The 72089-nt window shown below is 36.9% G+C and overlaps 1 protein-coding gene, 1 long non-coding RNA gene and 1 other non-coding gene across 5 annotated transcripts in view; 2 read left to right on the top strand and 1 right to left on the bottom strand.

Annotated features, from left to right (window-relative positions):
• Positions 1-11015, top strand: part of PRKD1 (protein kinase D1) — a 339240-nt gene extending 328225 nt beyond the window's left edge. For all 3 annotated transcript variants that reach the window (XM_040476845.1, XM_040476846.1, XM_040476844.1), the window contains 2 exons: positions 9159-9244; positions 10039-11015. In XM_040476845.1, coding sequence (XP_040332779.1) covers positions 9159-9244; positions 10039-10257 — 305 coding nt within the window. In that variant the 3' untranslated portion in view covers positions 10258-11015. The remainder of the gene's footprint in view (positions 1-9158; positions 9245-10038) is intronic.
• Positions 11016-44834: 33819 nt separating this feature from the next.
• LOC121032432 (U6 spliceosomal RNA) lies at positions 44835-44943 on the bottom strand. Its single transcript, XR_005791265.1, has one exon. It is a non-coding gene; the product is annotated as a U6 spliceosomal RNA (small nuclear RNA).
• Positions 44944-48274: 3331 nt separating this feature from the next.
• LOC121031264 (uncharacterized) lies at positions 48275-53628 on the top strand. The gene is made up of 3 exons (XR_005790635.1): positions 48275-48636; positions 50844-50904; positions 53591-53628. It is a non-coding gene; the product is annotated as an uncharacterized LOC121031264 (long non-coding RNA).
• Positions 53629-72089: the final 18461 nt, after the last annotated feature.

The following is a 72089-nucleotide window of genomic DNA, read 5'->3' as shown; positions in this document are numbered from 1 at the left end:
ATTAAGAGCTGACACAAAGCCTTGACATTCCATATATAAAAATGGGGGTGGGAGGAATACCCCTTGCATTAATCCTATAGCGTATCTTCAGTTCAAGATTATTAAATCATGATGATGCACCAGTGACATAGGTTCTTTTCTGCTCGAATAGCCTCAGTGTTAGTATTTCTGCATCCTCCTTTCCCTGATAGACATAGTCACAATTTATTCTGCCAGTTGGTCTCAATCCTGTGCTGACATTTATGAACAGTGTAGAATATATGGCATCTCAAGTCATAGAATGGCTATCATAATACACCGCTAAATTTATCAAAGCATCTAAATTTTACATTTAAAGCAATTTTTATCATTCAATGTGGTTAATTCAAATAAAATTGGTCACAAGTGTGTTTTTCTCCCAGAAATTGAAGATGAAAAATGCAGCCAGTACAAACACAAAGCAAAGCTAAATAAAAGCCTTGCACCAAGAATACCACATGGTATGGTTTCAAAATCCAACAGTGTTCCAGAACGCTAAACACTTAAGTTGGAAGTAGCACTTTGCCATGAAAAGGAACCAGCTGTAGGCCCCTCTTGCACTACGTATTGTTCAAAACAAAAAAACAACCCCATTGAAAATAAGCCTCGGGTAGATGAGACCCAGAAGTCCAATGGTATAGGAAACAAAAGAAAGACAATTGTCATTTTAATAATTAAACTGTGTTTGTAACAGTTTATGAGGCTTGCAGATCTAGCAAGCCTGCTGAATATTAATGAATAGATTGATTTGTCAACATATTAGCACCGCTGTCAGACATAACAGCACGGAAGAGATGTGAGGCGGCTAGCCAGAGAGCTGCTTTAAAATGCTTGACTCACTGTCAGGAAATTCTATCACGATTGGTAAAGTAAAGTGAATCAGGTGGGTTCAAACTTCCACTGGGATTTAATAATCTCTCCTTGAAATTCGGGAATTACTTGGTGTACTTTCTTTTAAGCCATGCAGTTCATTCAATAATTAGCAACCAAAGGCACACAATGATTTTTAAAAATCTTCTAATAGTGTGAATTCTTTATTATGTATGTATGTGTATGTATACATACATATTTCAAAATCCAAATGAGATATGATCTGAAAGGGTGTACCTCCAGGAAATGAATCATTTATTTTGAGAGCAAGTAAAATAAAATTGACAGAGTTTTCTTTAACAAATGGTCATTTATAGGGAAAAACCACTCAGAAGTTTTAGCAAGAATACTAGCATTAAAAAAAAAGAATATTGGCACTGTAAGTGCTCAAAAATCAGCTGTTTATGTGCCATCCAAATTGAAATGTTTCCTACATATCCCAATTATAAAGTTAAAATTTTGCTTCTGAATCTGTATCGTAGTTGAGTTGAAATACGACATCTGAAATGTCAGGGTAGAACAACAGTAAAGGTTTAAGTATTCTGTTAAGTTTGCTTTATTCCACAGTGACAACAGAGAATATTTCAAAATACGGCATGGTAAAAATCTTACTTAGCCCCTGTACTGCTCTATTATACCCATATACTGAGTAATTATCCAGAACATTCTTAAATTGCTTCAGTGATAGAAAATGGTTTCACAAGGACCCTTATTTCTTCTGAATTTGACCCTGGCACCATGAGCAAAAATCTCTCTGTTTTCACCCACTGTTAGAACAAGCCTGCTCCTTTTTCCAAATAGAGGCTAATCTCAGGTTTGAAAAGCAGCCATCATATCACCCCTGATCTCTTCTCTTGGGCAATCAGCTTTTCCTTCAGCCTCCTGTTCACTCTGGTCCAAACTCTCATCTTTGTTTTTCAAACCCCAAAGCTGTTCTCACTCAAGGTTCCACAAGTCTAGTTAAGTATAAAGTGAAGCCACCACTTCCTCGTGATAAAGAACACATTTCTTTCAGCATGGCATAAAAATCACAACTGACTTGGTAGACTCATGTTTACTGTAGATTTAGAACCTGAATTCCTTCTCATGAACTTTGTTGATAAGCCAGGCTTTCCAGTTCTGTACTTAGACATTTCCTTGGGGGCTAGGGAAGTGAGACCTAAAAAGAGGACTCGGTTTCATTGGTCCCTATTAAATGTTATGATACCAGTACGGCCCAGAGCTCCAGATGCAGTTATTTTGGAACTGATTTGTGTAATCCAATTCATTTGCTCTTCCTGTTGGCATCCTCTGAGTGAAAGCTATCTGAAAACCTTTCTGTGTCCTCCTTGCAGACTACCAAACCAGAAGGGGCTGAGGACAGATATCTGTATGTTTGGGTACCTTTCTCTGTGTTTACATCCATCTCTTCCGGGATCCTTGGGGCAATATTAAACCAGTTGTTAACTACTATCAATGTTCTCCTGCCTCTAGTGTCTTGCTACTCAAAATGTGGTCTAAGGCTCCTCCTTGGAGCCACTAGAATATAGACAATCAGGTCTTACCCCAGATCTACTGAATCAGAATCTTCAGTTTAAAATCCCTGGATTATTTATATGCATGTAGAAGTCAGAGAAGCAGACTCCTTGACAGAGTTCTTCTCAATTCCAGCTGCACACACTAGCAACACTTGTGCTTCTAAAGATACCGAGGCCTGGAAGCCCCTCTTTAAAGATTTTCACTTGACCTGTGGCTTGAGTATTAGCATTAGAAGAAGAAGAAGAAGAAGAAGAAGAAGAAGAAGAAGAAGAAGAAAAACAGAAATCTCTCCAAAGGATTTTAATGTGCCGTGAAAATGGAAAAAAAATCCACTTTGCACATGATTAGCATCCTGTAAATATATTTTGATTTCTACCTTAAATTTTGAATCAGTTTAGCATCATTTTCAGGGCTGTTGTATGCTGTATTTAAACAATTCATGATTTCCAAGATTGTGTTTCCAGTCTTCAAGGGGAAATGAAATTGAATGTAAAGCAAAGGGATAACCGTTGATAGAGTAACTTTCTACAGAGGGAAGAACTGGAAAAGGAAAGATACCAACTTGAGTCTCGAAAGGTCTTGCACTTCATTGGATTGCGGTAATTGACTCAGAACGAGTAAGATGATGATTTCCAGCGGCCTTGTTTGCTGCCTGCAGCCTCTGGTTTCAGCCCGAGAGGAGCGTCCCAGTTAGTGTTGCCGGGCAACAGCTTGCTGGGTTGAGAGCTGGAATGTGAAGGGTTGCAAAACGATTTTTAAAATAAACACACAACTTACCATCAGCATGAAGCAAACCGAGAGAACTACTGAGCACTGTGACAGGCAGTGAGGCAGAATAGAAGAGGAAAAAAGAAAACACTTCCTTGAAGGCAGGGAGCTGAGTGGTTGACAGATGATGGCCCCACCACTAGGATAATAGTTCTGATTTGGTTTCCAATTTGAAAATTTGTACCTGAATAATTTGCGGGTGGACAGAAGACGGTACGGACAAAATTTTAAAAAGGTACTGTTTCTGGAAAAGAAGAGGTCAGCCCACGGAATTCACGGGTAATTTCTCTTCTATAAAATAAATGTGGCAAAATAACATGAGCTGTATTGCAGATATTCTCAGCGTTATTCTGATTTTCTGATAGAAATCACTGATCCTATGATCTATTTTATGGTGTTGTGATGTCTTACCATCCAGGAATGTGTTTAGCCAAAATAAACAAACCGTATGCACATAATGTGGATATTCAAACTTAGAGCTGAGAAAATGGCCATTTATATGTGTAATTAATGTATTCAGTCTACCAATCGCTGTTTAGCAAGCATTTTCCTAATGCACTGAGTGATGCATTTTATTTTAAATATTTATGAAACTTCCATGCAGAAATGAATACATAATTTGTGTGACCTTCAAGGAGTTAAAATCTAGTTGGAAGAGTAGGGGGAAGGACAGGCTTCTACTGAAATAACACAAGATGGGAATTGGGAAATGACTGAGAGGTGTGACCCCAGGGACCTATTATATATTCACATATATCCAGTTCTATTCACTTGGTAGGATTTTCTCCAGGTTTTGGATGTCATTCAGTTTAGCCTTAGCAGTGGCTTATGCAAATCTACCTCCTACATACAGAGAACCTATTCTGTCCCTACATGTGGTGTTTGCTTTGAAATACAGAATGACTGCAAGATAGTCCCTACAGGTGCGAAGATAATTCAGAACTTTGATGGCAGAAAAAAATGGAATCCATACAATTAACGCTCTGATGGAACATTCCCTTTCATATTAAAACAAATTCCTTCAGCACCTGCATATAGTATTTAGTTTTGGTTTTGTTCCGATATTACTCGTGCACCTGGCAAACAGGCTGCCCAGAACTGTAGCAGTCCTAACATCTGCTCAAAGTTCTGTAAGAGAACGTTTGATTAAATTTTTTTTGCTTTCCTGACATTTTAGTCTCTCAACTGGTGGGGCAATGAGAAAAATTGCTGTACAGGAAGTAGCGGGGGGAGTAACTGTGTTAGCCAAGAGTTTACTGTAGCAAAAAAAAAAAAAAAAAAAAAAAAATTAGGCTTCGAAAAAAAAAAAAACAGATTTTCTTCCCCTGCTTGCTCGCTCACGCTCTCTCTCTCTCTCTCTCTCTCAAAATACACTTTAAAACAACCATTTTCTTTTCTTTTTTTTCTAATTTATAGGGAACATTAGTGTGAATTTGTGGCTAGAGACATTTTAGAAAGCACAAAACTCTGCTCATGAAGGATAGGGGATTCTTTAAAAATGAAAATTTAAACCGTACAATTGTTTAAAATTTTCCAATAACAAAGAAAAGGGAAAGACTTCTCACATTGCCTCTGTTGTGGGATTGTTAATGCCAAGGTCAAGAAAGAATTCTTGAAGGTTTTACAATGCAACTTAGTAAGTTTAAGTAGCATGGCCAGAAAGAGCTGCACTTTTGCTGTATGAAGCCAGTGGTTATATGCCTAGTGCTCACGGAGGGGAGTGCAGGTAGTATTAGATCATAAATGTCTTCTTTGAATTTCTATTCGAAAAATTACTTTCACAAGACTTCTGCGGCACTTATCATTCAGTTTGATATTAACTACCGGTGAAATAGGCAGTCATATCATCCTTTAAGAATGTAGAAACCAGCATATGTTTAATAGTTATGAAAACTATACAGAGGGCGCCTGGGTGGCTCAGTGAGTTAAGCGTTTGACTTAGGCTCAAGTCATGATCTCAGGGTTCGTGAGTTTGAGCCTCGTGTCAGTCTCTGTGCTGACAGCTCAGAGCCTGGAGCCTGCTTTGAATTCTGTGTGTCCCTCTCTCTCTGCCCCTCCGCTGCTCGTGTTCTGTCTCTCTCAAAAATAAATAAACATTAAAAAAAAAACAACTATACAGGTTATAGGTCAGCCTTCTGGGCTACATGTGAACACTTTTCCACTTCTATCCCTCGCCTCACTGTGGCTGTTCAAAGTGTTTAGAGAACTCGGATTTAAGACAATTTTTTTTTTAATGTTTATTTATTCTTGAGAGAGAGACAGAGCGTGAACAGGGGAGGGGCAGAGAGAGAGGGAGACATAGAATCTGAAACAGGCTCCAGGCTCTGAGCTGTCAGCACAGACCCCGACGTAGGGCTCGAACCCGCAAACTGTGGGGTCATGACCTGAGCTGAAGTTGGATGCTTAACCCACTGAGCCACCCAGGTGTCCCGACAATTTATTAATAATAGGGAAGGAAGGGATTGAGTTTAAGCATGAGTAAAAGAACAAAACCCTCAGAATATTAGAAAGGCTAACTCCCAGAATAAATAGACAAGTACAATCACAAAATAATCCTACCAGTCTCTGAAAAAAAAAATTGATATCATATTTACTGCAAAGAGAAAGAGAAATCAGCCACTGCCTATTTTTCTCCTGTTTTCTTCAGGGATGGATGGGGGGTATTCATACTGAGAGGATAAGGGGAGGAAAGTGTGAAACAAAAAATATAATGCAAGGGAGTAGAGGATTTCCTGCATAGCTTTGGCCCTAACCAATGTCAGCTATTTAAAATGGCATCTGCTGATTGCCCAAAACTGTGGAGACCAGCACTATGTGGCAATAAACGTCAACTCTTGACAGGCAGATATTTGGATGTATACTTTTTGCCGTATGTAGGGAAGGAAGTGCAGGGTACCATGATTTTCTGAGATATGATTTGCTTCTCCAGTATCCCTTTCTCATGGGGCTACAGAGACCTCTTGGGCTGCAGATCCTCGTGGGGCTCTGGGGAGCCTGGAGCTTCTTTTTCTCCCTCCCACCTTGGGCCCTGGCATTCTTCTCTGCTATGCCAGCTTGCCATTTTTCCTTCTGACTTTCCAGGCTACTACCGCAACCTGCTTCTTCACTCCTGGTTCCTACTGCTGGAGCGTGCTCCCTGTCTCCTTTGCTTAGTTTTTGAAAGACATTCACAGAATGTTCCAGTGTGTGAGTGTGTGTACATGCATGCACACTCATATTTTGCCTTTGCAACTAGACTGGGAGTGTTTTGGGATCAGAACTCTATCATTACTTTTTTGTTCCTTAAGCAATTGCCAACAGTAATTCGTTAGGGCAGATTTGGTGAATGAACAGATTAAGGAATGAGTGACACATGTGAAGAACATTACCAATACAGAGAACATTGTTAAAAAAGAAAAAGCTGTAGAATTTCTCTTAAAAATGGACTCAGTGAAAGGCATTTTGGATGGTATAGTTAATGCTGGATTGTATGAGGTGATCAATAAAAAAGGATGTTTTAAGAGTTCAGAAGGGGCAATGAGTAGAATGGGGCTCTCAAACACTAATGATGGACCTATTTTCAGAGTAAAGCCAGGTGCCTAAAGTTAACCATATTTGTTTTTGTCTACCAAAAGCCACAAAATATATTTATCAACACACAAATTTATATGCACACACATAAATCTTCTAATTCTGTCCTTAGCTTCTAAACTATTTTCTCTTGGGGGTACTTGCCATTATCTGGCTGTGTTTCTTCACATCGCCTGGGTACTGTGGCTGTGCTCAGCCTGTGGGTGCTTCGTTCAGCAGAAAAAATGTTTCATCTCCACATATTCCATTCCCTGCAGAAACTTACAGTTTCTCCTCTGGCAGTACTTCCCTCCCCATTAGGCAGTATGGTTCACTGTTGGGGTGCATTTGGGCACAAACCAGCCCTTTTGTTGAGTTACTGTACTCCCACCTTCCTAATTATAGAATTCAAAGCAGAATGAGTGAATTAATAACATGTATTTATTGCCTGCAGGGTCTGGGGAAGCGTAATGCTGTGGCGCACTTACGGTAGTGCATAAGCTCTCCCGTCTCCCCTCATCCTCCATTTTTGCTCTGTGAGTTCACAGCAGCAAGAACGGAAGGTGCACTTTACTCACCAGTGAGTAAATCATGTGAATGGATGTTTTAAAGCACATGCCCAATACACAGTTCACTGAGAGAACTATACTTTCAAAAGCTCTCTGGGAACACATGCTTGGAATTTGAAATTGTACTAAGTACTGTGTTTCCTATGGTATCCTAGCTAAGGCAAGAGTGTATCAGCCTAGAAAGCATTTAAATGTGAGCTATTGCATTTACTTTCTCCAAGAATTCTCCAAAGAATTCATAAGTGTTTAATTCTATGGCCATTCAAGCATGCAAAGACTTGGAGTGTTGGTGTCAGAGAGATAGAACTCTAAGTTACCAAAAGACTATAGAAATCGTTTCTCTTGTGGTGCATGGGTGGTCCAGTCATTTGAGCGTCTGACTCTTCATTTCGGCTCAGGTCATGATCTCATCGTTTGTTGGATTGAGCCCCTTGTTGGGCTCTGCCCTGATAGTGTGCAACCTGCTTGGGATTCTCTCTCTCCTTCTCTCTTTCTGCTCCTCTCCCACTAGCACACACGGATGCTCGCTCTCTCTCTCTCTCTCTCTCTCAAAATAAACAATAAAAGATAAACAGTTTTTAAAAATGTCTGTAGAAATCATTTCTCTTTTCCTGATAATGAAAAGGATTCGGATTCATTCTGTTTGAAGCAGTCTTTGTCCCAGGTTGCCTCTGGACTCCTGTGACAGCCTGTATTTTCAGATCCATACAGGCTGATGTAAACCATACAATAGAGTCAAAGCCACTTGATTCAGGAATTGATGATTGGGAAAGTTGGGGAGTTAATTTGCATTTTTTTAATATCAGCTACCTATTTGATTAAGATTTGGAGATGAAAGATCCATCTCTTAGGAAATATAATGACCAGGGTATGTTACAGGTGGAAATTGACTTCGGTGAAATGTGAATGTTTCCATTGGTTTGGCAGATTTCACTAAGCTCTTTTTGGAGAAGAAAATGCTAAGATGAAAGATATGGGAAATTATTACAAGAATGAATAGGAAGTGTAATAGTGAATTTAATAAATAATGACTTAATAATCTAGGCTGAAAATATAATTTTTACAAAGGTGAGGGAAAATTCTGTCACATGAAGTATAGGTAACTCAGATGCTTTGGAGACTAGATAACTAGGAGGATCACTGTTTCCCCCCTAAATTACACTCTGTTGGGAGTCCCAATCAGAGACAGAGTACTAAGCTGGATAGACTGGTTCTAACCTCATAGAATCATTCTTGTTAGACAAATTCCTTTCCTGTCTTCCCCTAGAAAACAAGGAAGGCTGATATAATTCTAATTCATTGGATATTTTAAAAAGTAAACAGGAGAAACAAAAAGTATTTTCCTATTGGGTCATTGGCTGAGTTTATCCTGAGTCGTGGCCCATTTTGTGTTTTATTTTATTTGTTTTAATTTGGTGTCCAGATATCTGTCATTTAATTCAAGACTATGAAGCCCATTATATATAGTTAAACTTTAAACACAAAACAAGATTAGTAAATGCTTTCTCTTGAATAGTAGTTGCATTCTGCATTTAGTACAAGAAACAGTTAAATGATGTATATTTAAACAAAACTCCTACGTTAGAAAAATGCATTACAGACTAGAAGAGAAATTTACATTGTACTCACAAAAGACTCATACTCCCTCCTCCACAACTGTTTTCAATTTCATTTTTTAACATCCAAAATAAAATGAAGGCCAAGGTTTTAGAATTCTCAAGAGGTATTTTCTTCAGGTTCTAGTGCTTGCTATCACTGTCCTGCATCTGACACTGTGAAATAGTGGATGTGAAATAAACTGTAAATGAATTATGCATATATTCCATATTTGTCATCCATTTTTATCAATAATTGAATTTTTTCCAGCCATTGATCTTATCAATAACTTGCTGCAAGTAAAAATGAGAAAGCGCTATAGCGTGGATAAGACCTTGAGTCACCCTTGGCTACAGGTAAAAATCATTCATTGGATATTTTCCCGATCAGATGAACTTCTGAATATTGATAAGATTTAATATTATATGTAAAAATATTTTGTTATATGCTTAATTAAAAGTGTTCTTAGATCAATTTGTTTGCCAAAATGCATGCAACTTCTTAGGATTTAATAACAATTTAGTGTTTCTTAATCTCTCTACCAAGAATATGTGACAGGGAAGAAATATACCACACATACATACGTGCCCTTGCACATGTGCCAAAAAAAAAAAAAAAAAATCTAAGGGTCGTTGTAAAACTCCAAGGACCAGATTTTAAGAAAATCTGTATATGTAATCCTGAGAAGTGTCCAAGCAGATGCCCATCTGGTCATGCACTGTACTCCTTTGCAAGCTGTGTTTTTAAAAGCCTATGCTAACATTCATGGAACAAATTCATGGCAAATATAAAATATAGGCGTGTGTTTGTTTTCTCTTACATATTTATTTTCACATTCAACTTTAGAAAAATGATACTGTGAAATACTGAAGGGTTATTTGTAGGCCTTAAATATCAAAGGAATACCAGTATTCCTAATGGCTTGGCCGCAACCATTGATTGCCCACCCCCTGATGCACAATAGTTTAGGCAAATAGGATGGCTTTGCTGCTGATGACGTCACTTCAGGGTGCCTGATGGAAAGACAGGGCACTGATAGAGTGGAAGGAAAAAGGGTAACTCATCAGTTGCGGGTACTGACAACAAATGAGACAGTATTTTAATGAGTTTTCATCGTCTCCATGGTAATGTTTTGGAATTCCTTCCTCAGGATTATCAGACCTGGTTAGATTTGCGAGAGCTCGAGTGCAAAATCGGGGAACGCTACATCACCCACGAAAGTGACGACCTGCGGTGGGAGCAGTACGCTGGCGAACAGGGGCTGCAGTACCCTGAGCACCTGATCAATCCCAGTGCTAGCCACAGTGACAGTCCTGACGCTGAAGAAACAGAGATGAAAGCCCTCAGTGAGCGTGTCAGCATCCTCTGAGTTCCGTCCCCTCTAATCTGTCAAAACACTGTGGAATTAATAAATACATACGGTCAGGTTTAACATTTGCCTTGCAGAACTGCCATTATTTTCTGTCAGATGAGAACAAAGCTGTTAAACTGTTAGCACTGTTGATGTATCTGAGTTGCCAAGACAAATCAACAGAAGCATTTGTATTTTGTGTGACCAACTGTGTTGTATTAACAAAAGTTCCCTGAAACACTAAACTTGTTATTGTGAATGATTCATGTTGTATTTAATGCATTAAACCTGTCTCCACTGTGCCTTTGCAAATCGGTGTTTTTCTTACTGAGCCTCAATTTGGTAAGAGTCTACAGAACCTGTCCATGCAATAGTTCTGTCCCGTGTGCCCCATTGGCGCTGTCATTATAAACAAACTCTTGAAGAGTAGATTATTACCAGTTCTATGAACAACTCCAAAACTCATGTGGAAAAAACAAGCGATGGGGGAATGGAAGATGGATTTACGATCCTAGACACAAGTGCATGAAAGAGTTTCCTGTATAGTTTGAAATCCTTTGCCTGCCTGGTGTGCCTCAGTATGTTTAAACTCAAGTAAGTGGACCTAGGTGCACCTACTACTTATAAGCCTAAATGCCTTAGAAATGTAAACCGCCGTATATAACAGATATTTCCCCCTTTCTTGCAATATCCTCTGTACTGTGGAAAATCAGAAGCTAAGCAACCTTTCGTCTTTATGTATTTTTCAGTAATAACAAATAAATATTCTTGTCAAAGTGTGTGTCCATCTGACTGAATTTGTAATCCACACTAGTGTTTTCGGGCCATTTAGGAGCGGAGGTGTTTGCTCAAAAAGCAGAAAAAGTCTCATGCTTTAGAATTTGGCTGTAACTACTCTGAAGCTCCAAAGTATGTTTCAAGGTGTAATGAAGCATTTCTGTCTTTCATGTCATCTGTTTTCAATAGAAAAAAAAAAAGAGCTCTGGAAGGGAAAAATGACCAAAGCCAAACAGGAGCCTTGGAGGCATTAAGAATATTGTAAATGGAAGTCTTGTTGTAGCTTCCTGATTTAGTCAATATAAAATCAGGATTTATTATAATAATGACTCTAATTTCTTTCCATATTATGTAAACAAGAAGGTTCTAAAGTGGACTACAAAAACACATAAAGACTGGGGGAAAAAAAATTCCTAAAGGGAAAGCCAACTGAGGTGTTCTCCAGCCTGGGAAAGAGAAAACTAATATTGGACTTAATAGGCTTTGGGGTATGGAGTGGATTATGTGGGCTGTTTTTCTTTCTAGCAAGACAACAAAGCATTATCATGGATCACTGTTCCTATGTAGCAGAAATGATATAAATATTTGGAAGAATTTCATAAGTGTTGTGAGATACTTGAATGTATTAGGTAACTACGTGAAGACTACAAACAGTATTTGCAGACGGGATAGAGTAGTTGGATCTTTCCAGTGGTTAGTCACTATTTTGTATTATTACCTATTCTTTATTCTGTTCTATTATTATTTATCCCTTATTCTAAGGGATTTGAAATTTAAGTTTCAGAACACCATACAGACTTTTTTTTTTTTTAATTTTTTTTTTCAACGTTTATTTATTTTTGGGACAGAGAGAGACAGAGCATGAACGGGGGAGGGGCAGAGAGAGAGGGAGACACAGAATCGGAAACGGGCTCCAGGCTCTGAGCCATCAGCCCAGAGCCCGACGCGGGGCTCAAACTCACAGACCGCGAGATCGTGACCTAGCTGAAGTCGGACGCTCAACCGACTGCGCCACCCAGGCGCCCCTCATACAGACTTTTAAAGCAGACATCACAGGTTGCCAGCATTACAGAGTCTGGATAGAAGCCAGGGCAAGAAGTGAGCCAAAAGACCAATCTTTGGGTTGGTCTCTCTTATCTATTGAAATAACCCTTCTAAGATGATGGGGACCTGACATAAAACAGTAGTAAATGAAATTTAAATGTGGTATTTAAAGGAGTCCAGAATAGATCCTTGGTGATCATTAGATGATTGATGGAACTATTGGTCAAAAGGAGTTCTAGTCTTAGAAAGGGTGAGTTCATGTTTGAACATGTTAAGTATAAAGTTCTATAGGACCCCAAGTTTAGAATATCCTGAGAGTATTTAGATATGTGTCTGGAGCTTTGGGGAAGAATTCTGGAGCTGAAGGTACAGATTTGGAAGTCCAAAGCTCGCCATATGTTGATTAGAATGACTTGGATTCTTGGCGATAGAAGGAGATGGAAGTGATTTTGGGACACAAACCTCAGAAATACGAATATGGAATGTTTGGGCAGAATGAAAGGGAAATTGAAAAAGAATGTTTAAGTGTGGAATTCACTAGAGTAATAATATAGAAGTCAAAGGAATAAGTTCAAAAGTGAAGTAGACAGCAGTAGAAAATACTATGGAGAGGTAATGATTATGGCCTTTTGGGGACCAACAATTCTAGTGTTTTGTAATGGATATGGCTCTACTGCTACATTCAGAATAGTCATGTCAAAAGGACATGTGTGTGGCAATGCTATTTAGACTGCCCATTGTGCAGTGTCATCAAGCACAGGAAAGAGAAAAAACTGCTGATTTTCAGAGAAAAGGGGGCCACTGAAAGCCATGCTATGTCTCTTCCACCCAGAATTATCAGTGATGCTGCAAAGAATCCAATTTTATTGAATGAGTACCAACTTTGTATGCTAAAACTCATCAATAAACTTCTTCAAACTTCACATCAGTGGTATATCATAGTATTAACTGACATGGGCAGGTCCATAGTCTATGTTTTTTTGTTTGTTTGTTTTTTTAAATTTTTTTTTCCAACATTTATTTATTTTTGGGACAGAGAGAGACAGAGCATGAACGGGGGAGGGGCAGAGAGAGAGGGAGACACAGAATCGGAAACAGGCTCCAGGCTCTGAGCCATCAGCCCAGAGCCCGACGCGGGGCTCGAACTCACGGACCGCGAGATCGTGACCTGGCTGAAGTCGGACGCTTAACTGACTGCGCCACCCAGGCGCCCCCCATAGTCTATGTTTAATTCAAAAGGTAGCCCAGCACTTTTGATATAGAAGTATCTTCTGATCCTAACCAAAGAGAGAGAGAGAGAGAGAGAGAGAGAGAGAGAGAGAGAAATGACAAAAGCTTGTTGTAGGGTGGATGTGTCCTCCTTCATTGTCACAGAGACAACATTCCTTAAGCAATAACTTTATCAGCCCACCCAAGCTGCCATAAAAATATCTGGTCTCTGTATATCTTGAACCATCAACACAAACTGCCACTGTTCTGGCATTTGGCCTGAACAAGAGGACAGTGCTGAGAAAAATATTTTGATCAGTGATGCTTGAGTATGTTCATTTATCCCTAAGGAAGAGATCATCTTTGTGTTGGGTGAATACTCACTCTGATGAAGACTATTTTGAGAAATATATAGTGGGCCATTGTGACCAAACGTGTAACATAAGTACAGTGGTGAGAATAAGAAAGCCATCTGTCTCCTCTGCAGCCATTATCCAGTCACTATTAAGTTTGACTACCCCTATGAAGTGATTAGGTTTGCATACCATTTGTTTGGACTTGTTTTAAGAAACCAAATACTGGTTCCTGTGAAGATACCCCAAGTCCCATGGAGAAGGGCCTTCTGCTTTCAGTTGCCAAAAGGAAACAAGTTCCTTCATCTCAGCCTTTTCACATCACCTAAAAGACTGTTTTCTCCACTCCACTCCCTTGCCTTTACTCCTAATCATTTTTTACCATGCATTTGACCTATGTCTTACATCTTTTTTTTGCTCCCCTGCTTCTTTTTAACTAACTTCTTTTTTGTTAGATATTTTTAGTATCCACTAACGATTACCCTTTGACTTAAAACAGGCTCAGCTTCCCACTTGCCACCAAACAATATAAAGAAATCAACTTGAACCTTGATTCTCCAATTAGTAAGTGTCTGATTTCTATTTATTCTTTCTCTGGAAAATTTCTCACTTTTTTCCCTTTGACTTCTGTGTTTATATCCCATTGAATAAAATTTTCATTTTTATCACTAATGAGTCTCTTATCATAAGAGTCATCAGTGGCCTCTAACTCAAAATTGATAGATTTTCTCAGTATAGCATAGAGGTTGGAAACCCAAATACAGAGACAGACTTACTTTGACTTGAATTCTGGGTGACCATGAAAGCACTGTAATGGCTCATGTCACTTTAGGGGTGTTGTGAGGGACTAAATAAAATAATACAAACATAAAACTCAGTGGCTACCTGGCCCAAGGCATCAATAAAGTGGTTTGCTTTTCTTTAGTCATTCAGCAACTACTTTCGATCACTTTCGATGTGCTGGGAATATGACAGATGAAAAGGTAGATGTGGTTGTCACCCATATTCCCTATGACCTGCCTTCTCTGGTGTCCTGCCTCCATGTATTCTAATGGGCTACTGAAAGGGGTGTGACCTTTGAAGCTTAACAGGTATAGATCCAAATCCCAACTCCAAGCCTTGTTAAGTGAACTTCCACAAACTACTTTAAAATCTCTGAGTCTCCTCCTGAGTAGAATGGCAGTAATGCATATTTTAAAATGCAGTTAGGATAACTAAGGGAAGCATTCAAATTTCTTAGCAAATTGCTGGCATATGTTGCAGGTCAACAGACGTTAATGTCCTCCTCTCCACTACCTCTGTATGCATTTGCTAAGGTTTTCCTTACTTTCTTTTTCAATATTTTCTCCTCATATGGTTTATTTCCATGAATTCAATTACTATTTTAGCAGGCACTCCCAAATCCATTTTGGCCACCCGGAACTCTCAACAATCTAGTCTCCTCTCTCCATGAATGTATAGACTATATCTATCTAAAGGTCCCACCATGACTTAAATTCAACATGTCTAAAATCAGCGTTATCATTTTTCACCTTCAAATCAAAGGCATTGTAGACTTGGTCTCAATGAAACCTTTTTCTTCAGGCTCTTCTCCCTCCCATCTACTCTATACACCACTGCCAGGTTTATCTTCACCAATATTACTTTCATCCTCTTGCTCACATGTTCTAAAATCCTCAAAGACTCTACTCCCAGTTATCTACAGGATAAATTCAAATTCCTTAATGATACAAAAGCTGTGGGGTCCAAAATTTAATAAAGTACTATTCAATTAGAATTCTATGTATCCCACAGATTTCTGGATCACAGATAAGAATATCAGGACTAAGGCAGGAATTAGTTTCACTTCTTTGAAGTTCATTTCTTATTTCTATAACAAGACAAGAAGCTATATATATAAGCTTATATGAGCTTATTTCTGTAACAAGACAACTTCTCAATTATCTCCTAATTCATAGATTTTATGAAAGCGTGGTTTAATTTAAATGTCAACAAGGCGTCAATGCACACTTTTTGTGAACTCTTTATGTTTCTTTTTCTTTTTTTTAATTTTTATTTGTTGATTGAGAGAGCATGTGTGTGCAAACGGCAGAGGAAGAGAATCTTTTATTTTTTTTAAGTTTATTTTGAGAGACAAGCACAAGAAGGGGAGGGACAGAAAGAGAGAGAGAGAGAGAGAGAGAGAGAGAGAGAATCCCAAACAGACTCCATGCTATCAGTATGGAGCCAGATGTGGGGCTCAGTCCCATGAACTATGATATCATGATCTGAGCCTAAACCTAGAGTTGGATGCTTAACCACCTGGGCCACCCAGGCACACCTCTTTTTTTATTTTTTAAATTCTCGTATGTTTCTAATTCTCTGGGGCAAGCAAATGCTATTTTGAAAAAGGGGAAGTCACATCCTTCTCTGGGCCTTCTTTCTGTCAAAGATTGTGTCCAGGAACTTTTGTCAATAGATGGTTTCTTTAAGTGACTGTGGGCTACCAGCTGTCTGAAAAGTGTGAACACTTGCTACAGAACTTCTTTCTGTAACTTAGTAAAATGGTAAGACTTTGAATTAAGATTTAGTTTTTCTCTGGGAAATCGAAGAGTCTTTATGTCTTATGCTATTTTTTTAAATATACCCTAAACCCCTTGGATCTTCTCCTTTTGAAATATTTTAGTGTAGCTTCGTCTGAGAACAGAAGTTGAGCTTTACTTGAGCTTTGGGCACTTACTGATCTCAATTGTCAACGCGATTTTTATTTTCTTCTTATAATCTGCCTTCACACTCAAGGGCAGGGAACTGCGTAGTATTGATTGGCTACTGGACCCCACTTGCTTCCACAAAGACAAGGATAGAGGCAGATACCTAAGAGTAACTTATATACAGGTCTCATGCAAACTCCCCAACCAAGTAGATTCTGTGCAGGAGTTTTCACCCCTTTAGATTGAGGCAGAGGAGCAGGAAGAATCACTTTGAGTAAAGATACAGAAGTAAGAAATTGCCATGAATAGAGGAAAAGCTCCTGAAGTAAAGGGTTAATATGAAAGTAGAGCCAGGAAGTAACATTGTCCGGGTTAAATAAAGCTAAATAGTCAAAAGCCTCAAAAAGGAGAATTCACACTTTGTCTCAAGATAAATAAGAAGGTATGGGGAATTTTTGTAAGGGGAATTTTGGAATTCTTTATTTTGTACTTAAGAAAGAAATAAGAAATTTTTTGTTTGGGGCCTAAGAATTTAAATATTATCTTTAAGTCATGCTTTTGTTCACAGAGAGTAAAAGGCTTAAAAAGATGTAATACAGGCTGAGTCTAAATTACACTGACTATTCTCTCATTACTTCCCTTTGAAGACAGAATACTCTTATGTGAATTTCTTCTCGTGCTTGATTGTCTTTCTTCAGACACCCAGATAAACTAAGAACATCTCAAAGGAGATAGTGACTTGAAGAATTAAGCCACACTTGGACTTCATGAAATTGTAGCTTGTGTACGTAGAGAAATAATCATTAGAGCCAATTATCTTTAGACAGACTGATGTTTCAAACTCTAATTACAAAGTTTTAGCCTTGTTAATGCATGTGCTTCATTTTATATCTTGGCTACCACATTTTATTGTTACAATTCATTAAAAATAATGTGAAAATAAAGATGATCATAAACTTCATAGTATAAAGCAAAGGAAAAAATAAGGCCTGGGTAATGATAACAACATTTTATATTTGCATAGCAATTTCCTTTTAAGGAGCTCAAAACATTTCACAAACATTATCTCATTAATCTTGAAGAAAGCAATAAAAAATTTTAAAAAAATCTCTAAGCTAAGAAAATCGATGCAATAAAGGGCTACAGTTTGTTTCCAATGTTCCACATTGAATTATAAACAAAGTAGAAATATTCAGATTCATTTTTTATTTTAAAATTTACATATAGTAAAATTGACCTTTTTTGGTCTACATTTTTTGTGAGTTTTAACACATACAGATTCATGTAACTATCATTACATTCAGAATACAGAAGAACCCTATCACTCTAAAAAAAAAAAAAAAAAAAACAATAACTTCTTTATGATACTCCTTAGGAGTCCAGCTCTCTCCAACATTGATGCTGGCAAACCCTAATCTTCTCTCCACCCCTACGGAATTGCCTTTTTTAGAATTTCATGTAAACAGAATCACAGACTATGCAAATTTTGTAATTGGTTTATTTCCTTCAGCAATGCCTCTGAGATTCATCTTTGTTTTGTGAATCAGTAGTTTATTCCTTTTTCTTGCTGAGTAGTATTCCATTGCCTGGATATATCAAGTTTGTTTATCCATTTACCTATTACAGGACATTTAGGTTGTTTCCAGTTTGGGTTGACTTTTTTTTTTAACCTTTATTTATTTTTATGAGACAGAGAGAGACAGAGCGTGTGTGGGGGAGGGGCAGAGAAGAGAGAGCGAGACGCAGAATCTGAAGCAGGCTCCAAGCTCTGAGTTGTCAGCACAGAGCCCCACGTGGGGCTTGAATCCATGAACCGTAAGATCATGACCTGAGCCAAAGTCGTATGCTTAACCGATTGAGCCACCCAGGTGCCCCAGTGTGGGTTCATTTGTACGCAACCCAAATATTGATCTGTACACAATGTACAGATTGCATGAGAAAATAAATTTCATTTCTCTAGAGTCGATTACCCATGAGTAGCAGCACTGCTGAGTTATATGGTGTCTGTTACCTTATAAGAAACTGACAATCTGTTTAGCAGAGTGTCTATATAATTTTTCATTTCCGTGGGCAGTGTATGAAAGTTACAGTTGCTCTACAGTCTCCTTAACACTTGGTATTGTCACTCTTAAAAAATTTATTTTACTGCCTCTAATCAGTGTGTAGTGGTATGTCACTGTGGTTTTCACTTGCATTTCCGTGGTGGATAATCATACTATCTTTCCTTATGTTTGTTTTCCATTGGTATTTTGGTAACATGTTCTGTTCAACCGTTTTGCTGTTAGTAGTTCTAGGAATTTTGTAGATTCTTTGGGATTTTCTACACAGATGATCATCTGCAAATAGACAAAATTTTATTTATTTCTTTCCAATCTTAGGCATTTATTTCTTGTGGTCCTTTGTATATAAACTGTCATATGAGGCACACAAATTTATTTGTATTATTCTCGTGTTATCCTTTTAATATGTAGAGCTTGTGGCGATACGCTATCTTCCATTTCTGGTTTCAGCAATTTGTTTCTTCTCTCTTTTTTCTTTGTTAGTCTAACTACGGGTTTATCAATTCCATTGATCTTTTCAAAAGAACCATCTTTCAGTTTTAATGATATTTTTCTACTGCTTTTTTTTGTTTGAATTTAATTGATCATATCTTTATTGCTTTCTCTCTGTTTCCTTTGGGATTCTTTCTAATTTAAGTACTTCTTCAATTATTGGTTTGAATCTTATTTTTTTTTTAATTTTTTTTTTCAACGTTTTTTATTTATTTTTGGGACAGAGAGAGACAGAGCATGAACGGGGGAGGGGCAGAGAGAGAGGGAGACACAGAATCGGAAACAGGCTCCAGGCTCCGAGCCATCCGCCCAGAGCCTGACGCGGGGCTCGAACTCACGGACCGTGAGATCGTGACCTGGCTGAAGTCGGACGCTTAACCGACTGCGCCACCCAGGCGCCCCTGAATCTTATTTTTAATACAGGATTTTATTGCTAAAATTTTCCCCCAAGCATTACTTTAGCTATACCTCTCAAATATTGATATGTTGTGTTTTAATTCTCGTTAAGTTCAAAATATTTTCTAATTTCCCATTAGCCTTCCTCTCTGACCCATGAATTATTATGTTCTTTAATTCCCAAGTGCTTGGAGACTTTTCAGTAATCTTTCTGTTACTGATTTCTAGTTTAATTCCTTTATGATCAGGCAATATATTTTGTATGATTCCATTCCTCTTGAATTTGTTAAGATTTGTTTTATGACAAATGTATGGCCAATCTTGAGAATGTTTCACGTGTACTTGAAAAGAATATGGATTCTGTTATTGTGGGATGAAGTTTTCTACAAAGGTCAACTAAATCCATTTGATGATGTCATTTCACTCTTCTGTATCCCTCTGGTTAGTTTTGCATGGTATACACTTTTCCATTCTTTCACTTTAAACTTACATGTGTATATTAAAAAGTGACTTTCTTGTAGTTATGATGTAGTTGGGTCTTGGATTTTTAAAATCATTTTGAAATCTTTTTTTAAACTGGTGTGCAGAGGCAATTTAAATTTAATATAATTATTGATATTTTTAAATTTACATCTACCATGTTTTTTTTTCATTTCCATTTCCTCTTTTTTCCATTCCCTTCTTTTCTGTTTCCCAACTTATTTTGAATTACTAGAATATCTTACAGTATTTCTGTTTGGTTTATTTGTTGATGCTTTAAAGGGCTATAGTTTATTTCTAATGTTCACATTGAATTATGAACAAATAAAGTAGAAATATTCAGATTCATTTTTTGTTTTAAAATTACATAGAGTAAAATTGACCTTTTTTGACCTACATTTTTTTAGTTTTAACACATATAGATTAATGTAACTATCATTACATTTTGTAATTTTGGGCTGGTTGTTGATCTAAGGACCATAGTAGACATACTTAATTCTTCATAGTGCATGTAGAAGAGTAATATTTTACCACTTCAAGTGGTAATATAGAAAGTTTACAACTTTGTAGATGCATTATCCTGTCCTTGTTTTGTTGTAGTTGTAATATGGATTCTATCTGAGTATATTGAGAACCCCATCAGACTGTTAACAATTTTTGCTTTCACAATACATTTTTAAAACAGTTTAGGGGCAGATTTGTCTATTATGCTTACCCTGATAGTTACTATTTGTGTCCCTCTTCCTTCATTGCTGACATTCCAGATTGTCCTCCAATGCCATTTTTATTCAGCCCAAAAAGTTCCCTTTTACATTTCTTTAAGAGCATTTCTGCTGGCAATAGATTCTCTAGTTTTCCTTCATCTGAGGATATATTTATTTTGCTTCCATTCATAAAGGATAATTTCCACTAAATGTAGAATTCTGGGTTGACATTTCTTTTCTTTCTGTACTTGAAAAATATCCCGCTGCCTACAGACCACTACTTTCTGGATTCTGATAAGAAATCTGCCATCATTTAATATTGTCTCCCTACATGCATGCAATGATTCATTTTTCTCTGGCAGCTTTCAAGATTTTTTGCTTGTCATTTGTTTTTAGGGGTCAGATTAGATTTGGTATTTCTGGGCATGGATATTTTTTTTACTTTTCCTGTTTAGGTTTCACTGAGCTTCGTGAATCTTTAAGTTACGTCTTTGGCCAAATTTGTAAAGTATCGCATCATTATTTCTTATACATTTTTCTTAGCCATACTCTTCCTATTATTTTTTCTGGGAATCCAATGACATGAATGTTAAACCCTTTGATATTGTCCCACAGATCCCCAAGACCTTGTTCATTTTTTTTAAGTTTATTCATTTATTTTGAGAGACAGAGAGCACGAGGGGAGGAGGGACAGAGAGAGAGAGAGAGAGAGAGAGAGAGAGAGAGAGAGAGAGAGAGAGAATCCCATGTAGACTCCACACTGTCAGCTCAGAGCCTGACACGGAGTTAGAACTCATGAATGGTGAGAACATGACCTGAACCGAAATCAGAGTCTGATGCTTAACCGAATGAGCCACCCGGGTGCCCCTCTGTTCATTTTTTTAAATCTCTTCTTTTTTAAATGAGATACTTTCTGTTGATCTAGGTTCAAGCTTACTAATTCCTTCCCCTGTCATTTCCATTTTGTTCTTGAATCCATCCAGTGAATTCCTGGTTTTTGCTTTTGTATTTTTCAGTTCTAAAGTTTATCTTTGGTTCTGTTTTTATATGTTCTATTACTCTGCTGAGACTTTTTATCTTTCTATTCATTTCAAAAGTATTTGGCATTACTTCTTGGAGTACAGTTAAACTCACTACTTTAAAATTTTTCCTGATAATTTCCACATCTATGCCATTTGTTGAGAGTTTCTTGTTTCTCCAAATGTTGAAATTTTGGATTTTTATCATGACATTTTAAATATTATGTGGGTTTTTGGTCTTGTTTAAATGTTGTGGAGAATTTAGGGGGGGCATGGGTGGCTTAGTCGGTTAAGCGTCTGACTTTGGCTCAGGTCATGATCTCATGGTTAGTGAGTTTGAGCCCTGTGTGAGGCTCTGTGCTGGTAGTTCGGAGCTTGGAGCCTGCTTCAGATTCTGTGTCTCCCTCCCTCTCTGCCCCTAACCCACTCACGCTCTGTCTCTGTCTCTCTCAAAAATAAATAAGCATTAATTTTTTTTAATGTTGCGGAGAATTTTGATTACATTATTTGCTTCTTGATTTTAATAGTAATTGATCTTCTTAGATTCAAGCTATAGATTCCTACTTGCCTTCTGTGGGCTGTAGTCCAAAATTAGTAAACTTTTTAAAACTTGTGCTGTGCTATTTGGACCTGTCTTTTGTGTGCAACACCCAATGACAGTCTAGGATCTGGGAACTGGGCTACTTCACAATTTAGTTCCCAAAGCCATCAATAAACTGACTCGAGATAGATTTAAGTGTGCATAAATTGTGAATGAGCCCAAGAGTTCATATACAGCTTTTTGCAATTATTTTCCTGAGCTCCCTCCTCTATGTGATCTTCCTGACACCTTCTGTCTCACAGGAGCCCTTTTTTTTTTGTTTTGTTTTGTTTTTGTTTTTGTTTTTGTTTTTGTTTTTAATTAAATCAGTACATTTATTTTTTTTTTTTCCCCATGGGATACAGGTATGCTGTTTTGTTTTGTTTTGTTTTTTTTTTTAATTTATATATGAAATTTATTGTCAAATTGGTTTCCATACAACACCCAGTGCTCATCCCAAAAGGTGCCCTCCTCAATACCCATCACCCACCCTCTCCTCCCTCCCACCCCCCATCAACCCTCAGTTTGCTCTCAGTTCTCAACAGTCTCTTATGCTTTGGCTCTCTCCCACTCTAACCTCTTTTTTTTTTTTTTTTCCTTCCCCTCCCCCATGGGTTCCTGTTAAGTTTCTCAGGATCCACATAAGAGTGAAACCATATGGTATCTGTCTTTCTCTGTATGGCTTATTTCACTTAGCATCACACTCTCCAGTTCCATCCACGTTGCTACAAAAGGCCATATTTCATTTTTTCTCATTGCCACGTAGTATTCCATAGTGTATATAAACCACAATTTCTTTATCCATTCATCAGTTGATGGACATTTAGGCTCTTTCCATAATTTGACTATTGTTGAGAGTGCTGCTATGAACATTGGGGTACAAGTGCCCCTATGCATCAGTATTCCTGTGTCCCTTGGATAAATTCCTAGCAGTGCTATTGCTGGGTCATAGGGTAGGTCTATTTTTAATTTTCTGAGGAACCTCCACACTGCTTTCCAGAGTGGCTGCACCAATTTGCATTCCCACCAACAGTGCAAGAGGGTTCCTGTTTCTCCACATCCTCTCCAGCATCTATAGTCTCCTGATTTGTTCATTTTGGCCACTCTGACTGGCGTGAGGTGATATCTGAGTGTGGTTTTGATTTGTATTTCCCTGATAAGGAGCGACGCTGAACATCTTTTCATGTGCCTGTTGGCCATCCGGATGTCTTCTTTAGAGAAGTGTCTATTCATGTTTTCTGCCCATTTCTTCACTGGGTTATTTGCTTTTCGGGTGTGGAGTTTGGTGAGCTCTTTATAGATTTTGGATACTAGCCCTTTGTCCGATATGTCATTTGCAAATATCTTTTCCCATTCCGTTGGTTGCCTTTTAGTTTTGTTGGTTGTTTCCTTTGCTGTGCAGAAGCTTTTTATCTTCATAAGGTCCCAGTAATTCACTTTTGCTTTTAATTCCCTTGCCTTTGGGGATGTGTCGAGTAAGAGATTGCTACGGCAGGAGCCCTTTTTTAAATGGTTCTCTGGCTAGGAAGTCAGGGCTTTGGCTTTCCCCGCTCTGTACCATAATTACCATGGCTATGTCTGTCTCCAAGGCCAAGCAGCAAGAGGGTATATGGAGCAAAAGACAATGGGGTGCTTCCTTACACTCTTGGGACCAGAGTTCTTCTGGTCTGAGAAGCCTGCTTCATTTGAGTGTTAAGTGCCTGCCAGGCTGTCATTGCCATTGCTATCACTGCTGTTTTAGGGTTACCTGGGGTGAAAGACAATAGAAAAAAGCAAGGAACATTTTGCTCTTGGAGCTATTTCCATTCACATTTAATGCACAGTCCGAAGTTTCAGGCTGCCTTTGAGTTCATTACCAAGAGATACCAGAAAAGAAAAAAAAACGGGAAACTCTTTGCTGATTTGGTGGTACTTCATGTTCTGGTTTCCTTTCCCAATCTGCCTGCTACCATTTACTTTTCAGAGTCCTCTGATAGCTGCTCTATGTTATTTCCAGGGGGGTTAGTTTCTTTCAAGGGAAGAAACAGGGTAGAATGCGTTTACTCCATTTTGATTGGAACCAGAAACCAAGGTTTTGATTTCTTGAAACCTAGTTATCAAACCAATCTTGAAAGTATGCTTTAGTGTAAAGCCTAAAACAAATGTCCAAACAATAATAGTATGTAAGATTTAAGTAGCAAGGTGCAAACCTTAAGCATTTCATTTAACTCTGCCATAACTCTATAAAGGTTATATGACAGGCATTTTATATTTTTTTAACTTTACACATATGGGACAGATGTACAAAGAAATTAAGTAACTCACCCAAGGCCACACAGCTAATAATTGTTGGGGTCAGGATTTGAATCTACATGGTCTGGCTCCAGAGACCAAGTTTTAATCAAACACAGGTGCTTAATTCCCTATTTCTGCTTTCTCGTTTTGTTATATTTTAGCGTATCGTGTGTTTGTGGGGGAACTGCTAACATTACAAACATAGCTTATTTTACCCCAAGTTTAGTAGGAAGAAAAGATTAGTTGGCAAATAGGTGATATGACCACTTCTCAGAAGATTTGAGAAAATATTTTGGGAATCAAAACAATTTTCAAGTCCTATTGATCCTTCAAAAATATGTGTGTATCAGCTGGATTTATTCACACACTTCTCTTTTTTCCCCTCATAGTTTTAAGCCCTAATGTTAAGTAGAAGGGCATGTGGAGGATAGGAGGTTTCTGTAAGAATCAATCCCTGCTGTTAAAAAAAAAAGTTTTTAATTAAAACAATCAATAGTTTTCACTTATCTGTAAAATTAAAACTCAGCCAAGGCACTAATGTAGTCCTATAAAAAGCGAAATCTGTGGATTAGGGCTGGTCTTGGGCCACCACAAGATGAGTACAGAAATTGTAAGTGTTTAGGCATTTTTATGGCAATTTTATAGTCTCAGTGTTGTTGAATATAATAACTAAAAGTGGACTTATATTTTTTGTCCTTGTTTTTATTTGTATAGTAATTCATTTATTTTTTAAAAAATATATTACTTTATTTTGAGAGAGAGAGCACACGCACAGGAAGAGCAGAGAAAAAGACAGAGAAAATCCCAAACAGGCTCTGCACTGTCAGTGTGTAGCCCAATGCAGGGCTCGAACCCATGAACCTTGAGATCATGACCTGAGCCAAGATTAAGAATCATACCCTTAACAGACTGAGCCACCCAGGTGCCCCTAAACTAATTCATGTCTACTATATTTTCCAAAAGTATAATTATGCCTTGGATTAGAAATTAAAACAAACAAACAAAAAAACCTGATTATTTACCACAACCAGTTTGAGAAGTGCTGCACTGCCTTCTAATTTTAGAAGGAACAATGGGCAAAATTAGAGCACAGGGTCCCTGACATGATTTTCTTTCTTCAGAAATTCTTAGCGTTTCTAAAAAGTATACCTGGGATTTTAAGTAAGGTTGTGTTTGTTTGTAAGAGACAAAGTCCTGGAGAAAGATCCCCAGAACTGATGTTGAATCTGTCTGGAAGCTGGTGTTTATACTTATTTCTTTTCCTTTGATTTTTAGGCTTGGGGAGTGAGCACCCACAGTTCTGTAATGAAGTGCCCAAAAGCTGCTGCAGCAGGGGAAGATCTCTGAAGCCAGGTAAGGTCCTGGCCTAGTGGGCTTTCTCAGGGGACTGGAGGTCCTTGAAGAGCAGTGTCCTGGCCCTTGCAAGATAAAAGGCAGTGAAGACAAAAGAGAAGGGAGTGGAAGCAAATACATCCCAGCACAGATTGGCTATTTTCCTTTTCACTGGACTCAGTGACAAATGGCTCTTAACTCTTTTAATCGGCTCAACCAACACTCTACTGATTAATATTTTTTTCACCCACATGCTACGTAAACATCGTTGTCTGGTTAAACACAACAACCTACCAACTTCTCTGGAGGTTTTTTTAAGTATCTAGATTAGATCATAATGTAAGAATGTATTACAACAAGCACTAAATGTGTTCTTAGAGAAAAGAACTGTCTACAGGTTGGAAATTGTGTTCCTTGTGATAAAGTTTTACATTTAATCAGAAAAACCTATCTAAATTTGTTCAAGACTTTTTCAAGACTTTTTCTTTTCTGTTTTGCCTTTTTTTCTAATCGATCCAAATCTCAGTATTGTGAAAACAAAAGTATTTACAGAATTGGAAAATGTCTCAGTTTGTTCTAACAAAAATACTAAGAATTAGTCAAAAACTACAGAAAAGAAAGCTAAGTCATTATTTACATGTATCATGTTCTATGAACTGGTTCATCAGTGTTGGCTTATAGCCTTTTGATATCAGTTGCCTAAATATATTTAAGTCTTACCATCTAGTTGAGCCACTCTATCCTGTAGAAATTAATAAATGTACTTTGTGAGGTTGGAAACCTAGTGTTTTGTCCAGGATTTCCTGGAAATTCTTGGGGCAGTCTGATATTTCTCCCAGTGTGAAAAAAAATAATTTTTTCTCCTGCTAAAAAAATAATTTTAATCTCCCTGTGTTTTTTTCTAGTCTGTATTTGCCCACATGTGAAACATAGCCTCTAATTTCCCCCCAAATTATCGCTCCCACGAGGCATCTGTACTTAGTAAATGTTTCCTGAAGATTGGGTTCATAATTGTTCCTACTTTACAGAGGTATTAAGAGCATAAAGTGAACATATGAAAGTAAACTGCCTAATATACAGTAAACATCTAATAAATGCTGGCTGTTATTATTTGTTTAGGGATAATGGTATGGGGTTACATCATAGCAGATAGAATGAAATGAAATGTTAGACATTCCTGACCTCTTTGAAATTTCTTTAGTCTGTTCAATCTTGGGCATTTCTCATTGGTCAAACTTGCTTCTATGACCTGCTTATTATTACTCTTTCAGTCTAGCTGTCCATATCTCAATTCCCCAATCACCTTTTTTTTTTTAAATTTTTTTTTTCAACGTTTATTTATTTTTGGGACAGAGAGAGACAGAGCATGAACGGGGGAGGGGCAGAGAGAGAGGGAGACACAGAATCGGAAACAGTCTCCAGGCTCTGAGCCATCAGCCCAGAGCCCGACGCGGGGCTCGAACCCACGGACCGCGAGATCGTGACCTGGCTGAAGTCGGACGCTTAACCGACTGCGCCACCCAGGCGCCCCCACCTTTTTTTTTTTTAAAAAAAAGTTTATTTATTTTGAGAGTGGAGAGAGAGAGCTCACACATGCACTCCTAAGCAGGGGAGGGGCAATGGGAAAGGGAGAGAGAGAGAATCCCAAGCAATCTCCACCAGATAAGTGCAGAGCCGGACATGGGGCTTAACCTCACAAACTGTTGAGATCATGACCTGAGCCAAAACCAAAATCAAGAGTCAAATGCTTCATCAATTGAGCCAGACAGGCGCCCTTTCTGTTACTTTTCTTAGGCATAAGAGCTCAGCTCACTTGCTCTCTCTCTCTCTTACCCTCCCCTGTCTCATGACATCCCTGTCCTATGATGTGGTGGAGAAGAGAGTGGATTGGGATCAGACATGGGACCAGGAATCTTTTGATGGACGCTTTTATCTTCCAAGCTCAAGTGACCTATCAAGGAAGAATTAATTGTTCCACTACCCTAACAGCTAGACTCAGGTAGGGCAATCAATTGTGAGACTAAAAGTTAAAGTGGCCCCCAAAGTATAATTTGATTTTTCCCAAAATGATTGCCAGAAATGAAATCGTCATTGAAGCAAGGAGAGTTAAACTGTGTGGAAAATTACTCTTAGAAAACTCATATCAAATATCGTTTCTTCCATATTCAGGAATGCCTGGCTGGCCCAGTCAGTAGAGCATGTGACTCTTGATCTCAGGGTTTTGAGTTCAAACCACTTGGGCATGGCTCCTACTTAAAAAAAAGTTTCATCCACATTTAATCTTCTAATAAGCTATAAGCAGCAAATCTAAACAAGAAATAAAGACTTGAATTTACTTGTTTAATTGATTCAGGTAATATTATATTGAAAATTTAATATTCTTTCCAAAGAAAGAAAGTCTGATACTAAAAGACCTCTAAGGAAAAATAATGAACAAACTTTCATATATTTAATGAAACTAATTCTTCTATTTAATGAATTTTTAGAGATTGTTCAAGTATTAGTTTCCTAGGGCTGAATTAACAAAAAACTTGTGGGCTTAAAACAACAGAAATGTATTCTATCATAGTGTGGGAGACCAGGCATCCAAAATCAAGATGTTGGTAAGGCTGTGCTCCCTCTGAAGTTCTGGAGGGGAATACCTTTCTTCTCCCAGCTCTGGTGGCAGAGCTGGTGGCAGGCATTCCTTGGCTTGTGGCTGCATAATTTCAATCTCTGCCTCACTTTTCACATGAACTTCTACTATGTGTGGATCTTCTGTGTGTTTCTGTTAAGGAAATGTGTCATTGAATTTAGTGCCTACCCTAATCCAGGATGGTGTCACCTTGAGACCTTTAATTTAATTATATCTGCAAAGACCATTTTTCCAAAAAGGCCGCATTCATCAATTTGAGAAGTTAGGATATAGACACATATTTTGAAATAGAACTTAAAAAATTAAAGTATAATTGTCATTAAGTGTTATATAAGTTTCAGGTGTAGACTATAATGATTCAATAATTCTATACAGTACTCAATGCTCATCACAAAAAGTGTACTTTTAATCCCCTTTGTATATTTTACCCTTCCTCCCACCTACCTCCCCCTGGCAATCGCTAATTTGTTCTCTGTATTTAAGAATATGGTTTTTTTTTTGTTTGTTTGTTTGCTTGTCTCATTTTCCTTTTTTGTTCATTTGTTTGTTTTGTTTCTGAAATTCCACACATTAGTGAAATCATATGGGGTTTGCTTTTCTCTGACTGACTTATTTCACTTAGCCTTATACCCTCTAGCTCCATCCATGTTTTTGCAGATGTCAAGATCTAATTATTTTATGGCTGAGTAATATCCCATGGTAGGTATATACCACATCTTCCTTATCCATTCTTCTATGGATGGACACTTGGGTTACTTTGATATTTTCACAATTATAAATGATTGGTCGGAATGCAATTTGGTGCAGCTGTGGAAAACAGTATGGCCATTCCTTAAAAATTAAAAAATAGAATTACCATATGATCCAGTAATTCCACGACTAGGTATTTACCCAAAGAAAATGAAAATACTAATTCAAAAAGATTTATGCACCCCCTATGTTTATTACAGTCTTATTTACAAATAGACATATTTTTTTTCAGACCACAACTTAACCTATTGCAACTCAGAAATTGGATAATGAACTGAGTTGAGGGGAAGAAAAACCCAAACACTTTTCTAGAAAAATTTCACTTGGGTAGAATTAGGGGAAGCATGAAATGGTAAAAAAAATACCTGAAAATAATATATTTTACTCTATATAATAATTTTAGCAAAGCTAACAATCTGTTAAATAAATTATCAGTGAAATGAGAATGTGCTCTGCAAATTTGAAAGCAACTTCTTTCTTCCCTTTAAGAGTATTCTTTATATTATTATGTATGATTGCAGACATGGTTAGCAGATACTTTCAGCACAGGTAAAATCAATTTTAGCTGAGCCGTTTTGTATGATTAAAAATTAAGTTAATTTGAATTTATAAAATATAACTCACAAATTTTTTAAGTTGAATGAGGAATTCCATAGGTGAAGGATTAAAACTTACCTGAACTGACTTGGAGACTTGCTTATTTTAACACATATTCCTATGGGTTAATATTACTCCATATTCTGGAAGAAGTCCCATTTTGATGAGCTTAATAGGAGGTAAGAGGATATTAAAGTCTTAAATCTTAACCTACAATATCACAGGTATATTGTATTATCAGTAATTTCTAACCAGTTGGCTAAGCAAACTAAAATTATCTATTTTTGTATATCAGAAGATAATTAACACAAGAAATATGAGGGCCTTCATACCCACTTGTCTAAGTTAGGTTTTGATCTAAAGAATTTTCAGCTACCCTCAGAGTAAATCAGTAGACTATCCTAATGTGCTTTTAATTATGTTCATTAATATTCATTTGGGAAAGTGTATCATAGTTTCTATTTCAAGAACAAAAGCTGGAATATTAAACCTTGCTTTTGTCTAGAACATTGAGTTTGAGGCTAATCTTTTCAAGACCTTTCTCTAAGGAGATTATTGTGCTTTAACAGTTCAGTTACTGAAATGTAACAAATTTGCTCTCTTGAATGATAAACAATTTCTCTAGGGAGGACCCTACTTAGACCAAAAGTGAATATTTTTAACTTGGTTTAATAATTTGCCTCATCAGGGCACCTGAGTGACTCAGTCAGTTAAGCATCTGACTCTTGATTTCAGCTCAGGTCATGATCTTGTGGTTGGTGGGTTTGATCCCCTCGTTAGTTTCTGTGTTGACAGTGTGGAGCCTGTTTGAGATTATCTCTCTCTATCCTCTCGCTCTGCCCCTTCGCCCCCTCTTTCTCTCTCAAAATAAATAAATTAATTAAAAAAATTTACCTCATCATTTTTCTGAGAGTACATTAGCATAGAGAATTAGTCAAGGAGTATGAATTAAAACAATTGTCAACATAAGATGTCAGTGGTTTCATAGCCTCAGAACCCCAGTCCTGAACAATGACATTAGTAGGCTTTCATTGAGCACTTACTGTGTGTCAGCCACTGTCAGCACTTTAGATGCATTAACTCATATAATCCTCAAAACGGAGCTATTGTTATCATCCTCATTTTATAGATGAGAAAGCTGAGGAGCAGAGAGAATAAATAACTTGTAGCAAGAAAGTGACAGAGCCAAGATAGGAAGCAGATAGTTTGGCTTTAGAGTCCTCTGGACTCTCCATAACTTAGTATTTTCCCTAATACTATACAAGAAACATTTTTCTGGGGCGCCTGGGTGGTTCAGTCGGTTAAGCATCCAACTTCGGCTTAGGTCATGATCTCACGGTCTGTGAGTTCGAACCCCACATCGGGCTCTGTGCTGACAGCTCAGAGCCTGGAGCCTGCTTCAGATTCTGTGTCTCCCTCTCTCTGACCCTCCCCTGTTCATGCTCTGTCTCTCTCTGTCTCAAAAATAAATAAACATTAAAAAAAAGCAACATTTCTAAACAATAACATTATTTGAAAATGCTGTTGACATAGCTATACAACTTTCTTAGATTTTTACTATAGTTTATTTTACTATTTCTCCATTAAGTTTTCTTTTTTTTTTTTGCTATTATAAATAATATTTATACAAATGTCGGACCAACTTTTTGTTAATTTCTTTTTTTTAAGTTTATTTCTTTTTTGAAAGAGAGAGAGAGAGAGCGAGAGCACACACTAGCAAGGGACAGAGAGAGAAGAGAGAGAGAGAGAGAAAGAGAAAGAGAGAGATTCCCAGGCAGGCTCCATGCTGACAGTGCAGAGCCCCATGCAGGGCTTGAACTCAGGAAATGTGAGATCATGACTTTAGTAGAGGTCGGTTGCTTAACCACCTGAGCCACCCAGGTGCCTTGTTAATTTCCTTTTAAAAAGTGGAATTGACAAATACAAGAATGTACATTTTCTAAGGTACTTAGTACATAATACAGACAGCTTCCTAAAAGCTTTTATCAATTTGCAACCCCTGGAGTACTAGGTTGATAACAAAAACCAGCATGAGCAAGGGCACACAGGGTGAGACAGCATGGTGGGTTTGGGGGAAGTCCATGGAAGAGCCACAGAGGCTGAGACCATGAAGCAGGTAGGATCTAGATTGTGAAGGGTACAGAGAAATTAGAAAAAAAATACTAAGCTGTCCTAGGTTTCTGACTTGGATGTCACAGCCCACTGGATCACCATAAGTCAGATGAAAAGAGTAGGCATTTTGGAAGGAAGATAATGAGATCAGATTTAAATATATTAAATATAAACTGTGTATGGCAGATCCAGATGGCTATTTTAGATTTTCTGGTCTAGGACTCAGGAAGCCAGGACTTCAAATGTAGGTTTGAGAGTCATTATTTTATAGGTCACTGAAAACTGGTTGATCACTCAAAGCACATTACATCCAGGGAAAAGAGAAACCAGAGCACAGAATTTTGGGAACAACAATATTAAGAAGTCTTATAATCTAGCTTCTCTAAACCAAAATTTTTTGAAATATAAATAACTGTAATTTTGTGATAACTAGCACTAATCATATACTCACATCATGGTTCTCAATCTGTGTAGCAATAACACCCACTTTCCGACTGACTCGTTTTATACATATTAAATGGATTTAAAATGTTGTAAGAGAGGGGCCCAATAATTTTGCCTTTTAAATATACATTTAGGATTTAAGAAATTGAGTTTTGCTCTAAAAAGAAAAAAAATTCATGATAAATTAGAATAGTGACGTGATACATAACACTCATCTCAAGAACCAGGAATTTGGAGTAATTACCAAATCTTGAGAAATTAGTATAATTTTGCTATTCTCTAGCCAGCAGACAATCATAAGAGAAGCCCTACCCCTACCCCATCCCCCATGCTGAAAGACATTTTTTCTTCTGGAAGAGCCCATCTAAATGATGTAGATTTGTATACTTTGCCACCTTGTGGTCATTGTAGTTATTTGCATGACTCCATCTGTACGGTGGTTTGATTTTCTGTTAAAACGGCTAGATGTTCTTATATATTTAATTAATAACAATACCAGCAAAAATATATTAGAACAAACTTGAATGATCTTGACAAAAAGATTACCATGCCCAAGATGAAGACCTATCTGATGAATTTATGCAGGCTGATGTATTTGCTTGATAACATTTTCTGGGCCTTTCTTAAATTTTTTCCCCCCACATGTTGCTACAGTAACTATTTTGACACAGAATAAGTGTTAATAAAAATAAGAAAAGGGTTATTACTCTTGACAGTCTGAATATTAGCATATTTCTTGCATTTCACTAAGGTTTTAACAGAAAACGAAACTCATGACATCATGTAAATGGAGTGTGTGTGTATATATATATATATATATATATATATATATATATATGGCCACTCTCTGGAAAACTCAAACAGAAGCACCCATGGGCGCTTGGGCTAAGATGTAGTTGCTATATTTTCTTGTTCAATCTATCAGAAACAAAAGTGTTGAAGAAACGAATGTCTCTAGAGGTTCAGGAACCAGGGCCAGGTAACTAATGCGGTACAGGTGCATTTTTGAGAGGTTTGAGTTACTTGCAACAGAATAATTACTGTATATTTCGTTATACTTTTGTTTCATTTTCTGATTCCTTTTCATATGAGATTTGATGTTTCTATGTTTGTAAATCTACAAAATAGTCAAACATTTGTCTTGGAAGCTACTCAGGGAACATCATCTCTGTTTTAGGGCTCTTTCTTGGGCATAAATGGAGGTTTTTTTGCCATTCCAAGTCACTGGTTCCCTGTATCTTGAGGCAATAAACTGGATTTTGAACAGTTTCATAGCAGTTACTATTCTCAAGGTACATTTTATTTCTCAAAATATAGGGGATGCTATTAAAATTTAGCAAAGAACACCTGGGCTAAATTTCCTTAATTTTTTCTTTCCTTTAAAAAACAACAACACATTTTTGACTCATTTAAGCTTTGGTGATACAATTGATAGACTGCTTATATACTCATGTTGTTCAACTGAGGGGACTTTCCCAAATTACATCAGTAGTAAAAGAGCCATGTGAAAATACAAAGGCTTGATTGAGAAAAAACACAAGGAGAAATATCATTCAATCTCTATTGCTAGAAAACCAACCCAAATTACAGATTTTCTCTCATTCTCTCTCTCTTTTTTAGAGAGACAGAGAAGGTGAGTGAGGGGGCAGAGGGAGAGAGAATTTTTTTAAGTTTATTTGTTCTGAGAGAGAGGGAGATAGTACAGGAGGGGCAGAGAGAAAGGGAAAGGGAGAGAATCCCAAGTAGGCTTTGTACTGACAGTGAGGAGCCCAGTGCAGGGCTTGAACTCACAAACTGTGAGATCATGACCTGACCTGAAGTCAAGAGTCAGACGCTTAACTGAGCAACCCAGCTGCCCCAAGAGAGAGAGAATCTTAATCAGGCTTCATACTAAGCGTGGAGCCTGATGCCAGGCTCCATCACATAACCATGGGATCATGAGCTGAGCAGAAATCAAGAGTCAAATGCTCAACCAATTGAGCCACTCAGGCACGCCCCAACATACAGATTCTCTTAATGTTATGTCCATAGTTCTTATTTTACATGATGGGCTCTCAAGGATAATTTTGACTTATGCATCCAAAAAAGGACCGAGTCCCTCCAGAACCATCAAGTAGCCAGGACACAAAGCTTCTGCCCCCTATTTGTTCCCAATTACCTCCTCATAACTCTAACAGAAATGAGGAGGAGATAGATTGTTTGCTGCTATATATGTAAACAAATTATAGTACCTTATTAAACTTTAACTCTGAATTGGGAAGGTTGCATTTTTCCTCAAAGAACAAGAGGCTTTACTTACGCAATGAGGATGGGCATAGCAGGGATTCGTTGAAAAAGAATGATAAAAAGGGATAAAAGCAATCACATTTGTTCACGTATCAGGGAGATTCGACGCAGAAACAATAGCTCTGTTAACATGCAAGTCATGTTATATTTGATATAATATAGGAGTAGTTTTAGGTTAACAAAAATTAGTTCAAATGAAAGCTGGATTTAAATCCCAGTTCAACCATTTCCTATTTAGGCAAGTTATTACTTGTCTCTAGTTCTCAGGTTCCTCATATTCCTCAAATAATTATACTTGCCTCAAGTGAACTCGTGAACACTGAATAGGAAACTACTAAAAATACACAGTGGTATTAGTCAGGGTAGCATAGACTATGCCGTGACAACAAGCAAGTCTCCAAATCTCAGTGGCTTAACATAAAAAAGGCTATTGCTTGCTCATATTACAGTCTGATAAAAAGCTGGTGGCTCTTTTCTAAGCAAAGACCCAGAGATCCTGGCTTTCTAGCAGCACAAATGGGAGAGAGCCCACAGTAGAAAGTACACCCAATTTTTACTGTCTAGACAGGAAGTAACACATCACTTCCCTTAATGTTTGATTGCTGAGAGGCAGTCTCATAGTCTTATAGAGGTTCCCCGGGACCTGGGAAGTGCAGATTGGCACACGGATATATGCTAAAAAACAAGGTCTACTACAAGCGATGATTATTATTGTTGGAAAATGAGAAGTACAGAAGCACATAAAGAAAAATACACATTAAGCACAATCCCATTATCTTTTCAAAATTTCAATATTCTTTCCAACTTCTCTGCATAAGCATTTTCATGTAATTTGAAATGAGCACACAGATTTTCAATAAATGCTGCTTCCTTCTCCTTTGGAGACTCCATCCATTTCTCTTCATGTCAAGAAATGCATGCAAATTGGGAGCAATAGGGACATTGTAGGGATAAATTTAAAGCTGCTCTAATTTTTTTGAAATGCACATTAATTTCTATAATTGTTGGCAACAGAATACTTGTTCCACAACTTTTACCAAAGACCATGAAACATGTGTCCTGATTCAGAGGGTAAAAACCTCTGCTTGTAGAACTTGCCAGAAAAGTTAGGTAGTGACAGAGGGAGCCCTTAAACTTGGAACATATTTCCCTGGCTACTCACGTTGCTACCTCAGTTTTGCTTGACAAAGTGGTGTGTGTGATTTTTTTATTGTTTCCTAAGGATGTTTGTACATGCAGTAAGTCAAATTGCAGCATTCAATAACTCCTGTGTTCCTGTTCAAAACAAATTACAGTGCACACAAGTTTATTTTTTTCTCTGGTCTCACTTGAAATCAGATAGCTATTATAAATGATACAAAACAAATGCTTTATTTTAGAAAATTACAGAAAATAGAATCACCTTTTACAATGCTACAGAAATATGTGGCTATTGGGAAACCCTAAATCAAAACTCCTATGAATTAATATCCAAACGTACTTAGGGGAAGTAAGACTGATTTTGTTAAATCACCTTTTCTAATTTTTAATGCTAAGGTGAATGTTTGTTGTAGATTAAGCATGACTACAGAAATGTAGAGAAGGTCAAGACCATATGTTCCTGCCACTGGATAGCAAAGACAATTGTTAAATGGCTGTTGCAGTTTATTTTTTTAATAAAAGGTAATTAAGTCCTGAATGACATTCTTAGAGCTTATAAAATACACCACTGGTAGTCTTATGAATACGCACTTCAGAATTTATTTAAGAGCGCCTGGGTGGCTCTGTTGGTTAAGCGTCTGACTCTTGCTTTTGGCTCAGGTCATGATCTCACAGTTCGTGAGATGGAGCCCCATGTTGGGCTCTGTGCTATCAGCACAGAGCCTGCTTGGGATTCTTTCTCTCCCTCTCTCTCTTTACCCCTCCCCTGCTTTCTCTCTTTCTCTGTCTCAAAATAAATAAACTTTAAAGAAAAAGAATTTACTTAAATTTTCTTTATTGAATTTAATTTAGAAGCGTAATATCAATAGATGCTCTTGGTTATCTGTCCTCTCCATGCCACATAGTCTGCTGAGCTGGTCTGTGCTCTACCTCACATATTCACCAAAAACCTGCAATATGGCTGTAGCGTCATTTTACAGAGGAGGAGCTGAAGATCCAAGAAGTTATATAAAGATAGAAACTTGCACAACCAGGCTTGGAATTCAGGTCTTTTTGCTTCTAAAATTCCTCTTCACCCCAGTTTCTTCATTTTTTTCCTTATGTATGTATGGATGTATGTATGTAAGTAAGTAAGTTATCTCTACATGAAATGTGGGGCTCAAACTCATGACACATGCCCATGACAAACTCATGATCAAAAGTCACATGCTCTTCTGACTGAGCCGGCCAAGTGCCCCCACCACAATTGCTTAATAAACCTTTTCAGGTTCCTATTCTAGGTTTATGGTAATTCTTTACTCTCTGTGTGTGTGTGTGTGTGTGTGTGTGTGTGTGGTGTGTGTATAACTAAATTAATGCATACCTCTTGTTTTACAGATACAAGAACTGAGGCCACGTGAGGTTTTCTCAATATAACACAACTACATCTCAACAAAGCTGGGCCTAACTTCTGCATTTACAGAGGCCCCATACAATGTTCTCTTACAGTTATTCCAACTATAGACATCAAGCAACTGAAGACCAGAAAATTGGGAGTTTGAGTTGGGGACCAAGCCTTTCATGGAATGGCCAAAGAGAGAGATGGGAGATGTAAAATTCTCAGAGAAAAGCAGAACAACCAAGACAAACTGAGAATGAGGTATGGGCATAAATGTATCTGATGGTTTAGACTCTGTAATAATGATGCAAAAAGTAGAGGAGCAACTCAGTCTGGAAATAGGAGGACAAAAAAGAATGTTCATCCTTGGCAGACAAGAAGGACCATTGTGTTTATCTGTGTATTTTCAAGACTTGCCATAAGTATCATCTCTCCCTTGAAACCGATAAAAACTTCCATTCCCACAGATGGAGATGAACATTCCTGCATTTTGGTCTTTTCTCAGTCTTGTATCTTCTGTAACCACAGTGCAGCTGGTATTGCTATGTCCTTGCACATTTACCTTCCGGTCTCCCTCTGTTTGTCTGTAAGCTCACAGGACAAGGACTATGTCCTACTCATCTTTGCACTGTCCCTAGTGCAAGAGTTGACACTTAGACCTAGAAGGAAGCAGAACAGCCAGAATAGAGAGAGAAAGATGTGCACAGGGGAGAGAGACCACGTGCATTTAAAAGGAAGGAAACAGTAGCTTCAGATCAGTTTCATTCTCCAGTGGGGCTCATCTGTATCACAATTCCTGTCTTGGGAGTCTTGGAAGTTCTTCTCTAATCTTATTATTCTTTTCTTTATTAACACCCTACTATGACCAACTGTTGTTCCTTTTTTTTTTTTTTTTTTTCTTTTTTAGTGACCTTGACTGGATCTCTCTGTTATTTGAGACCAAAGGGCCTTAGCTAGAATAAAGAGCCTTTGACAGGTGACCACTTACTCTGAAAATGTTCTTAATTATTGGTCTCTGAACACTCCATAAGGCAGGACCCTTCACTTAGGAACCTGATAGACATTTGAAAATTTTTGAAAGCTGGTAGTGATATTACCATTTAAAGAGGCATTTATTATTATATTTATCTGGAATTAGTAATATGTTATCTCACTTGCATTATATAGTCCCTTGGTGGTAGCTAGCCTTGTGAGAGGAGCTGGCAGAACAGTGCCTACTTGACCTGGTATGATTTTGATTATTTTGTTAATTAAAATACTTCAGTTTTTAGGGTCTATAAAAGCAGGATGAGATACTGCACTTAAAGGTTAAAAAAAATTCCAGTTCTGGACACTAAGTTCTTGCTTTGCTAGAATGAACCACTCACTTAGAGTGTAGAAGTTCTGCTTGCATAGACAGGATGATCCCAAAGTCTGGTCTGGAGGCATGACCTTTTACTACAAAGGATTGATATGAACTGGGGTCTGGAATTAGACTAAAATATTTTTAGTCAAAGGGGAATTTTTCTGGGACCTTTTAGAAATCATGTCCTGCTTCAAAAGTATTATAATTGCAGATATGTTTTAGAGTGTTTGGAATAAATGATTGATAAAACACTTCTGAATCCCAAGAAATGATAAATGCACAATATGTATCAGTAGGAAGCCTACCATATAACTGAAGCAGCTAGAAATAACATGGAAAGATGGGCGAGAAAGAAGACAGAAAGAGAAGGAAGAAGACCTGGAGAGAGAGAAACAAATAAGAGAAGCCAAGATAAATAGGCAGATAGATCCTCTATTTCATGAAGAGATTCCTGTCCCAATACCAGGTCACATGTAACTTAATTGTACTTGATGTAACTTAGTTGTACTTCATTTTGATGAGTCCATTATCTTATTAAGATAAGAGTATTTTAGTTGAACTCGGTTTAACTGGATTTCTCATCTTTGCACCTCCCCCATGCCTTGATACATGCATTCATTTTCTCAGTGTTTGAAGAGAACCTACTGTTTGGACAAAAGTAGCATATTCTTTGCAAAAGTGTGAAGATAAACCAGGAATTGAATTCTACCTACTACGACTTGATACAACCAAGAGAATACTAAGGAGTGTATTTATACCTTTATGTTTTTGTTGTTGTTGTTGCTGCTGTTGTTGTTGTTGCTGTTGTTGGTTAAAGAAGCATTTATAGAGAGCCCATGTTCTCTGAGGATTTATAGACGAGCAATGAGAAGACATAATTCCCAACCTGGAAAACTTTGAGTCCAATTCACAGTCTAGTAAACTTTGGAGGGTTCTGCTTTGGGCTAGAAATATCTCTGCCTTTGAATAAATGTATTTAGGTTGTAGATTGCCTGGAGTTGGTAATTTCTTTTTTTTTTTTTTAATTTTTTTTTTCAACGTTTATTTATTTTTGGGACAGAGAGAGACAGAGCATGAACGGGGGAGGGGCAGAGAGAGAGGGAGACACAGAATTGGAAACAGGCTCCAGGCTCTGAGCCATCAGCCCAGAGCCTGACGCGGGGCTCGAACTCACGGACCGCAAGATCGTGACCTGGCTGAAGTCGGATGCTTAACCGACTGCACCACCCAGGCACCCCTGGAGTTGGTAATTTCTACTCCTGGTGTCAGTATTCCGTGTGGTCTCTTCTCATTATTATATTGTTAGATTTCTTCTTCATTACACTTACAAAAGAATTCATTATAATATTAATTCTTTTTTTATTGTTGCTGGTGTTTTTTTAGGTAGGCTCCAAGTCCTCTGTGGGGCTTGAACTCACAACCCTGAGATTTAGAGTCACATGTTCTTCCAACTGAGCCAACCATTTGCCCCCCAACCTGAATTCATTTTTTAAAAGATTTTCTTTTAAAGTTTATTTATTTATTTTGAGAGAGAAAGAGAGAGAGAGAGAGAGTGCACATGCAAGTGAGGGAGGGCAGAGAGAGAGGGAGAGAGAGAATTCCAAGAAGGCTCTGTGTTGTCAGCACATGTTGATCTCATGAACCAGAGGATCTTGACCTGAGCCAAAATCAGGAGTAAGATGCTTAATGGACTGAGCCCCAGCCCTCCACCCCTGATCTATTTTTAAAGGTTTTTCCCAACCTGAATTCTTAACCCTGAGGTTCTGTTTTGTTTGTGTACAAACCAGATTTACTTGCCACTTTCATTAGCTTGGGCTGCTATAACAAAAACACCATAGACTGGGTGGCTTAAACAGTAGACATTTATTTCTCATTGTCCTAAAGGCTGGGAAGTCAAAGATCAAGATGCTAGTAAGTTTTGTTCCTGGTGAGAGTCCTCTTACTTGTGTGTAGATAGTCACCTTCTTACTTATTCTCACACTATGGAGAGAGAGCTCTGATCTCTTCACCCCCTATACAGACACCAGGAGCACCACTACCGTGACTTCCTCCAAACCCGATTACTTCCCAAAAAGCCCAGCTCCAAATACCATCACCCTTGGAATTAAGGCTTCAACACACAAATTTTGGGGGGACATAAGCACTCAGTCCATAGCACTTACACAGAGTCACCTTTAAAAAGGGTGTTGGTTTAAGATAAACCAAATGCCTGATTTCTAGGTAAAATTCTAGCTAAAATATGAGATGCGAACATGTTCTTTTGCCCAACTGAGATAAATATACTTGAATCCTCTTTCAGAAATCTAGTCAAATGGAGAGTTCTAACCCTGGCCAAATTTTCTAAAACATTCAAAACACTCCATCGACCTGTATCTTTGTACATTGTTAGCAGCTGAGAACATAACGTCGTAGAAGTTTACAAAATGTTTTGAAATAGTTCTAGAGACCTGGTTATGCTTAAAGAGTTCAGTTAAATATTCAGTCTTACCATATTTATTGACTTCCTACTATGCATTTTGTAGGCACTGTGCTAGATTAGTGACGACTCAGCCCTTAAGGAGATTTTAATCCAGAAGATTAAGAAGACAAAGGGACAATATGTCAAAGGTCTCAGAGATAATTCCATAGAAGCTGGACTCTGGAAGGGAACCAAAGCATCTGGTCCAGCGCTTCACTGTACAGAAAACGAAGGTGAGGTTCAGAAAAACACACTCATTATGGACTCATCAGGAATAGAACTCAGGGCTTGTGACAATCATATGAGTATTGCTTAATTATCAGAGAGAGGGTGCACCACAGATCCTAAATTCACATATTGATTTGTTTTGGAGACTCATTTAAGTCCTTGGCTTTCTTATTTAAAAAAAAATTTTTTTAATGTTTATTTTTGAGAGGGAGAGTGTGCATGAGCAGGAGAGAGGGCAGACAGAGGATCCAGAGAAGGCTCTGAGCTGACAGCAGAGAACCCAATTCAGGGCTCACACTCAATGAACTGCAAGATCATGACCTGAGCTGAAGTTAGCCACTTAACTGACTGAGCCACCCAGGTGCCCCATTGACTTTCTTATTTTTTATAGGAGTCAGAGTCTCATTGAAAAGAGTATCTGTGAGCATCCAATTTCAAAACTGCACATGACAATGCTGTGAAAATTTTACAGTACCAATTTGTAATTCATTCTTAGTGTTCCCAGTACTATTTGACTTTTAACTCTTGGAAGGAAGTCATAAAAGCTTGTAACCTCACAACATGGAAGAAAATAGTTGGTGTTAAGTACCAAGCTGTTAGATTAATTAACTAGTATTTACTGGGGACAGGGAAGTGCAAAGGGTATGGTTTCAGGAAGAAGGTATTGAGTCAATTGTTCTGAAAAAAAGTTGACCATATATAGCCAGTGTATCCACCTGACTTATAAATGACTGAAAATAGCACTGCCTATGAAAGCACATACCTATGAAGGTATAGTACCAAGCAGAGTTCCAATAAGGTTTTCAAGAAAAATTATGTAACAAATGACAGATAAATGAGCAGAATTATACGAAGTTTAATAAGGAGTTCTTGCATTTTGTGCCTTTGGATTTTAGACCTATTCAAATTGAACTTCCACTGTTGAAAGAAAGCTCGGTCTCCTCAAAGATGCTGTGGGACCTCGGTAATCCTTTCTCTATTTGCATGTAACTTCTGTGGCCCACTTTACAGGCCATGAGCTTTTGCACAAAGCTGTGCCTGCTTCTGCAGCAGCTCCAGGGAAAACTCAGAAAGAATGCACAAACTTGGCATCATCACTGGTTCTTCCATAGGATTTCAAATCCTGTTGTGTTCTTTCCTCTTAAAATTTCTGACATGAGCCTCAGAGTGACAATCTAGAGAGAGTTAAATCACTTAACTCTCTCCTTTTGATAAAAAAGAAAAAGTCGCGGTCCGTGAGTTTGAGCCCCGCGTCGGGCTCTGGGCTGATGGCTCAGAGCCTGGAGCCTGTTTCCGATTCTGTGTCTCCCTCTCTCTCTGCCCCTCCCCCGTTCATGCTCTGTCTCTCTCTGTCCCAAAAATAAAAAAATAAAAAAAATAAAAAAAATAAAAAAAAAAAAGAAAAAGAGATTCCAAATATCCAGAACATTAATATCTGTTTAAAAGGCGTGGGTTTATAATAAATAAGCCCTAACATCCAACAGGTGGCACCCAGGGTGCAATACACGATCTGCCAATTACTTGAAAGAACACTCTGAAAGAACATCTTTAGAAAAGATGGAGAGGCTAAAAACAATAAATAAATAACTAAAAAGTTCTCGACCAGGGATAGTGCTGGATATTTTTCCACTTGTCCTTCCAGATTCACTCTGGTGTGGCTTGCTCCAGGAGGCTAAGCTGTGTGCTCTGCTTTGCCTGGGCATCCATCCTGCGGTCTGGGTTCGCTTGGCTTCTGCCAAGTGAAAGAAAGCAGCAGAAGGAAGGAAGGAAGGAGAAGTGAGGTCTTAGAATGGACTTCCTGGGTCCACTTTGTTTGTTTGTTTTAATTTAATTTAATTTTTTCAGTGTTTATTCTTGAGAGAGACAGAGAGTGTCCCTGCCAGGGAGGGACAGAGACAGAGGGAGACACAGAATCTGAAGCAGGCTCCAGGCTCCGAGCTGTCAGCACAGAGCCTGATGCGGGGCTTGTACTCACGAACTGTGAGACCATGACCTGAGCTGAAGTTAGACAAGGCCTTTACCAACTGAGCCATCCAGGCCCCCCTTTGGATCTGCTTTCTAAACATACACTGCATGCTGCTAAATCCTCCACCAAAGGCCACTGTTTCCATCAGGCAGCCTTCCCCATGCAATCCCTTAACTAGAAGTTAGGGAGTGACTCCTTCCCTTTTCCTCTAGAGGCAGGGATAGTAACAGCTCCCCTTGTTGCAGCCCCCAGGGTGCTGCACTATCTTTTTGGTGTCCCTTTTCATGACAGATACAGAACAACTTAAGCAAAAACACAGAGCTCAGGTATGAGGTTAGGAACTTCTGTCTGCTTTGGTGCCTAGAGGAGTACCTGGCCAACAGTAAGCACTCAATACATATTTGTTGAAAAAACTGTTATACGTATATAAGTTTTAATGAAACTTATCATTGGTAATCACAATGCTTGTGATTTGCCAATGTAGATATTAAAAATACATTCCTACATGCATACATAAAAGCTTCAAACACATCCATGTTTTTATATGTACTTAATTGTGCATATATACAAATATATGAATGAAAAGATGTTAATGAATGAGAGTGACAGTGGTGGTGTCCTAATGGAAATTACTGTAGAAAGATGTTCACTACTTAAGATATAATTCAACCTTGTTAACAGGAGATAGCTCATACCTTCCCTTTCAATTCCCCCTGAGTAAACGTGCTCACTTGTGGGGCCCTATGAAAGAAATATTTATCTAGCCCCAACTGGTCATCTGCTCCTCTCTGGAAGCTGGGAGTGTAATGGTGACTATACTAGATTCCACCTGTCCCCATGTAGAAATGTGATGGCATAGGGGTGGGGTAGAAGAGTACTGAGTTTTATGGGAGTCCATGAAAGGATTACCTAATCCTTGACTTAGGACTGCCTAAGGCCAGAGCTGAGAGATAAGGTGTTGGCCAAGTAATGGAAGAGGCTGAGAAGAGAAGGGGGCTCCAGGCACAGGGGACAAGAGCTTGCACAAAAGTGTGGAGAGCAAAAGCCTGGCTCACTCAGGCAACTGAAAGAAGCTCATTATGGTTGGAAAACAGTTTGGAAATGAGAATATTGAGAAATGAGGGTGGAAGAGTAAGAAGTCAGACCATGCAAGGTTTTATATAGATTTAAGAGAGTTGAGATTTCAAGCCAGTTAAATGCTCATTGAGAGAGAACAAAAGGTAATTATTCTTCTCCTCTTCTCCAAAACATAAGCACACATACACACTTTATATCTCCTAATTGGGAGGAAGTTAAGGATTCCAGATGTTACTGTAAAGCAATGGTTGTCTAATTGATATTAACCCATATTTGTTGAAATGCTTAAATAACTATGATTAAGCAGCTAGCAGTTATTGTGTGCTTACTAGATTACAGGCACTGTTCTCAGAACTTTTTAGGTATGATTTTCTTTAACACTCACAATAACCTGATAGATAACTCTATCAGATAGCTACTATTATTATCTGAAGTTTACCAATAAAGAAGAGGTACAGGAAAGTTAAATGCCTTACTCAAAATCATACAGATAGTAAGTGGTAAAGATTTTTAAAAAATGGGGGGAGTAGTGGGTTTTCCTCATCTCCAGTAGAAGGTAGGTTAAGAAAAATACTTGGGAACTGCACTGATATTGAATATAAATAATTGGGACTAGGGTGATAAGCTTGCTTTAAGAAGCAACAGATTGGTCCCATACCTTATATCATAGCACAGAGAACAAATTTAGTGAATAATACATTAAGTGTTGAAACTGATGTAAGCACAAACACAGCAATAGATTGCTTTTCCTTTTTTTTTTTTTTTTTTTTTTAATATGGAACGCTTCACGAATTTTCATGTCATCCTTGTGCAGGGGCATGCTAATCTCCGTATCGTTCCAATTTTAGTATTAGTATATGTGCTGCCGAAGTGAGCACTTAAATTGCTTTTCTAAGGGGGAAATTTGAACAGAACTTTTTTGAAAGTCAGGGGAGCCATGGTAACTAAGAATTGAAATTTGAATCCAACAGGTCATGAACCAGTATGTCAAGGCAATGCCTGGTGCCTCCATTTTCCTAACTTTAAAATAAAGTGACATTTTATATTACTATGTTGGAGCATTGAAGAATTATGCATTATACAGCCATTTGAAATTAGTCTATGCTGTAATTATAAATGAGAAAAGGCAAAACATTATTTGAATCAAATAACTTCTAAGTCTTTAGTGTTATTAGAAGCTTACCATTAATCTTTAAGAAAAATAAGTCTTTGGTTGTTTGACACCAGCAGATGGCACCCTAACAAAATAATTTGTGTGCCATAGGTGAGCTCATACAGCCCTCTGTACATTCAAATGCAAGGCGAGCTCACTGTATTTGGATATGTAGGGTAGAAAAGAGGAAAACCAAAGACAAGACTTGCTCTTTTTGAGTCAGACAATTTTTACTTGGTGAGGAAAAAGCAGCAAGAACATTTTCCTTATTAGTCTTTATTTTGTGAATACCTAGCTAGCTTGAATCATTATTATAAGAAAGTGCTCTATAAATCTCCATAAACCTCCAGCTATAAAAGGTAACATGATTACATTGAAGGGAATAAAATGGACTGATCCATACCTCTTCCCAGCTTAAAAAAAAAAAAAGAAGGGAATTTGGTGAAACAAATACTCTTTTTGATTGTTTCAACTGACAGAGAAGACACGAGTTAGTTTTGTTTTGTTTTGTTTTGTTTTGTCTTTTAGAGTTTAATTGAGAAGAACTTAAACGTGAAGTCTGCATCAAAGATACTTGCCACAATGACCATTTCAATTTCAGACCTATTCAAGTTGAATTATTCCAATTAGGCGATTGGTGTTTGAATGTCCCCCCTTGCTATTTATGTGTTAACTATTATTTTTTTAAGTTTATTTATTTCGTTTGAGAGAGAGATGGAGGGAGAGATCTCATGGGAGCAGGAGAGGGACACAGAGAGAGGGAGAGAGAGAATTCCAAGCAGGCTCTGTGCAGTTAGCACAGAGCCCTTCATGGGACTTGATCCCATGAACCATGAAATCATAACCTGAGCTGATACCAAGAATCGGTTACTCAATCAACTGAGCCACGCAGGAGCCCTATGTTAACTGTTATTTTTAAAGTAAATACAGGGTATTTTGTTAAGATGATGATATGTGCATCTATAAAGGATGAGTATTTCCCATTTTAGAAGATGTCAGGGTTACCACTTTTTCTTTCTTCATCCTTTTGCTTAGTTCCAGGTATTTGATTTACAGAAACAGCCAGATCTGCAGTTTGCCCATCATTTTCTGGTCTCTGAAAAGGGTAACAACCCAAGTTTTTGGCCTGTTATTCAAGCCCTCTCACCTGCCTCTGTCTCCTAACAAATAATTCTTATCTTCTCCAAATATATGAATTTATAATTACTCTGAAAGGAACTATAATCAAAGAGTCAAACTTGAGTATAAAAACTACCCAGGATCCAAGACCAGCCCTCTCTCTAAGATGGAAACTTTAGGCGTAAAAAGCAGTAACAGGAGGTACCAGGAACTACATTCAGCACCAGTCTACTTCCTTTGTACACTTACTGCTGGGTCTTACTCAAGAAAAAGACTGAAATCAAATATATAATTCCATCCTCTTGAAGACCTTGAGTGAAAAGAGGGAAAGGCTAAGCAGCATGACTATTTTTAGGGATAGGGTGTCTGGGAAGAAATCAAGGTGATTTGCTTGCTGAGAAACAGAATGGTTCCTGGAGGCACACCCTTTTACCTAAAAAAAGCAGCTGACTTCCAGCCAAAGCCTTGGAAACAAGTGAGGCCGGTGCTTGAAAGATGAACCACACCTGACAAAGCTGGAGCTTGGTGGATTCACAACCTGCCCTGAGAAGACCATCCAGTTGCAAGGAACAGTGGTTAATAATTATTGAGCACAAACTAGCACTTGAGGACTCTGGCAAGCATTTATAGAAATTAATTAAATGCTTACACCAACCATATCATCGTGTTGCTATTGTACAGTATATACATTTTAAAGCTGAGAAACTTGAAGCATTCATAGCTTTATCAAAATTTACCCTGGGTGGTCTGGGTCCACTTTTAACTACTAACCCACATCACCTCTCTAGTAATTCTCTATGAACTTTTTGTGAACATTTCACCACTGTCTAAATAAAGATGGAAGAAGAAGAAAAAAAAACAACAACAACCAACAACTGTGGTTTCATACAGCCAAAAGAGAAGGGTTTTTGTTTGTTTTACTTAAGTTTGTAGCGGTGGAACTTTCTGGGTTGATAACAAAGCTCAACACTGCCATGTTATTTCACCATCTGGAAATGTGCCTCAGCTTGTCCTTCCCTCAGAGTGCCTGGTCAGCACAGAAGATCTATCAGTGTCTGCAGAAGGGGAAAGTTCCCACTCTTCAAGAGTTGTGTCAGGGAAAGAGTGATTCAGAAGATACTGGGAGGCACATAGAGAAATGCAAAAACAGGTAGAATTGAGTAGAGGAAACTAGTGCTTTAAACAAACGCAGGAAAAAAATCCTGGAATCCATCTAGGAGTCGCTGTGAAGCCGTGGTCAGCAAAGGAGCACATTGTGATGGTTCAAGTCAGTGAAGAGGGCTGGCCTCAAGTTTTCTCTCTCCACCCAGAGAGACCTTTTTCTGGGTATCAGGGTGGTACAATCAGTTTGGAGTCTTCCACCCACCTGACGACTATTCTCGCATTCTAAGGTCGAGAACCGTGTCTGGAGACAGCTTAGCCAAATATCCAGTCACTGGCGTCACCTGGGAGTCTGTTTCTTCTACCAGGTAACACTTAATGCTGTCAGTTCTGCCAGCTAACTCCTCCATCAAGAGTAATGTAGGCTTTTATTTTCTTCTTGGGATTCCAAAATGGGGATGGTTCCCGGGTCTTCTCCTTAGCGGTTCTCTTTTCACAACTCACTTCCCATCAGCCCAATTTGTTTTCCCACTTTATCCTAAAGAACTCCAAGGAGGGAAGCTAATAAAACCTGTTTAAGGCAGAAGTTGGGCAACTGCAGTCATTAGCGTCTCTGAAGTTTTTCCCCCCCTTCTGTGTATTATCACCACCAAGGCTAGGCTGATGTTTAGCAAAGAGCACCTGTCAAAACAAAAGAAGAGTTTCACACCTCACAATTTTAAGCCCCAGGTAAGAAACTCAGCCTGTTGGATCCGCAAAGAGGAAGACGAGAAACCTGAAACTCTAAGGCTTGGAGAAGAGTTAAATGAGTTTCCTCTGGGTACCAACAGGCTTTTGTTTAACACGATTAAATCCTCTTTGTTTCATTACAGACATCAATTCGAAAACAAACAGTGTGATCAAGATAAAGGCCTGGAGCAGCATTCTGTTTCTCTTTCTCTTCTTTTTCTCAGAGAGCTATCACCACCTCTCAGTGGACAAGCTTAAAGGAACTTAACTGGCTCACAGAAAATTGATGAGCTGAGCTGAGCAGGTGTACAGGAAAGCTTTGCGCTGCAGGGTTAGGCAATGGAAAAAGTGTGAAGCACTTATGTCCATGACCAGATCGAGTGATAAGAGGACCGGCTTCCTTTGCTATCTAATTAATTGTCTTTCTTTTCAAAACACGGTCTTTGATTTCAAGAAGCACCTGAAGAAGGTAAGACCTAGTCCTAGTGCGACAACAACCGAAAACTCCTATGGGGGTAGGGGTGGGGGGCTGGGAGTGTAGCATGCAGACAGGAAAGATGGAGAGAGGGAGGAGATGTTACAGAGTCAGTAACCAAAACAACAAAATATCCAGTCAAGAGATAGCAGTGAACTGAATTCTATCAAGGATGTGACAAAATTGAAACTGGTGTGCATTTCCAAGGCAATCCTTTCTATATTATTAAATTGCTTACTTTATTGTTGTCAGACAACACTAACTCCTTTTTTTTTTTCCTAAACAAAACATGGACATTGTCAGTGTAACAGCTACACTGAGCTGACAGAAGCCGGGGTCATCCATATACACATTTTAATTACCTCTTTTCAGTCAGGAACATCGTTAGAAGTTTATTATTACCAGCCACTATCTTGTGATCTTAATTGGCTTCCTTCACAGACGACACCATGAAGCCAACATAAGAGCTCTGGCAGCCTCCCAGAGATAGTGACCAGATCGGTGACACTTTATACTGATACTGTCTTCAGCTGAATAACAACCATCAGTTTAAGTTTTAATGCTAGACATGAGGTGGAAGCTTCTTTTAACACCTGTATGCAGAGATGTTCCTGATTCCATGGTGTTGAAAAACACACGGAGAAGTAGCGACTTTTCACACACCTTTGTTAGGGTTACAGAGAAATGATCTATACTTCAGAGAGGGATATGCCAAACAGCCAGTTATTCCCAGTGGCTCTCTTGGATTCTGGTAAAGTGGAAAATAATAGTTTGCTTGCCAAATGGAAAAATCCACATCCTTTGACGCAAAGATTAAGTCTGCAGCGTGGGCCACAGTTACCTGGCTGCTCGCTACTCAGAAAGTATGGAAACACCCTTACGTTAATAGTTTGCTTTAATAACATTGGGCCTGAATCACTAATAGTTATTAACTTAGTTTCCAAAGCTTTTGCAATCATGTTGATGCCAAATTTTGAGGCAGAGGGAAAAAGAGGATGATTCTGAAATAAACACATTATCATGTCTTGTGGTGGATGAGAAAAAGGAAAGTCTTTATGTAAATACACTTTGTATCTTTCTCTTTATAAAAGGAAAACAAATAAGTTCGGAAATGTTAAACGCTGGGATTCACTTTTGAAGACCAGGCTGATGATCTCTGGGAACAACATTACTTGGATACCTATTTATTATAGTAATTCTACTATTGATCCCTGGCCCTTTGGGCCATTCTTCGGGCATTTGTAGAAAATGAGCTAAGTCACAAATATTCTAACTTTGGGTAATTATCAAAGTTTAGTAAAATGTTCAGTTCCACCAGAGAGAAAAAAAGCAATTTAAAAAGGCTACATATATCGGTGGATTATTTATTCAGAATAATAATGGTTAGAAAGTTTGTTTATATCTTCATGGGTAAGATTTAAAAAGTATTGGTATTATCAATATATTCCTGACTTAATTCTTTTAAAAGAGATGCTTCTCATTCATCATGATCTGCAGATTTAAGAAATCCATCTCCAACAATATCGCAGAAAAAAGCTACGAAATGGGTAGATTCTCATTCATCATGATCTGCAGGTTTAAGAAATCCATCTCTAACAATATTGCAGAAAAAAGCTACTAAATGGGTAGACTCTTAGGAGTAAAATTTTCCACTCAGTGAATTGAACTAGTGTAGGCATTAAAGTCTTTGGAAAGAATCATCAGTCCACTTAGTTATCTCCCCAGAGGTTTGGTTATCAGAGGATTAATACATCTACTTTCTTCCTGGCAATTACTCTACAGTGACCCGGAATACACAGGCTGCTTTTGCATGGCTTGATATTTCACTTTTTAATAGCACTCAACCATCTAATCATAGGTAAATATTATGAAATTAAAGAATCTATATATAAATGACAAAACCAACTTCATTTTCTGGAATTCCTGGAATATGAGGTCGTGTCATGATTATCCATATGTAAGTATAATTTCTATGCCATATGTATAGGTTTAAATTTTAAAATGTGTCTCAAGACTTGACATTGATATATTCCTTCTACAAATACAGCTGACTTCTCAGTGAGAAGGATCTCGAAATAAAGAAAAAAAAAACGGATGAAAAATTCAAATCACCATAATTAGTACGAGACAGCTAAATGTGGTTTAAACAACAGTGAAATGAGGACTAAATAAAATAATTTTTCTCTTCCTTCACTACCAAGCATAACCTCTTGGCGGCTCCACTTCTGTTCTTCAAATGGTCATCTTTTGCCTCCAGAAAAGGTCTCCTTCTCATTCTTATTTTTTTGTTTACCTGGTAGATTCCCTCTTTTAGGAAGACATGAAAATTAGCTTTACATTTCAACTGCTCTACTGTATTGAAACAGGATGATGAAAATACAGCTGTTGAAAACATACTGTGAGCAGGCAAGGAAATATTTTTAAGAAGAGTTATCAAAATCAGAGTGCCAATCACTTTTAGAAGCAGGGTAAAAATTACTTGCACTTCAATATTTATATTTATATTTATTATAAGAAAAAAGTTTTTTTTTATGGAGAGAAGGTGCAGAAAAGGGCACAGTATTAGCTAAATATTGTACCTTAGAACATCAGTCATTTCCTTCTCAATAGTACTGAAAGGGTCTAATTTATAAGTTTTTCCATCTCCCTGTTATGCTGGTTTGTAAGTTCTGACACTGCTACTGGTATGTTAATGAGAAGCTAGCGTTCCATTAAGAGAAAACCATATGCTCTACTGCCTACTGTGAAAGAGAAAGCATGTAATGTGGCTGTTGCCTTAGTAACACATTAATTCATTTTGTCAGTGTTGGCACAGATCATTTCATTTATAAGAAAACAAGTATAATAGTTTACCACATCTATAATATTTACAGTGTTTCTGTTACAAAACAGTGACAAAATGAGTTTAAAAAATAGCGTTGGTATAATATCATTAAAATATGGAATTTGTGGTAAAATTTTCCCTGTAAAAATGAAAAAAAATAAAGATTGGTGTAAAATTCCTCTTCACAATCCTACTTAAAACATTTTAACACCAAACTGTTTGCTTTTTAGCATATTTGTATTATACTAATAACGTGCGTCTGCTGCAAAAAATTTAGTCCATGGAAGACACAAGTGCATTAACAGTTTTTAATGAATGCTAAACAAAATATTTCATACAACAGTTTTGTTAAATTACAACCATTATAAACCTAATCGTATGCTAGTGTGTTACTCATAACAAGACTAAACATTTATCTAGTTTTATCTGTTCTTCCAGATGTTTATTAGTATTCTAGCACTCCTAAAATATTTAAATTAAACCACTCCATTTTCTCATGTGAATGCATTTTGGGTTTTATTCACAGAAAATCTAGTCACATGTATATCTAAATAAATATAGTACACTGTATATGCTTTATGCACAAGTGATACTTAATGTGAATTGAGATAATCCGAAAGCATGATAAAGGAGAGAAGTGATTAGGGGAAAGACAAGTTCCTGTTTATTAAAGTCTGCACCTGCAGCAGGATATCAGTTCTACCCATCCTTAGGGTATTCCACACCTGTAAACACACATTCTTAACAACAAACATTTTGCATCTGTGATGTTCACCTACCTTCTTTAACCAATAAAAAGGGACGCGTGTACAGGATAGCGAGCAACTATCATTTACCAGTTTATGTAGCGATTCAAGTTTTATGTCATTTCAAAGGAAGCGTTGATACATTTACATGAGTTACACAAATGAGTGCAAAGCACTGCAGAGCCGGCCATCCAAGTAATGAATGGCCAATTATACTTTCAACATTAAGAAATACCTTGCTGAAGTATTGGCGTTCAATGGGTTCATCCAAGCTTCGTGAACCAAATGTGGGTGTTTTTGTTTTTTCTCTCCTCACTATATTCACTGCAGTGCTCCCAACTTGGATGGGATTCTTTCCAATTAGAACCCAAGACCCAAGAGTACTTTTAAGAGTCTTCTTTACAGACCTGCAATGCGATTACTCTGGGAAACACTTAAGAAAATAAAATTTATGATTAGCTTTGATGAAAATGACTTTAGTTTTAACTTCATAATATCTCTGCTTTGATATGGGTAAAATACTTTGAATGGCTACATCACCAGAAGAGAAAATATAACCAAACATCAATGTGATTTTATATGATAGGGAATTAAATGTCTCTGAAATGTAATCATATCACATTGACTCACCCAATAAAAGTAACTTAATGAAGTATTTTCTCTAATTCATATGTTTTTACTTATTAGTTTGTGGTGCTTGAAAAAATAAGCTGTAAACTTTTCAAGATCCTTCTTTCAACTCGACCTATTTCTATCAATAAAACTGGTTTGTCAGCAGTTAAATGGCACCATATTTATGCTTTAAGTGCACTAAATTATGGGTAGCTTTATAATAAGACTCACTGATTAGACGTACTATAATAATATGATACATATTACTAGGACTTTGCTTAAATAAAAAAATTATCTCGTGGTATATAACACCTCAAATTTTAAATCTTTTTGATTTTAACAGTTTATTGTTATTCATCCCCCTATTAACTAATGCATTCATTTATGTAAGGATAGAAAACAAAACTGGAAACTGGAAAATATACACATGTAAATTTATATATATATATATATAGATAGATATTTATGCATATATTTTATGCTATTTAATGTATTTTTATTTTCTTTTGATAAAGCCCCATATTTTATATCTAATATTACCCTAGTGAAACCTCTTATTATTTTCTCATGATGGTTTCCAAAATCCGCATTTATTCTCAAGAGCAAAGAAAACTATTGTTGTACCTACATGACAACAAATAAAAGATAAAATAAAAATTCCCCCCCAAAATGATTTATTATGTTTAGATATATTATACCCTGTAATCAGATTAACTGTCTTTTACTCACTGATGCCATCAGTTGTGTTTCTTTTATTTCCATACAGGAATATGAGGAATCGAGAATGACAATCATGAAGGCCAACTACATTCGAGGTCAGCTTTACGTATATATTTCTTAACATATTTGAGTCTAAGGAGTTCAACTCTGATAATATTAAATTATTATGGTGCTTCATAACTGCTTACCCACAGCATTATAAAAATATTCTTTATAAATGATACCTATTATAGTCACTATTTTGAAATGTATATGAAATATAATCAATACATATGAAGTAAAAATCGATATTTTTGAACTGTCTAAGTACTTATTTAAGAACTATAAAGGGGCATATAGTAAATATGTAAAAAAACCAACATTAAAATATTTTTAAAATGGCACATGTCGAATAATAAATACTTTGTAAATACCTGTTGAATAAATGAATGGACATATATAAGTATACTTGCATTCATACCAACGTTCTAGTCACATACTCACTAAGTTTATGGTATTCATATCTTACTGGTGGAGCATTTTGATTATAAGAGTGATAAAAGTAAGGATTTAAAATTTAGCAGTAACTCATCAGGCTTGGCTTTTGGAGTTCCTTTTTTTATGAGGTAATGTTTCAGTCCAATTGAATTCACTGCACGTTTTCTAAGTGGTGGAAAGGAGGGACAGAATTAAATGATCTCTCAAATCATTTACCATATATTAAAATAGTTGTAAAATAAGAATGCAAATTTTAATAGTTATCAAAAGGTATTTTAAACTTACATATAATTTGTTACTGTCATTATTCATTTGACACAAAATATGTAATATGATACAAATAATAAACTTCAAATAGTTGAATACAGAAAAAAATTTGGCCTAATGCATTAGGGGGATAGAGGCAGAAATATGTCAGTATAAGGATAATGACATGGTTTGGGCCATGTTCTTTTCTGGGAAAATTCGGATTTCTGTTCTCAGTTTTTCTTCTTTATTATCTACTACATATAGAATATTTCTTAAGTAAATGAGGAAGATATAAAATACATGCTCTAATGTTTTAGAAGATATATGTAATATTATTTTATATTTTTCCAGTAACTAATACACAAACAATTGGTGATCACTAGCTTATTTCTAACTATTCCCATGATTAGGGTACCCTAAAAAATCTAGTCCTGGGAAATTGTTTTCTAGGCTTAAGTCATATAATACACGAGAACATAGTACAGCACATGTGACCCATGCTTATATGATATAATTAGTGCATAAAAAAAACTTTATTTAGAAATATGACAGTACTGGGTAGCAGTTCTTTCATATATTTCCAAGTGACCTAAAAAGAACGTGTTAGAGGTAGAAATTTTCCTAAGTTGATGCTAATATTATTCAAACATACACCACATGTTTTCTTGAGTTTTGTCTTCTTTTTTAATTTTTCATCAAATTGATAAGAAGCCCAGCTTCCTAGCAGTGCAATATGAAACCATAATCATATCTGAAGACTGGACTTTTTACTTATGGGATTCTCTGTTCTAGCCAATACAACTGGGTTTTCTTTTGTTTGTTTTGCTTTTTACTCTTAAATACAGGGAAAAAAAAAACTTTGCCTCAAAAAGAAAGACTTCTACAGGGAGGAAAACATACTAAAGAAAAGTACACATTATCAAATTTGAATTTTTTTTTCAAATCTGGATTTTTCCATAGATGATAAAATTTAGGCACGTATAAAAAACACTTTATAAAAACCTATATCCCTATAAATTATACTCTATTTTGATAAAATCAAAGAATGTTTCATAAACAGTACACACGGAACACTCAGATCAGAACTTTAATAACAAATGCTATTTGCAGAATTTTTACCATAATAATAATTTCTCATTTGTTTGTTAATAAGGGCAATATACATTTTTTTTCCCTGAATTCCACTTTATGTAACATTCATGGTGAGAAACTTTTCAAAGAATATAATGATACTACTCAAAGCAATAAATAATGATTTCAGATTTGGCATACAAGGAATGCTAACCCCATGGCCTGACTAAAGATTTCCACATAATCCCTTGCAAGGTGGGTTCTTTGATTTGTGCAAGATTAATGTTTGTAAAATGACCAATTTTTGTTCCTCATGTCCTGTTTGTCTGATCTCCTGTTAGATCTCCTGTTTTCCTGCTCAGTTCACTCATGCTCCCAGAGGGTGGCAATTTTGTCCTCTTCATCTGTGTATTCTTCATACCACTATTGCTCACTAAGTGTCTGATGCCTAGAACACAAATCCTATCGTAGGTGAGTTTGTCCTTACTTGTAAAGATGATATCGTACCTTGTGTTAAAATATTTATTAAACTTATAGAGATAACTAACTTCATAAGGTAAATTCAGGCAAAATATTATTCCCTTGGTTTTCACACACTAGAGGTGTAAGTAATTTTAGCCATAATTGCTTTAGTGAACTGTCAGCTTATGTAAATTTGTTTCGGATGTTTGAAATGTTTATTTTTGTTTTGAGAGAGACAGGGAGCAAGTTCAGGGGAGGGGCAGAAAGAGAGAATCCCAAGCAGTCTCCACGCTGTCAGCACATAGCCCAATGTGGGGCTTGAACTCATGAACCATGAGATCACGACCCGAGCCGAAATCAAGAGTCAGGCATTTAACTGACTGAGCCACCCAGGTGCCCCCGTAAATTTTTTTTAAGTAGGCTCTACACTCACTGTGGGGCTTTAACTCACAACTCCAAGATCAAGAGTTGCATACTCAATTACTGGGCTAGCCAGGCACCCCCAGCCTGTGTAAAAGTTACATAATATCCAATTGACTGTATAGTTTAGTTTTGAAGAAATACAGAAAGTCATAATGTCTCATTATAGAATCGGCAGGTAATCAGTACTCATACCAAATAATTTTCATGAAGTTAACTCTGACATTTAAGAAGTCTTTTATACATATTTTATTCTCAACGTTCCTCATTGTATTGTAGAATGTCTCCTTACATAGGAAAGTTTCCATTCAGTTGAGCATCCAACTTACTGAGTTCCATATGTAATTCCAAAAACATTAAATGATTTAGTCAAGATTATAATTTAAGTTCTACTCAGTATTCAAAGCTTTCTGCCTGTTTAGATTATTTCTAGATATAACTAATTAAAAAAAATTAGAATCATAAACTTGCAATGTTAAGTACAAGATGGTTGGGGTGAGGAAGTAAATTAATCTATATGGAAAATATAAAACAAACATTTCCCATGGCTTTTAAGACAAACAAGGCCATGTTTATTTTATTTTTCTGTTATTAAAGCCACAATAAATTATTTTACTGAATATAATATTATATATATACAAGTCAATTGTTACTTAATAACAGAGTAATTGGGGTTATTTAAGTTTGCTGAATTTATTTTCTAAGTTTATCCCTAAAACAGATGCAGAACTCAGTATTACCAAAAGAAATTCTAGAATTTTGGGCTTTGTCAAGGTACTTTGTCAAATCTATACCACCTTGGTTTTGTAAGCCACAGGTCTTTTGGAAAATTCTATCTCACAAATAATTGCAAGTTAAAATTTGGAAGTAGGTTTCTGGAACTTTATACTTTTCTACATATATAATATCAAAATGAAGAAGGAATGGGAAAAAGGTGAGAGAGAGAGGAAGAGAAGTAGAAAGAGGGAGAATTGGAGAGGAGACAGTGGAGAAGGGGTGGCCAAGGAGGAACCACTGAAATTTTTCTGAATGAGTGAACAGAAGTTGAAATAGGTAAAGACTGGAAATTTAGAAGGTGTGTGTGTACATGTGAGAAGGAGATTGACTGAAGGAAAGTTTGATTATATGTTTAAAATTGGAGAGAAGGAGGGGCACCTGGGTGGCTCATTCGGTTAAGCGTCCGACTTTGTTCAGGTCATGATCTCACCATCCATGAGTTCGAGCGCCACATCCAGCTCTGTGCTGACAGTTCAGAGCCTGGAACCTGCTTTGGATTCTGTGTCTCCTTCTCTCTCTGCCCCTTCCCCACTCACACTGTCTTTCTCTCTCAAAAAATAAACATCAAAAAAAATTAAAAAAAAATAAATAAAATTGGAGAGAGGATGGGGGCGAGGGGGTAAGGAGAATGCATCAGGGGCCAGGTTCTCTTCATAGGAGGAAGGAGCCGGCATGAGAGAGAAGGCATGAGGCACAGAAGAGCCAACAGGTGGCACCAGTGGATTGAGGCAGTTTAGTTGTTTGGCAAGTATAACTGGTCAGTGTGGAATTAGGTAGAGAAAGAAGAGACTGAGAATATTGCATAGGACACCTATCTGCCTTGAAGAAAGAGTAAACACAGTAGAGAGTAAAACCGGCAATTATATGTATTCAGCAAATAATTATTGAGCACCAATTGTGTGCCATGTACTGTTACATGGCCCTGGAATTACAGTAGTGAGAAAAGAAACATAGTCTTTTGGAGTTTAAAGTCTAATGAGGCCAATAGGCAGTACTAATGAATGCACCATCAAATAATCATTTAAGTATAAACTGTAGTAATTTGTTTGGAGGAAATGAACAAAGACAGAAGTGTGTTGGTTTATTTTTATTTATCTATTTTTTCAAGAAGCCTCCATGCCCAATGTGGAGGCTACACTGACTAGCCAGCCAGGTGCTCTAGGAGTGTATTGATTTATAACAAATATGTTTTACTTGTACTGGGGGTAGCAAAATTTCTCTGTGGAAGTGATGTTTAAGTTGGGATCAGAAGATGAGACAGGAGTTAGGCAAAAGGTGGTAGAAGAAAAGTATATGCAGAAGAAACCTAAAACAGGAAAGCATTTAATGTATTTGTGGAACTAGACAAAGGCCAATGTGTTCCAGAATTTGCCGAGAAGAATGACTAGACACAAGATTGGAAAAGTAGACAAGGAAGGTCAGGCAGGGACTTTAGGCAACATTAGGATTGGGCTATGACTCATTTATCCTCTGAGTCATAGAAAATGGTCAAAAGTTCCAAACTAATGTGTTATTTCATCATATTTGTGCTATCAAAAGATCACCCTGATTGTGTGATTTGGAAACAGAATTCAGTCTGTGTTTGGGTGAGGGGGGTCCAGGGTGGTAATGGGGAAACAGAATGGATTCAGGAATAATGATTTGGGGGCTATTGTAGTAACCCAGATGAAAGATGATGGGATCTTCAAGTAAAGAGGTATGGTAAAGGTGGAGAGGAGTGGGAAGAGTCAACATGTATTTAGGAAGTAAAATTTTCAAGTATGCCCGTACATTGTGTATGGAAAGTGAGGAAAATGAGGATGTCAAAGGCTGCTCTTGGGATGGAGGACCTTTTCAAATGTTAACTGACAGTTATTTCCTCACATGTCCTGCACTTTGGTTTGAAATCATACATGATTGTGAAATTAAAGTATATGATTATTTGCAAGGGATCCCCAAATAGAAAATCACATTGCATTGGTAGCTGTGCAAAATATGTTGTCTATTTCCAAAACAGTGCAGAATTCCATGTTCTATTGTTTCAAAGGTTTCTGTCCTGGAAGTAAGAAAGATAGCATCCTTGTTCCCCCCTTTCTCCTCTGATATTCCTTTGTCCAGAATGCCTCTGAATTCCATCATAGATCACTGACTTAAATCCTCTACCTGCCTTTCACCCTCCCCCCCCCCCCCCCAATTGGTGATGGTAAGACTTTGTAAGTTTAGGATTGTATCAGCTTTAGGAAAAAAATATGGATTTCGGCTACTTACCAGGTTTTACCATCAAGAGAATTTAATTTAAACAAATTATTTGAGTTAACAATGAGAGCATAGACAAGATTCACATTATTAAATTTTTTATCATTCTTATCTGCTATGAACATTAAGTATGCCATATACAGTTTACCTTAGAACAGCATGTAGGATGGGGTGCCAGCCTCCTGAGCAGTAGAAAATCTGTGTATGACTTTTGATTACTAATAGTCTACTGTTGACCAGAAGTCTTTCTGATAAAGTAAACAATTGATTAACACATATTTTATATGTTATATGTATTATAGACTCTTCTTACAATAAAGTAAGCAAGAGAAAAGAAAACATTATTGAGAAAATCATATGGAAGAGACAATACATTTATAGTACTCTACGATATTTACTAAAAAAATCTGCATGTAAGTGGACCCTTGCAGTTCAAACTGTGTTGTTCAAGAGTCAATTGCATAACTATATTAGTTTTAAATTTGAAGGATAAGGAATTGGCAGTTATTAATATGTGGCCATCTTAGCCACAAAATAAAGTTAAATTATGTTTTCTTTTGAGTTTGAAACACAAATTTAAGCCTTTTTTCCCCTAATAATAATGGCTATAATTTTTAAGCCTTTATTAAGGGCAAGGAAATGTATAGATACACGATCTCTTGTCAATCTCACTAAAATCCTATGAGGTGGGTTATTAATATTCCCATTTTTCAGAAGAAGTAACTGATGGATTTTTAAAAAAAAATCAAGTAACTTGTTCAAACACAAGTCTGGCTCATTTCAAAGTTCTATGTATATTAAGAAAATTTCATGATTATGTCTTTATTGAAAGCTGTAGGCTGAATCTTGGAAAGAAAACACTTTTCAATATTATTTTTGTGTTTTAAAACCAGAATAAAGTTTGGTATTCTTAGCTTAAAACAAACTTTTAGAAATAAACATGTGACTTGCTCTTTGAAAAGATTTGCCAACATCTGACTTTTAAATACAGGTATATATAAAGCCAATGGCTGTCCAAGTATATCTAAGGGCCACATGTTGGCCTACAGGTCATTAGTGATGAACTTACTTTTATCTCTGGCTATGTCATTTAACTGCCTAGGAAAATTAATTGTTTCCTTTTCAAATGTGAGTAGTGACATTTACTTCCAGGAACTCCAACATGACCAACAAATATAACTGAGGTAATTGGTTAATATCATCAATAATTTACGAAAGAATAGTTCAAACTAATCAATGTATTTATTATCTTTTAGCTATCACATTGAGAAAGGTGCTGTGAACCTAGAATTTCTTGAAAAAGGCTCTCTTCACAACATGTAGAATTTCGTCGCCATGCACATCCAAGTGAAATAAGGTAAAGGTAAAATTAGAATCTTTCCTAGGTCTTTCCAATAATTATCCTACACAGGGGAATAGTATTGTCACAAGATTCTCTGCCTAAATTTCAAAACATCACATAGCTTATTAAAAAAGAGATGTTAATTTTATCATATAAAATATGAAACATGATTTTTTTTAAGGAATCTGTTACAGTTTGGACATAGTAAATTATTTTGGAGAAACAAAGCAAAACAAATGGGGGAAAAGGCAGTTGCATTTTTGGAGACTGTCACAAGAGGGCATTTATGGATTAACTCAGTAAATTTTTCTCCATTGGAAAACACTGAAAGCATTTCCAATTCCCAAAAGCAAACTAAGAATAATTAAATATTAAAAATTTAAAGGGAAAAAAAGTCTCTGAAGTTTTTATTTTGTATTAATTCTGCTCTAGGAAATTGGCTGTTCTTTTTTCAGGTGTCTCTGTCAGATGGAAAGTAGTATGTACTTTTAAATGTTAAGCATGAGTAACTCACTTCTCCAAAATACTGAGATCCTAAAAATATTTTATCGACCAAAAAAAAAAAATAATCACACATAGTTTGTGTCTAACATTTGTTTGTATATTGTTGTTAAGACAGATATGTAAAATAAATCTTATTACTACAACTGATAAAAGGTAATTACATTTTTAAAACATAATTTTATCTTTTGTGCTGAAAAACAAGCTAATTAATATTCCTAAGTATTTTGAAAACAGGTGTCACTTAGACAATACAAGCATAAATGCCTTAATAAAATAATGAAAAGCTTAGTTTCATTAAGAAATAGGTAAAGCAAATTACCAGAAACAGGGAGTGCTGGGCCCAGTTAAAGGGAAAGGAAAAAAAAAAAAACTGAAACAAATGTGATATTTTTACTCATATTATCTTGCGCTCTTCAAGAGTAAAGCCTTTGTCATGTTCATCTTTGTAATCCCAGCCCAGCATGGTCCTGAGAATACAGTAGGTACTCAATGAATATAGCTAAATGAATAAATGAAAGCATCTCTGTAATTGAGGATAATTTTAGAAGTGGCAGGGCAAGGGAGAATATTCAGTGGTTATTAATTAAATTAATGACTTTCCTGTTGCATTAATTGATGTCAAACCTTCAAATACAAAGGGAAAACTTCATTCAATCACCTGGGGTTTCCAAATAACTGCAGAGTTGGTGCCATGTAAACAAAACATCAGGAGAGCTAATGTGATGATATGTATATATTCAATTGGCAAGAACAAAGGAGTTGCAAATATGAGCAATATTGCATATATGTAATATGATGTGGGAATTTATAGCCAGAGCTATAAGTCTCTCCATGATTATCTAGTCTATCCCACCAAAGCCAATTTATATCCGGAGAGATTCAGTTTTTGTCCGGTTGATGCAATACTCTGTAGTATTCTCTTTTCATTCCTCAAAGACATGTACTGGGCTAGAAGAGTATTTAATAAGCATTAGATAATTATTGTTATCATATGATTTTATGTAATTTCAACCAGAAGTAAAGAAATCTGACATTTTAGGTAACCCGCAGTCTTATTACACAAGTAAACATACATTTTCCTTTAGGCATTTTAACATAATTAAAACAAATTTCAGATTTGTTTTCCTACTTATGCCAAAGCACAAGCTTTCAAAAGCCATGTTCATTATACCACAGTCAGGGAAGACAGTGAGACAAGGGGAATACTATTTATTTGAATTAAACAGCCCTGGATTTAGAATTCAACTCCAATGCTTATTAAGGATTATATTTTCTGTATCTGTTTTTCATCTATAAAATTGGGATAATATTGTCTACTTTAGTGGATTATAGGTTTGTACTGTTTTAGGTATGAAAATTTTAATATCATAGGTAGTATATTTTAGCATGTGTAAATTGCTGATAAGTAGAAGATAGTAAATACCAACCTTTATAACTAGAGAACCATAGATTTTAGGACTTCTGTTGAGAAATTGGAGATATTGGCAGATATGGAAATGATTACAAAATTTTCCATGTGCTTCCTCATATTTCTCAGACACCTTGGCATTTATTTTGGACCATGAGAGTAGTTCTGACCAATTGGCTTTGGTGGGAATGTGTATCACTTTTTGGCTGAAATAATTACGAGTTCTGTGCCCCTTCATCAATCTCTTCCCCTACCACAGTGCCCTGTGAAACCAGATCCTGAGATGATGGTGTCTCAACATAATAAGGTATCCATCATTTGGGTCTTTGAGTGACTCAATGGAGCAGATTTTTTGCAGGAAAGTACAGACACGTGCAGTATCTAACATTTGATATATTGGGCCACTGATATTTAGGAATTAAATTATCACTGCAGTGTGATTAATAATCGAACCTAACCCAAACACTTGGTTTTATTAATAAGGAAACTAAAGTCCAGAGAAGTCAGTTTGTGTAATAATCAAAACTACAAAGCAAAGATTAAATGAATACAGAGATATTGGAGCCTTTTCAAGTGTTATGTCTTATGAGTTACAGAGTATTTCTTCAGTTCCTGTATGTAAATAGACCTAATATATATTCCTAAATTCCTGCAGTGAAACTGACATCTCAAGTTAGTTTTTTATCATTTTTTTCTCCCTTCCATCTGTATTCAATATAAAGTCCTCCTGATCAGGCCAGATAATCTTCTGGAAAAGACCTTCTTGTCTATCTATTCTTGTCTTCGTCTCTATCCAAATATCATTATTTTTGTGTTTGAAGCTATGGGCCAGATATCAAATCCTATTCATTAAGAACATATTTGAAACCAGAAGTTCTTTTTTCAGATTCTTTTCTCTAAGTAGCAGTTGGTTAAATTAAAAAAAAATAAATGTGAATTTAAAGTACTTTAAGTTCTAAATTGAATTAATCAGGTACTACATGCTATAAAGGATTTTTTTTTTATAACATTTGCCCTTAATGAAATTCTTATTATGCTGAGATAGGTATGGACTAAAGTTCCTGGTTGTAATTTGAATTTGTTTTCCCAATTATTGACTTAAAGTTGACTTGAAGGTATTGACTTATTTTTGTAAATGTAGTGTAGTGATAAGAATTGGGATCATTTAAATCTGTATTTGACAAACTCATTTACTTAATCCTTGAAATTTTATTCCTGTGCCAAATAATTTAAAGACTAAAAGCAGTCTTCTGTGTATTTTATGGAAGTAGGAATGGTTGTTAAGAATGAACATAGGGCACCTGGGTGGCTCAAATGGTTAAGCTTCTGATTTTGGCTCGGGTCATGATCTCATGGTTTGTGGATTCAAGCCCCGCATTGGGTTCCATGCTGACAGCAGGGAGCCTGCCTGGGATTCTCTCTCTCCCTCTCTTTCTCTGCCCCTCCTCTGCCTGTGCTCTTTCTCTCAAAATAAATAAATAAACTTCTAAAAGAAGTGGAAGTATAGAAAGAGAAAATAACTTCCAGAATACATACATTTAAAAGCAAAGAAGAGGAACAGGAGCCAGTGAAAAAGAAAGATTAGGCACAGTCAAGTGAATAGAAGTGTAGGCAATAAAATAAATTTTTAAGAATCATAGGATAGAGTTTAAAGAAATAGAAAACATCCCCTGGCTCTGAGAGATAAGGGTTATAACTAAGGAAAAGCATCTCATTTTGATGTTAAAGACATCTTTGGTGGTTTTTCACTATACCAATTCTTAAACTTCTTTTTCTCTTTGTAACATAAGATACATCACCACTCCCATCAGCAACGAGGCATTCATTGTTGCAACAGAAAATTATCAAAAGCAGTATCTTGTATCAGAATCTCATAGTAGGACATGGGCAGTTTACAAATATTTCAAGTTATTCAGATCCAGTGCCTGAGGTGGTCAAGTGACTCTTTCCTCCACCCCAGTGAGAACCATTATTCTAAAGTAGTTTTTTTCAAACTCCCCTCTGGGCAGTCCTGGAATTCATAGATCTAGCTTTGGCGTCTATGAGTCGACTGTGAAAAACATTTAAATTCTATGTTTTCATTTTAGTTGCAAATCTAAAAAATGACATAAACATAAATCATCTCATTGAACATACACTTGCCACATGGCCGGTGCTCGTGTGTGCATCTAAATATATGTTTCAGGAAGTGAAGGACGGGTGTAGCTCCATCAGCGTATGATGTACGGATGATGGTTTCCCAGTCCTAGTGGACAAGTGTGTGGCAGAGCTACAGGATGACGTGCATTTGGAAGTATAAGCACTTGAGCTCAAAAGAAGCAGGGCAGTAACCAGCCATCTCATATTCATTTTATGAGCCGTATTTTGTGGATTCCGTCTTTGTTCACACCAATCATTAACAGTAATACTAAATCTATATACGTTAATGCTGTTTCTTCTCATGGCACTAATTGGATTACATAGGCATTTAACATAGATTGCAACAATACAGTGGAACTAAATTTATCTTTAGGCAAGAAGACAAATTTAGAGAATTCTCAAGGGATATCTAATTAAAATTGACATTTTAAGATTGCTCCCTCAAAGAGTTTAGGTTAGGTATAAGGTCTGATGATCATGAACCAGAATTTGAAGGCTTACTATTATTCATATATTTTCTAAAACCAGGTTATTTAGATAGGCATAAGTGTTATTGATACAAAAATATGGAAGCATGGGGACACCTGGGTGGCTCAGTAGTTTAAGTGTCCGACATCAGCTCAGGTCATGATCTCGCGGTTCGTGAGTTCGAGCCCCGTGTCAGCTCTTTGCTGATAGCTCAGAGTATGGATCCTGCTTTGGATTCTGTGTCTCCCTCTCTCTCTGCCCCTCCCCTATTCGCACTCTGTCTGTCTCTCTCTAAAAAATAAATGTGAAAAAGATTTATTTTAAAATACAGAAGCAGATTAGATATAAAATCGTGTATTATGCTACATTGTATCATCAATAACACAACTAAATATTTTCTGAAATAAATATATCATCTGATATTTATCTGATATTTATTCATTTATCATTTATTAGTTTTCCAGTTTGTGCTTATTTATATTTTCATGGTTACATCATCATATTGATAACATTTATACAGCATTTAAGTTAAATTTGCATTTATGCATATTTAAATAACCTGGAAATACAAATAATTGAACACTGCCAATGTAGTAGAAGAGTATTCTGTTCTAAGAGGTACATATCTCAAATATAAGAAAAACTGTTCAGTTTATTTCATAAAATAATGTGGATGGAAGCCAGCTTCCTTTCATCTAAGGACAGTCTATGGTGAGAAATCAGTGGTTGTCGTGATATAAAACATCTATTAGAGAAATGTGGCAGAAAAAAGAATAAGAACAATTGGGCAGGTGCTAGATAAATCAACTGAGTTAGGCAGGCTAGGCCAAGATAGGAAAGACCTAGGCATCAAGTGAAGCCAGTGGGTTAGAAAGCCTCAGAGGGAGAGGCCAAGGAGAGCCGATTATGGTAGAACATGATCTGCCCTGACACTCGCCATATGGAAATGCACTGATAACACATGGCAACTTGCCACATGGCTTCAGTCCATGAAGCAGCACTATGTAAAAAAAAAAACTGAGACACCATCCCCACTGTCCCTCTCCAGAGGTCTCTTGTTGGTAGGGATCACCAGCCTACCCTGGTGAGAAGATTCATTGAGGATAACTTTTAAAATTAAAATTCTCTGAGGGGCACCTGAGTAGCTCAGTAAGTTGAGCATCTGAGTCTTGATTTTGGCTCGGGTCATAATCCCAGGGACATGAGATCAAGGCCTGCATTGGCTCCATGCTGAGTGTGGAGCCTGCTTAGGATTCTCTCTCTCTCCTCACCCTCTGCCCCACTCCCCTGCTCGCTCACAAGCTCTCTCTCTCCAAAATAAAATAAAAATGAAAATGAAATTCTCTGATTCCATGCCAAACATTCAGAATCTAAATCTTCACGAGAATGATGGAGTAGGCAGTTCATTAGACACGAGCTGGAAGCAAAGGTGGTGATAGATAAGTGACATGTTAGAAGCCTGAGGGTACAACACCCTGACTTTGTGGCTTTTAACATCCTGGCCTTATGGCTTCCAGCACCTGGGGCTGACAGACCAAGAGCCACAGGTTCACAACATGCACTCTCTTCTGTCCCAGGCTAACTTATAGCTTCATTTTAATATATTTACATTGTGGTTTTGACTGCCCAGGCCCGCAGGAAAATGCCATGACAGTTCTAGTAAGAACCTTGTAGAGCCAAAAGCTCCCCGTCCCCAACCAGTAGGGGGAGTCCTTTAGATGGGTTGGAAAGGACCTGAGTCAGACACCGCTCTAGCTATGACCCATAACCTATGCAAACATAAAAAGAAAAACACCCTTAACCCCAGTGCATTTGCCACCTGTGGGCCCGCCCACTCTGACTTCTTGAGGGTGTACTCTCCTTAACAAACTGTTTTGTGCTTGCTACCTTCCTTCCGGTTGTCTTTATTTCAGCGTGGATCCTCCCATAAATCTTTTGTGGGGAATCCAGGAACTGAAACCTCAGTTTGCACAACACAGACTCTCCCGCCAGTAACAAGATGAGTCCAGGAAGCTGTGTTTTTAATAGGTTTCTAACGAATTCTGATCGTCTGCTACTTCGTGTGGCATAGTTGAGGTCAGTGTTTCTTAAAATGTGACCAGCAACACTTCTAAGTTCTCAGGCTCCATCCTAGTCCTGAAAATCCCCATAAGTAGGCCTGAGAAATTTGTATTTTCACAAGCCATCCAGATGATTTTTGAGGCATGGTAACCTTTGGGAATCACTGGGTTAATAAGAAACCAGTTGAAACTGGACCTCTGAAAGTGGAGGCCCAGCCATGGTTGTCTTTTAAATTAATACCTAGGTGGTATCAATAGGTAGCTGTGGTTGAGAAACATTGCAATAAATCATAGAACAGAGCATCTGAAGGACATTTGGTTGACAAGGGTAGAGTAACAAATTAATTTATGGAACAGAGGAAAGCCTCCCTCCCAGACTTCCTCCTATATATAATTATGCTAATCAAAGCACTTCTTTCTTATCCACATCCCTCCACACCTAGATCGTCCTCTTCTATTTACCTTACACACATTCTCACATCAGTGACTGATAGTTGATTGAATTAATCATTTAATACATTAGTCCCAAACAGTATCTTTCCTCTAAGAGATATAAGGAATGATGTCTACATACAGAACCCATGCTTACTTTTCTACATGTTCTTGCTCTAATTTCATGTTTGTTGTTCCAGGAAAGATTGGACAAGTTGGTGATAATGATATTGTAGGTAGGAGTAACTTTGAATCTGCTCTAATTTATTTAAAAAGGTAATTATTTGCAAAAGTACTGGAGGCATACCTCACACTTAAGGCACACCACAATTTAACCATTTCAAGATTGAGAATAACAAATTAACATATGTGGGCACTGGTCAGGTTTTTGACTCCAGCTTTAGAACCTTTTAGCCTGAGAGACACAGGAAAGAGTGTATACAGATGGGTTGGGTGGCCTCCCTTAGGCCCTTCTTCTTTGTGTAATCACAATGGGCCCCAAAGTGAGGGGCTGAGGGTTTCATCATCACCCTAATTCCCATAGTCAGTTTCCTTTAAAACTAGCCCTCTACCACTTCTTGAGACAGAGTAGGGAAAAAGTCATGCAAAGGAAAGAAATCAATATTTTAGGTATCTAGCATAGAACTGGCATGAAATGGTACAAAATATTTGTCTATTAGGTCATAGATTAGCTGTTGCCAGGATTATCCTATCTGAGATCCTCATTTTACGTGTAAAGAAACTGAGGCCAAGGAACTTTGTGCCTACCCTTCTTCACATGTGCCATTCTCTTCTGGACATGAGTCAGCTCAGAGAAAGCGTAGGTGAAGGTGAGTAGGCTGATCTCGTTTCTTTCTGTGAGTCACTCCTAGAACTATAACTCATTCTCCAGAGCCTTGGAAAGCTGAACTCTTGACTTATTAGAAGACAAGAGAAACACTTATCACTGAGAAAAAGAAAAATCCTGAATTGAGTAAAACAAAAAAACAAAACAAAACAAACAAAACAAAACAAAACAAAACAAAACAAAAAGGAAAGGACTGGGAACATTGGATAAATAACAGGAAGGGGATAAAGGAAGAGAGAAAAATGAACATGAATCCCAGATCATTTGATAAAAGGGTGTTACTTTTAGGTAATACATCAAGCATTACTTTCAGTTTAGGTTGAATTGTTTACAAAAGAAGTTATTATATTATCCACTGCCATAAGCTTCTCAGAGAAGCCTTGAAAAATAAGTACAGGTTGATGGGAATACGAGTCCAAAAAGAGGGAATAGAATTTCTTCATCCATTACCAATTCCTTTTTTCTTTGTTCCTTTACTTACTCACACATTCATTCACTGAAGAAATATTTGTTGAGAGACTACGTAGACACAATCACTGCTGTCATGGAGCTTTTACTGAATAATACAACTCAGAGACATGCTATAGTACAGAGTATGTAGAGAACTTTAGGATCTGTAGTTTGCTGTGGCAAAAGGAAAAGATTCACATGGCAGCACTGGGTGATGAAGCTTAAGACTTAGGGAGAAACTCAGAGACCTGGAGAGAAACTCAGAGAGCACATTAGAAATATTATGTAAGCTATAATGGGGAGGAATTGGAGGTAGCAAATTTGTAGGTATGGAGCTACTTAAGAGCTATTTTATAGTCAAAATTAGAATGGGGAAAGACTACTGTAAACACTTTCAGTGGGGACAGACTAAATGGGGTGGACACTCCCTAAGTAAAGGTTGAGTAAGTAAAGTAACTTGGCATCTTTTTTTACCATTTTGTTCTAGATGACGTGGCTCTGTTATACACAAAAATCTCCATGTTGTTTTTTAACTTACACATTCTTCCCTCCTAGTGGTTACCTTCATTATTTTTAGCAAATATATTTAAGCCCTTAGTTATCTGTCTCTAATTTATCTGCGTATGGATAAAATTAAGCTAAATGAGGTATATGATAACCTTAAGTTTTATCTTACAAACAATCTAGCAGTAGAACATTCCTAAGTCCTTAAAAATAGAGTTGATAATGCCATGCTCGTAGTGGAAGATTTTCAATATGTTATCTTAGAATTTAAGAGATGAACTAGATATATTTGATAAATATAAGAAAATGATAAAAATATTTGATTACACAAATAAAAAACCTTACTCATACCCCCAAGTGCGCGCGCGCGCGCACAAACACACACACACACACACACACACACACACACACACACACACAGAAAAGGACAGAAAGAGAGAAAGAGCAAGGATGAGGGCAGAATGTGTGTAGGTCACAAAGATTTTATTTTCACAAAACATTTGTGAGAACAATAGAAACTTTCATTCGAAAGGTTACAAATGAAGGTTAGATTATAATCCTTAACATGTACATCTTACAGAATATTTGCTGTTCGTGATTAAATAAAACAAGAAATTAAGGATAAAAATATATAAAAGAATTAAGTACTTGAGAAAAAAGCTTTTCTGAATAGCACATGTACTAAACAGCCAATCAAAACTGAAGCAAATGATTTACAATTTAAGAAAACAAATATGAATATATCAAAATACATGACCACAGACCAGGTTAAGATCTACGGCCTCAGGGGTGCCATAGATTAAGTGTAGAATATTGGTTAAGCATGGAATATGGGACTCAGGCTGTGATCCTACCCACATGGGGGTCCATGCTGACAGCATGGATCCTGCTTAGGATTCTCTCTCAAATAAATTCTAGAACCTTTGGTGCAACATTGGTCCCATAGTTAGTACTATTATAAGGTACACTTAACAATTTACCAGTAGGTTTGATCTCATGTGTATTTACCTCGATAAAGAAAAAGATAAAAGATTGAACAGTACAATAGGAAAAAAAAGTACAATGAAGAGTACAATCCCAAGTTTGTACTTTGGACATGAATGACAGGGAGAGAACAAGCAAATTTACAATATTTTAAATTAACAAAATACATTATTATGATAAATGTGGTATTATCAGTATTATACAAAACTATTTATGAATACATGTCAATAAATTAGAACGGATGACTAACTGGAAGAAATTTAAAGTGTAGTAAATGTTATACCAGTAGATAAGGCTGTAGGCCAAAATAATTTTATATGTACATTATATTTAACATCCAAGGAACCAGTACATCTATGATGCTTAAACTATTTCTTAGCATAGAAAAAGAAGAGCTTCCCAGTTCATTTTATAAAAAGTAAGGTATCACTAATAGAGAAGTCTCATACATTTATTTTTCATATAAAACTCAATAGACCAATCTCATTTGTTCACATAGAATTAATAATGTAAGTTATACAATTGTATTCTGTACTATATTACAAATTACTTTATTAGTAATACATAATGATAAAAATATGGTTGCTTCCAGGAATCCATAGAGAGTTAAACTCTAGGAAATAAATCAACATGGGAGAGGAATAATTTATAGTGGTTGTGAGGAATAATGTATAGTGAGTGTGAGCTCTGCATCTAGACTGCTGGTTGCAAATGCTGATTATTTCACCCAAATCTATGTATCAGCTTCCTGATTTTAAAGTTGGGGATAATGATATGACTTATCTCAATTAATTCATCAATATAAAATATCTCAGTTAATTCATCAAGATAAAATTATGCCTGGCACATAGTGAGAACTTCATAAGCATTAGCTATTATTAGCAGTAGTAAAACTAATGGCAAAAAACCTCCATGGAATTACATAAAATGATCCCCCAAACTACATGGCAAAATTCAGTTATTTCTGGAAAATTCCTTATAGGTAAAGTAGGAATCACAGATACACCCTAAATGTTATAAAATATTTATCAGAAACATCAAACATCTGAAATTAAATTAAATGGTGAAATATGGAATACTTTCCTTTTTAAGTCTGTATGAAGAGAAGGTAGTCACTATCATTTACCATTCGTGGAGGTTCCAGCTAATGAAGTAAGATTAAAACCTCCCCAAAAGTGAAAAATTGTCAAAAGAAACTGAAACGTACTCATTTTTTAGTTGATACGCAAGATATGAAATGTAGTTAGAATATGTGATAGAGTCTAGAAAAGCGAGTTTTATAAAAGTAGAGGATACAAAATATAGAAAACTCAATAACGTTTTTACTTACATCATTGAAAACCAGTTAGAAAATAAAGTGTAAGCAAAGATTCTAATCATCCTTGCATCAAAACTATAAAATATAAAGAAATAAATTTTGTAAGAATTATATAGTGTATGTATTTCTATGTATGCATATACATAATACATACGTGTGTGTTTGCATGTGCGTGTGTACGACTTGCACACTTTACTGAAAGACATACAGTTTGATCCAAATAAATGTACAGGTAAGGAAGACATCAAACTGATAGAGAAAGTAAGACTTTTTCAATAAATGGCTGGGAAGGAATTAGCAACCATTTGGAAGAAAATGAGCCCAGATCCCTGCCTTACTGCATATCTAAATAAAAAATTCTGAGTGGATTAAATGTATGAATATACTTGTGTATGGTA

Source organism: Herpailurus yagouaroundi, unplaced genomic scaffold (assembly GCF_014898765.1).
Source record: "Herpailurus yagouaroundi ecotype Mexico unplaced genomic scaffold, PumYag 141, whole genome shotgun sequence".
In the NCBI taxonomy this organism is placed as follows: domain Eukaryota; kingdom Metazoa; phylum Chordata; class Mammalia; order Carnivora; family Felidae; genus Herpailurus; species Herpailurus yagouaroundi.
This window is presented reverse-complemented; position numbering and strand designations above follow the sequence as displayed.